Consider the following 72,089-nt stretch of genomic DNA (forward strand, 5'->3'; position numbering starts at 1 on the left):
TCCTTTTAAAATGTTGTTGTAAAAAAACTAAAAATATTTTAAGGAATAAGCTAATTTCTAATTCAAATATTAGACTTCAGAATATAAAACTAATATAGAATTAATACAGCTTAAATTTCATTATAATATGAATTCTTATATCTGAAATAAAATTTTCTGTAATTTCATTCTACTCAACTTAATTGTCTGAGATAGACACTCAAAAAAATTTTATTTCAGAATTCATGGTATAGCTAAACAAGTTTTTTAATTATCGTTTATTTAATGATTTTTTAAAAAAATTTACTATTTTAATAGGTAAAAAAATAGAAAGTACTCCATAAAAATGAACTTACCGAAATCCCGATGTCGTTGAACAATCTGCTACAAACTTTGATACACATAACGTAACACTCACAAAAAATAGTTTACCAGCTGAGCAAAAGATGCACATAGTACGATCATAAGTTTATATTTGAAAGAGGGTTAAAAGTTTAATGCCAGCCTTCATGCAATCGATACCATCGGGTATTTCTTATACCACTTTTCAGTTAACTTAGTGTCCGATACGGTAGCAGGCAACCATAGTAACTCAACGCAGGATCCGAAATTAATTTCTTTTAATGAAGGCTTGCACACGATATTGATGTTATTCTAAACACGGCATTTCTTTTAGCATAGCAGCATAAGTCGCGTGTTTAACTTTATCGCATCTGCCGAAACACCTTTAACGAATAAATGTGTTTCCTGTTTAGTACTAATTCCTGAATAACATAAACTTTAAAAAAATTAGTGTTTATAACGTTAATCTTCCAAAAATACAGCAGCCTTGGCATTTCAAAAGAATGATTTTAAATTTGATGGCTAGTTTAAGATTTCGTATGTTTAAGTAAGCCACAATTCGTTTAAACTTATACGTTATATTGGAAATTTTTGCTTTGAAATATTCAGGTAACCCTGGAAACAATTGGAAACCACACTAATGCCCTATGCATTAAAATTTGCATAGAACTCAATACCTGTTTTATCGACTGTGAATGTTTTGCACAGTCGACAAAACAGGTAATACCATTAGACATTAGAGTGTATATATAATTAAGCTGATAATGAAATGTTTTTGTGACTAATTTTAGAAACAGCTCTAAAAAACGGTAAGAAAATAGTAAAAAAATAAATGAGATGTAAACCATTATTTATTAGACAGCTAAAACGTAGAATTTTTTTCCCTTGAAACATGGCATTAAAACAAAAACGTAATAGCATCCCGCGTTGATCGAAATTTTTTAAGCAAATTAAATTTATACTAACATGCGAAATACATATTAAATTTTTATTGACACTTAAAGAATTTCGACCAAATGTTTAAAAAAAAGGCTGTAAATTTTGTAGAAGAAGTGCATAACTAAGTTTGATAATTATTGTTTTTATTTCTCGTTTTCACAAGCACAGGGATAGCGGGTTTTTTTGGGTTTTTTTTTGAGCGTGTGTGTGTGTGTGTGTGTGTGTGTGTGTGAATGGATGTTTCAAAAAGTGGAGATTTGTTAACATCCGGACTTCTCACTAAAAAATGTAGTTAATTATTATATTTATTTTTTTATATGTTTCATGTATTAGAAGATAATAAAAAGGCTGACAGAAATTTGTTTCCAAAAACTGCTCATAAAATTGTGAGATTTCGAACTTCTCATTTCCGTTATGACTTTTATTTTCATCTTAACAACTTTTTGTTCCCTTGTACCATTTTCGTATCCCATTGCCTGTTCAATTATTCTTCGTCAAAAACTTTTCAAGTTTCCTGCAACATATTTCAATTACAAGATCCAGTCTTGTGGTTTTTGCCTTGGACAAGCTAATCAACGTATTGGATGTAAAAAGTTTCCACGCATAGAGTGTTGTGCTGGTTGTCAGATTTGATTCTTGTTTGAGCAATTCATTAACTAATTATCCTTTGTAGTATATAATAATTAAAAAAATACTTACTAAGTTTTAAATTGATATTATTTTAAATGCCCCCATTGCTAATCTTTAGATGAAACAAATCAAACTTTAAATTTTCATCGCCATATTTTCACCTTTGCCACATAAACCTAAAATAGCTCATAAATTCATTCTTGCAGTAAAAGTGCTTTGCATACCTGGAAATAACTACCAGCAACTAGAAATTCTTTTACATTTTTAGAATCTTGAGCGCTTATTTCATTACCACAAGAAAAAATATATGAAACAGATAAACAGGGTCGTCAGAGCATTCTGTTTTGGTTTCACTTACTCTGTGACGCTTTTGTTAGTAGAACGCGGCCAACGGGAGTTGTCTTTAGAACATTTATTCGCATGTTCTCTAATAAAGATGCTATCCCCCTCGGCTTAAAATTGTATAACCTATAAACGACCCTGATTACAAAAAAAATGTTTGGATTTTTTAATTTTTTTTTTTTATTTCTGGAATCCCATATTTGGGAATTGTGTACCTTATTGTATAGCAAAGAAAACATGTACCTGTCTATTAATTTTATCGCATTGGTGGACATAGAAACAAAATACAGGTCTCTGACGTAGAATTGGGCGTTTTTACTGAATCTTCGGAATCTGATATCTGTTTTTTTTTTCTTCGATTAATTGCTGACTGCGGTTAATATACAAGTACCAGAAAATCCAATATAAATTTTGGATCCATTTTTTCGAACTGAGTGAAACTAAAATTCCACATATAACTGCAATTGTAATCGAAAGATCACATATTAAATTTCATTTCTTTTTAAATTATTGAATTTTTGACTTGCATGCATGAGAAAGTAGAAAACAGCAAGCAGTCAACCCTTTGACAATTTAGTTGAAAATTTTATATGCATCTTTATAAATGCTAAAATTATGAATATAAAATTATAAAAATTATAAACAAAGTTGTCATTTTTATTTTATCTCTTGCACTGACTTTTATCCGTTGAATGAGGTAAATACATATTGATGTCTATTTTCTTCAAACGTGTTGAAATATTGTGGTTTACCTATCTTTACGAATGTGTGTCAATTTGACGCGATCGTAAACCTAGTGATAAAAGATAATAACAAACATACCCCGGAAACAATAGCATATTACAATGACACAAAGTTTGGAGTCGACATAGTATACCAAATGGTGCGCAAATGTACCATCAAAGCAGCCTTTTTTCGATGATATCTCTACCTGTTTTTCAACATTTGAGATTTAATGGCAATAAAAGCATAGATCTTATACTAGAGCGTACTGCATCAAAACTATCCTAAAGGACTTTCTATTTTAGTTAACCTACAAACATGCACAAATAAATAAGAAAAAATACAAAAGGATCATCTCCCGTCACCTAGTACTTCACAAGAGCGCAAGGGTTACCAAATTGGCTTTTGTAAAAAAAATATAGAAGCAATAACACTTGTAAAATATGTGAAAAGATTGTTGAGGAAAGTGTACAAACACAATTGAGTACTTGAGTATAAGATGCGCGAAATGATTGGAAAATATTGAAATAATGTATACGAAAATTTTTGAATAATAAAAAATTTCTATAAATAGATATCTCATATTTTTATTTTTTACTTATAGAGTAAAATCATATTGTCTTCTAAGTCGTTGTTTTCTCTTTAAATGTATGTAGTCATTCACGCGTCCAATTGACTCGTGTTGTAGAGATGAGTATATAAGAAATGTCCTTAATCATGGAAGAACATTAAGAAATGTCCTTAATAAGTTATTGTTTACTTTTATGGTTATTTTAACCCTTTAAATTATTGTAAGTAAACTAGTTTCACTATTGTCCACTTCTAACAGGTATTGAAATTTAATTTTAAAAAAATCACAGCTTCCAACCATTGTAGATGAAGTATATAGTTCCCAATGACAAGAAGGCAAAATTAGCAGATGTTTTAATACTAAATCAAATAAATAACTTCCATCATTTTACTTGAAGGACAGCTGCATTTCACTTCTGTGGCAAATAGAACCATATCATTGTTTTTTTGTTTTGCTTTATTTTACAAGTTATTATTTATTCCTAAACAATTTCCATCTTGCATAATCATCAGATTCTGAAGTTAATCTTTTCTATTGATTTATATTCTGAGTAACGCAAGTAATTAATATATAATCTTAATCTAAATTAATCTTAAATTTTTGTGTTTTATTACATATTAAAATTCTTTTAATACTTATCTATGAAAGGGCTTTTGTAAATTTTCTCCTTATTTTTCGATAATTTGTCTACAAAAAAATGAAAAAAAAAACCCTGAAATTTTGGTATTACTTGTAGTGTTACAAATTTTTATCTCAGTTACCGTAACCTTGACATTATTAACGTAATTTAAAATAAAAAGATACTAAAATCTATGCAAATCTGCGCTTTAAATCAAGTTGGGCGTTTTCACGTTTTAAAAATAGCTCCAACAAATTGATGATTAATATCGTTGTTATTAACTTCGGACCGTAACATGAATTTTAATTTTTATTTCTTCTCTCTCTTTATAAAATAATCACGTTTTTTAAACCCCATTATTTTTTCTAGGCATTGCTAAAACGCATTATTGAAACACGCAAGCTATATTTTAAATTAATCATTGTTTCTGGGCTTCTTGTTTGGTGTTATTCTAAAAGTTGTATTACTCTTTTCATAAAACCAATTTAAATGAGCATGTTTATCCTCCACATTTTGAGGTATGAATTTTAAAGAAAAATACTCAGAAAATTGCAGATTGCAGAATTTCGGTAATTTTAAATTAATAATGGATGGAAAGATATTACTTTTAAAGTCTAAATAAAGTTCATTTCATTATAAAGCATTAAAATAAAGTAAATTCTATTAAAAAAATATTTAATCATAAATGAGCAGTATACTGATGAAATGATGCAAAAGAAAAATATTTTAAAGAAAAATCATGAAATTTTCGAACATTTAAATTGCAGCACAATTGTATAAAAATTATTACTACAGATAATAATTTTCATTAGGTTTATATTATGGTCTATGCACTGAGCCGTCCCATAGATAAGGCTTTTTTTTTCATATATGTGAATTAAAAATCGAAAAGGGAGCGAATAAATAACCTGAATCATCTTGCTGTTGAGCAGATAGTAATCCTATTTGAAATTTAGTATCAATTTGAAGAACTCAGCTCTATTTTAACCCTTATTTTTTCAAATTTATAAGAAAGGTGCTAAAAAAGAATACCACCCTACTTTGTTTTTTGAATTCAGTAAAGGTAACAAAGCAACTTAAAATGTTAGAAATAGTGACGAAATATATGCCCTTTGTGGTCCACTGTTCAATACCACTGAACATCACATTTTTATCGAATAGTCCCATTGTCCAGTACCACTAGACATATCTCACTGACATACTTATAAGACTTTTTTTAAAAATTTCTTTTAAATTCTACTCCAGCCGATATCTTGTCTATAAAATTGGATGAATTTCCAAACTCATTTCTCAGCACTATAATAAAATCACTGAACCGCAAAATGTTCAGAACAAACCAATGTCATCGGTAGAGCTGAAAATACAGAATTGAAAACAATAGACTAGAACATGAGTCTCACCCAAGAAAATTTATATATCTCTATCAGAGCGTTTGAGACAGCAATAGATGCATCAAGAATGAATCTTCATCTAAGTGGCTTTGACTCAAAGATAATTCCCTCCAAACCAAATAGAATGAAATCTTTTCCTAATTGTTGAGGAAATAAACGGGAATTGGACTTCGGCCACGACATCTGCGTGCAATCAGAAAAGTCTGCAAATTGTATCAATAGATTCCTCACAAACTTTCCGGGTTGAATCCCGAAACAAAGAATATTTTTTCTTTGCTATTAAATCTCAATAATGATGCGTTTTAGATGAAATAGCGACTAATAACCAGAAATTGGTTTTTCTCAACAATGTTAAACGTCGGAAATAGTAATTTTGATAAAAACAACGGCTCTTTATCTATATACTATTTTCTCCTATTTAAGGTATTTTAATCTCTTTAATGTAATATGAATGTAATCTTAGTCCATTTTGAGACACAGAATTTAAAACAATAGACTAGAAGACGAGTTTCATCCAAGAAAATTTATATAGTTTAACCAGAGCCTCCGAAGCAGCAATAAACGCATCAAGAATGAATTTTCATCTAGGCGGTTTCAATCAACGATAATGCCCTTCAAACCAAATGGAATGAAATCTTCTCCTAATTGTTGAGGAAATAAACGAGAATTGGATTTTGGACACGACATCTGCGTGCAATCAGAAAAGTCTGCAAATTGTATCAATAGATTCCTCACAAACTTTCCGGGTTGAATCCCGAAACAAAGAATATTTTTTCTTTGCTATTAAATCTCAATAATGATGCGTTTTAGATGAAATAGTGACTAATAACCAGAAATTGGTTTTTCTCAACAATGTTAAACGTCGGAAATAGTAATTTTGATAAAAACAACGGCTCTTTATCTATATACTATTTTCTCCTATTTAAGGTATTTTAATCTCTTTAATGTAATATGAATGTAATCTTAGTCCATTTTGAGACACAGAATTTAAAACAATAGACTAGAAGACGAGTTTCATCCAAGAAAATTTATATAGTTTAACCAGAGCCTCCGAAGCAGCAATAAACGCATCAAGAATGAATTTTCATCTAGGCGGTTTCAATCAACGATAATGCCCTTCAAACCAAATGGAATGAAATCTTCTCCTAATTGTTGAGGAAATAAACGAGAATTGGATTTTGGACACGACATCTGCGTGCAATCAGAAAAGTCTGCAAATTGTATCAATAGATTCCTCACAAACTTTCCGGGTTGAATCCCGAAACAAAGAATATTTTTTCTTTGCTATTAAATCTCAATAATGATGCGTTTTAGATGAAATAGTGACTAATAACCAGAAATTGGTTTTTCTCAACAATGTTAAACGTCGGAAATAGTAATTTTGATAAAAACAACGGCTCTTTATCTATATACTATTTTCTCCTATTTAAGGTATTTTAATCTCTTTAATGTAATATGAATGTAATCTTAGTCCATTTTGAGACACAGAATTTAAAACAATAGACTAGAAGACGAGTTTCATCCAAGAAAATTTATATAGTTTAACCAGAGCCTCCGAAGCAGCAATAAACGCATCAAGAATGAATTTTCATCTAGGCGGTTTCAATCAACGATAATGCCCTTCAAACCAAATGGAATGAAATCTTCTCCTAATTGTTGAGGAAATAAACGAGAATTGGATTTTGGACACGACATCTGCGTGCAATCAGAAAAGTCTGCAAATTGTATCAATAGATTCCTCACAAACTTTCCGGGTTGAATCCCGAAACAAAGAATATTTTTTCTTTGCTATTAAATCTCAATAATGATGCGTTTTAGATGAAATAGTGACTAATAACCAGAAATTGGTTTTTCTCAACAATGTTAAACGTCGGAAATAGTAATTTTGATAAAAACAACGGCTCTTTATCTATATACTATTTTCTCCTATTTAAGGTATTTTAATCTCTTTAATGTAATATGAATGTAATCTTAGTCCATTTTGAGACACAGAATTTAAAACAATAGACTAGAAGACGAGTTTCATCCAAGAAAATTTATATAGTTTAACCAGAGCCTCCGAAGCAGCAATAAACGCATCAAGAATGAATTTTCATCTAGGCGGTTTCAATCAACGATAATGCCCTTCAAACCAAATGGAATGAAATCTTCTCCTAATTGTTGAGGAAATAAACGAGAATTGGATTTTGGACACGACATCTGCGTGCAATCAGAAAAGTCTGCAAATTGTATCAATAGATTCCTCACAAACTTTCCGGGTTGAATCCCGAAACAAAGAATATTTTTTCTTTGCTATTAAATCTCAATAATGATGCGTTTTAGATGAAATAGTGACTAATAACCAGAAATTGGTTTTTCTCAACAATGTTAAACGTCGGAAATAGTAATTTTGATAAAAACAACGGCTCTTTATCTATATACTATTTTCTCCTATTTAAGGTATTTTAATCTCTTTAATGTAATATGAATGTAATCTTAGTCCATTTTGAGACACAGAATTTAAAACAATAGACTAGAAGACGAGTTTCATCCAAGAAAATTTATATAGTTTAACCAGAGCCTCCGAAGCAGCAATAAACGCATCAAGAATGAATTTTCATCTAGGCGGTTTCAATCAACGATAATTCCCTTCAAACCAAATGGAATGAAATCTTCTCCTAATTTAAGAACCAACTGGGAAAGTGGCTTTGACCACGACACTTGCGTGCTATCGAATTGGATTAATAGATTTTTTACAAACTCTCCGGGTTGAAGCTGGAACAGAGAATGAATTTTCGTTCTTTGCTATGTCAAGAATGAATGGTGACTAATAACTAGAAATCAGTTGTTTTCGATAATATTAAACGTCGAAAATAATAATTTTGGAAAGGGTAAACATAGAAGCTTTGTCTATATAAAGTTTTCTTCCATTTAAGGTATTTTAATCACTAAAATGATACGAATGTCTTAGTTTATTTTGCACTTTACAACCCAACCCAATAATAAGGCCAATTCCGAGGATTACGAAGAAACTTTAGTCATCGTTATCTTTGGTTTGAAGATAAAATGTGTTTTCCCATTAGGACAATGTCCTATCACATACAGTATTAATTATATTACAAAGACTAGAGCAGTTTGAATAGAAGAGGGTGTCTCAAACACTATATTAGATGGACATTTCCACGTATGATTACAATTTATTTCTCAGGCTCCTAAATTTTCTTCTTGTGACAGCCGACCACTGCGCTACCATTGAATGAAATAATATAGACAGGACTTGCTGTGACCAACTACTGTCTTTATCAAAACATGTTCATAACACCGGGAGATTCACCCAACTAACACCCTTTTCGAGGCAGTTGGCTCCCTAGCCACAAAGTGGTCAACCTTTCTTCTCGTCTTCCTGGACTATCATCCTGTTAAACGAGGAACAGGCCACCACTTTAAGAAAATCTCCTCAATATTCTTAATTTTCCTCTAAATCCTCGTTTCACAACAAAAGGAATCCAAGCACTTTAAAACTTTCAAACAGCTGGTAAAAAACTATCAATCTTTAGCATCGTAGGCTCCTAAATCTCTTGAGAGTAATAAATATGAGTTCTTTAAAGGTCAAAATTGAAATTATGGGATAATATTCTTTTTATTATTGACAAATAAATTTTGTTAAAAGGGTTTTAAATGACTATCAGAAAGTTGAAAGAGAAATGTAGAAACTTAAGGAGGATATATTTTAAATTTAAAAAAAAAAATGTTTATCTTAATTTTGAAAAATAAAAATAAATACTGGTGTTAATTTATTTAATTTATTAGAAATAATCGAAAAGATTTTTAAAAAGGATTCAAAACATATAACATATAAGGAAAACATATAATTGGATAAGAGAAAAAAATGTATAAACATTACACAATAATGCAAAGACTGTATAGTGCACAATAATGCAAAGACTGTAAAATAACTGTAAAATTAATATAAGAGTAATTCATAAATTTACAATGGAATAATTGTTAGAAAGATAATTTTACTTACAAAAATTACAAAATATACAAAGTAATACAATTGTAGCATACAAAATAATAAATAATACACAAATAAATATTTAAAAGAGTAAAAGTTATAAATAATAATAAAAGAAACAAGAATATCTCAGTTTCAAAGCTAAACGAAATATTAAGTAAAGCAGAATATTAATAAAGATTTATAAATTCTATAACATCAGTAACAGAACACAAAAAGAATCAAGAAAAATCATAAACCTGAACAACAAAGAATCGAACACAGCTTGAACAACAATAATTCAGCGTACAGAATGTTATCTTAGAAACCATTAGAACATGCAAATGCTCTAAATTGATCTAAAGATTTTAAACTGGTATAATTATTTCTTGGGTACAAAAACAAGCACGAAATGAGCTGGTTTCTATAGTATTGGAAAATGTTTGGCAAAAGTACAAACCATTAAGCAGCAACTGGCTAGTTTGAAATATCCAAGTCATTTTATGCATAAAATTCTATTCAATATGCTATTAGCAAATTGGATTTTAGGTAGCAAATAGGAATGGTAATAAAAACATGTCACATGTCTTTATATATGTACAAAATAAAATCAACCTCTGAAAAAAAATGTTTAAAATCATTCGTGTTCATTCAGTGTGTTGTGATGCGTTTTCATACTGAAACACGAGAGCATAGATTAATTTCGGCGTTCACGAATCATTGTACTCTAGAGCAATGCGGAAGACTTTGATTCTTTTTTTTCTATAATAATTACAATATTTTTTCAACTTTCATCCGTTCAGGAAGCATACAACTATATCTATATAATTGTGTGCATACATGTTTGTTCCAGTTTCACATCCAAACCATTTTGGCAGTTTTAATGTAACGCGGTACATATATTTCTGAATAGCCTACTAAGTATATACAAAAGTAAAAAATAAATCTTAACTCATCCGCTAGGAAGGAATGTATTGTTGAAATAAATAAAACTGATTATATAGAGTTTACATGTTTCATCCTGTGAAACAATAATACGAGGAGGATAAATACATTCTATTAAAGACTCTTCTGTGTGTGGTGGCTGGCGCACGTATAAATCTGTCGTGGTCCCAAAGTCCTCTATGTCGAGAGTAATACCACTGGGGGTACTGAATAAGGAGTAATTGTTCTCTGATTAAGGTCTAAATTGCGATCTGTGCAGGACTGAATGAAATGCATGAATGAAGTCCACCCCGTAAAAAGGGTTGTGACGTGTGTGTAGCTAAGTCGCACTCTTGGCCCTAGATAGTTAAGGCTAGTACCAGTACCGATTTCATTGAATTGAGGTATTGATTTTATGTGTTATTGCGTTAACTTGCTTGAGAAAGTACAAACCGACAGACGGTCAGTCTTTTGAATTTGGTTCAAAATTTCATAAGTATCTATATTTTAGATGTTTAATTTGTGTACTCTAATTTATTTAATAGCCCTTTCCGTTTTGTAGTTGTATAGTTCACTTGTATTCGAACAGCCAGGAATTTCATTCAACATTTAATAGAAATAATAATTTCTGGTAATTCCATATAAGAAATTTAATTCTTCTAGCTCAAAACATTTTTGAGTTATTGTTTTCACACACAGACATTATGCCAAAAATATGTTTTTCTGTCTTCGAGAGTTCAAAAACGAAAAGATTCGTTAACATCTCGAGTTCGAATTTTCGAACGATTTCAATATTTCAGCTATACTTTATGTATGTGAAAGTAAAAAAAGCAATAAATGTAATATATTGGATAATTAGATAGAAGAATTCACTCCTTGTGTATTTAAAAATCAGAACCAATTAAATATTATGTTAATTACGCAACATGGATCCATTTCCACAAGTGTTTTTTATTTAAAAAATTAAATTCAAGCAATAAATGATAGGTGCAAATTAGTACTTAAAAAGACCTCTATGACGAAAATAATATAGCTATTAACGCAAAGTTCAGGCAATGAAGAAATTCACAAAAATTTCAAAAATATTGTATCAATTTTCCTACACCTGCTTCAGTATAACGAAGTAACCATTTATAATGTATATATAATCCCATTGTTTCAAAATTTATATTAAAATTTAATTTAATCAAAATATACCAAAGCAAACATCCACTGAATTCTGATAGCATTTTCATTCGTTTTAATAAGTTCATAATTATGAATTTTCATCCAAGAAACTGCATCCTACATGAGGATTCAATTTTTTATAACTGTTTTATATTGGACCGATGGACCCCTTAGCCTTACAGATGATAAATTCTAGTATTGCATACACTTTGTGACACAAATTAGATCAAAGATTGCAGATCAAGTGCTATTGGTGGTCTCTGTGCCATTGATAACAAGATGCTTGGATACCACTGGTAAAGTTTAGAAACTCTTCACCATTGTAATAAAAGTGCCTGAAACTATTATTGAGTCAACGCCGAATAATAAGCAACATAGACGTTTTTTTGTATTGAGCAATCCAACCCAATTCAATCACTCAAGGACCAAGGAAGAAAAGGAAACAGTTCCACAGTTTCTTCACATTTATTTACATCCATAAATTTCTTTTTAAAATCGAGTTTCTTTGTAGCCATTATCCAAATTATTTTACATTGGATTTTTTAACTGTCTCTTCATTTACTGTGTTATGATAACAAGTGAAATAATCACGGAGCTCGTGTGTATCTTTTAATTCATAATACCCTTATCTTTATTATTAATCCAGATAATTTTTCTATCATATTGCCGCATTGAAAAAAGGCAGTCAACTCTACATGGGCGAATGGTCATAGCACTGGTCTCTTAATCAAGAGATCGTAAGTTTGAATCCCGCTAGAGACAATGCGATTCCCAGTCTGTGTAAATATTTAATTCCCTGATTTTATGTTTTCCTTTATTTCATGTTCCAGAAGATTCTGGTCATTTCTTTCGTTTACCAGACAAGTGTTCTGAACTTTTCTTACTGTCTCCAGAAAAGTATTTTGGAACTTTCCCTACTAGTATAAAAGCAGAAGATTTGTCAGTCATTGTGTTCTCGGTTCAGAATTGAGTTAATAAATTGGTTTAGCTCTCCTTCTTGTGTGTGTCTTTGAGTTCCACACTAAAGAACCTACATGACAATATTTCAAAGTAGAAAACCATAATAAACGATTTCATATTATAATAACTTTTTATATGTTTGTTAATTCTGAACATATTTATTTCTGTTTATTCTTCTGTAAATATTCTGGTGTTTTATAAAATTCCAGCAACATGCGCATCAAACCATTCAGTGACCAGAATGGTTATGGATACGGAGATATGAGACGGCGTTCTATAAGAATTTGTGAAGGCACGTTTTGACAGACCTCTTTTAGGTATACTTAGAAACGTATCTATCTCAAATTTAATCCAGACAGACTTAGTCGTCTCGTTAGCAGCTTTATTCCCTATGTACAGATCATAAATAATTCGAATGACTTTCTGAATCATGTTGAGATAATCCTTACATTCTAAACTATGCAAGAATTACTAAAATTGCCAAGAATGTCATTGGACAAATATTGTGAACAATATTGATGTTTATTAAGCGATGAAAGAATAACGTTTCATCGCTTTTAAAATCAAAATATTGTTTTTCAAATTTGCTAAAAACAATTTGTTGATGCAAGACACTTGTATACATTTGTCACATTTGCTTCCAAATTTTTCTTTGTGTTATATGATAGTTGCATGTTGTCACAAAATGCTGTTTGTTAGTAAATTTAACCGTTTCATTAAAATTTCAAACATTTTATTATGTATGTGTGTTTTTTACTTACAACATTTTTATGCAATGGAGAGGGTTTTTAAAAATATAATTTTTGACAAATCCTTCAATTTTATCTCAAAAAATGTTCATGCACATTTTATAATAAAAATGTAAAACTTTTGTAAGACATTTCTCAAATAACTAGCTTTTTGTGGTTTCTATTTTTATCTTGAATACTTCATGTTACAGAAAATTAGCCACAATCGATGATTCGAACAACAAATTGGAATACGTTCCTTGTAAATAAGATCATTAAAGCAATTTAAACTTCAACATATTTGTAATACGAACTCTTGCATTATAACAAAACATTGGCATAATAATGAAATCGATATGAAATTATATATTAGGAGATAATTTAGTTCCTCAGAAGTCAATAATGTCAGCGTGCTATATGATAACGTAGATCAATACAGTTTAATTTTAAATGTTTCTTCAGCGGGATTTTACAGATATTCTGAAAATAGACCAGATATTTGTATTTCATAAGCTTTTTCATCGCTTTTTTTCTTATAATGGTGAATAATAATTTCAGAACTTCCATGTCTGTTGCTATTTAAAAGTATATTACGGCAAACAAAAAGGGATTTGTTATTTGCTTTACTGTTTATTTTATGTCTCTAATGTACGTTTATATAATTATATTTTCGAGTGGGAAAATGAGCATTTGGATTTATAAAATGAATTAGCTTATCTTTTTAGGCGATCATATTTTTCTAGTTTCAAATGTTTAAACAGAATGCATATAAGAATTATTCGTTATATATTCCTGTCATCTATTAAATTGCTGTAGAACATAAATAGAAATTCCTTTTTACTATACATGATTTGATTGGGAAGATATAATTTAAATATTTTGAAAAATAATATTTTTCATTAAGTATAGTTATAAGTTGAACAATTCATAATATTTTTCATTAAGTATAACTATAAATCGAAACGTGTGGACTTTTAAGGAAAGAAAGAAATACAAAATATTGACAAGATCATTCATTAAAGCATAGCAGGAAACATTAATTAGATGAGGTCGGAGGCGTTTTTCCGAAATACAGATTCTAAATTTCAGGGCTAGTCACTTAACATTCGAATTGCTTACAAAGAGTGTTTAATAGCTTATGAATGAGATGGAGGGTGTGTTTATCATCTTATAAGAATCTTTATTGTCTCTGAAAAATTCAAAAAATACCGAGAATTTATCAAAATAAAACAAGGAGTTTTATAATTGCGATATTAATTATTTTCCTACTACAAATTCGCGCTTGCGTAAAGCAGCAGTATCTGTGCTTTGCACTTACCGCGAGTGAGCGGAAATCTCAAACTTCGCATGTGTAAATAGCAAGAGCTGTGGCATTCATATGCGATACATTTCTTTGCTACGTCTGATTTTAAACAGCGATTCAAATCTCATTATCTCCAAAAGAAGGAAATCAACCTTTGCTGGAGCATATTAAATACCAAAACGCTTCGTTTGTTAAGAGATAATGAAAATACAGAGGAAAGAAACGTTAGGTTAGCGAATATCAGAAAAATTATGTCCACACTTTCTTCAAAGGAGTCTCTTCTGCTGAGCGAAATAGCGGTCTCTCTTTAAATCGCACTGCAATTGAATTACAGAGACAGAATGAATCTTACCTGTCTGCTGACAGAGAAAGACGTTTAAATTTGAGACACAGGAGAAGAAGCGAAAGAACAAACTTTCCTGATATTTGGTCCGAAAAGGAGTACACCGCTCTAACTTTTGATCCATGTGTAGATTACAGAAATGATGCCTCGGTTTCAATAGGAACAATGCCTCTCGTCTGTCCATATTGTTCAGCTTTAGGAACAGCTTTGATATACAGTCATTTTCGCCAAAAAATAATGTATCGCCAAATTTTAGGGAAATGGCCGAATGTGGCGAGAATGGCAGCAACAGGGTAACGATAACAAAAGTGACAGCGAAAAATTGCCAACCTAGCAAGGCGCAAAATGACTGTATATCAAAGCTTAGACCAGTTTTAACATGGAAAGATGAATCAAAAGGCACAAGGGAAAATTAGAACCATTTAAACAGTCTAAATATGGAATAGCATTGATATACAGTCATTTTCACCCAAAAAGTGTATCGCCAAATTTTAGCGAAATGGCTGAATGTGGCGCGAACGGCAGCAATAGCGTTTCCAATCTAAAGGTTCCGAGGAACGCTGCAGCAAATTAACGGAAATATAGAAGAAAAAAAGTCAATAAATGCAATAAAATGCAGTAAAATTTAATCAAAATTAATAAAAGTAAGCAGAAGAAGTATGTGCAGCCGGAAAAAGTCAAGGTAAATGAACAGGAGAGATCGAAATACAGTAGCATACAGTAACATAAAAAAATGGCTCCCATGTAACCCCAAACAAAATTGTCTACCTCGCAAGGCGCCAAATGACTGTATATCAAAGCTTAGCCCTAAATATTTCTGCATATGTGCGATAAAAATTGTTTTTGTAGTTATTTTTGATGATTTCTAAATATCTTTTTGACCACTCATGACATTCCCATGTCATATCGGGTGGAGGGTGGACTTATGTTTAAAGCTAATTTTTCCTCTTAGATGTTATGCTACGGGCAACGCTGTGCGGGTACTGCTAGTGTATATATAAATACAACCAAATAAATATTTTCACCAGCCTTGGGCATGTCGTTTTTATATCTCCCTTTATTTTTATATATTCGGGTAGAGTCACTAATTCAGATAATATATTCCTATATAATTATAGTTTGTTTTTAACTCTGCCCTTAATAATGTTCGATAAGAGGATGCACATTATAAATCCTTATTTTAAAAATTTCTCAATTTAATACCATATCTCAACAAATTTTTAACGTAAACAACATGTTGATTCATTTCAGCTTATTATTTTTATTTTAGTAACTTTATGAAAATATTTCTGTTTTTATTTATTTATTTATATTATATGATAAAAATATTAGTAAAGAATTAATATTCTTGATAAATTAACCATTAACATCAGATAATGTTTTCTTTACTTACTAATATGATAATTTAATTATTATAAAAGATTACATAGAAATAATAAATTTCAAGCAAGCATAGCATTAAAAATTGTTATTTTATAAGTAAAATAAAATATAATCAAAAAATGAATTAATATTTCGATTTATCACAAAAACAATTATTTACACTTTAATTAATGATTTTAATAATCCAGTATGTAACCAGACATTAATAACTTACAATTAAAAAAAATTGTATTTCTTTCAAATTTATTAATTTAACAACTGGGTTAATAATAATTTTAATCTACCTGTCTCCAGTTTATTTTTCAGTTCAATACTCTTAGATGGTTGCTTGATTTGAAAAACACCACTAATCCTTTCACAGTGTGTACAATAAAATCTGAATCGTCTTTATTTTAAAATAGCCGCCTTTGGCGACCAGCCGGTTCGCCAATCTTAATGCTCGTTAAAATTTTAATAATTAACTATTTTATGTAATTCCTACTTTAATAGCTTCTTCATTAAAATATTTTAAAATTTCAAATTTCAATTCACTCGGAATATTATAAAGGCCTTCAGTCATAACGTATCTCTCCAATTTTCTGTTATCTCCCGTAGAATTTATGCTACAAATTAAAGTGGAAAGGATTAATCTGCAATTAATATAATAATATTTCTTACTGAAACAAAGCATTTTTTTTGTAATATTATTACTGAAAACAGAGTCACTGAGCATTTAAACCTTATGGGTACTAAAGAATATCTTTCTTAATTTATGTAATATCTCAAGAATTTGTCAACAAAATTTTTCAGATCCATCTTGAGCAGGTATATTAATTAACAATGTTTAATTTTAAATGCATCAAACACTAAGAAAATAAACAGAATCGTTTAAAATAGTCGGTCGAAAACAGGTTAAAAAAATTACTTAAAAAACGATGAACTTAAATTTAACATAAATACAATTCAATTACAAAAGCATACAACTAACCTAAAAATCATTTAAATCGTTGAAATGTAAACAATCAGCCTTCCGTTGAAATGTAAACAATCAGAACACAATGCGCATGCGTGAATTTTCAACGCCAGTTACGGTAAAAAAAATGCGTGAATTTTTCTACGCCAGGGGGTAACGCTATGCAGATTACAAATTTTTAATTTCCTTTATTCTGTTTTATTTTAATTCAAAAGTACTTCAGAATGAATCTGAAAGATCGATTCATTAACAATGTTTAATTTTAAATGCATAAAACATTAAGAAAATAAACAGAATCGTTTGAAATAATCGGCCAAAAAATGTTAGCCCTAGCTGCTGTTGGAAAAAAAAACAGAAACCTTTCTCATTTGGCAGTGGGGAAAATGAAAGGATTTTTTTGGCGGGAAAGTTAGTTTTTAATTAATAATTAAAATTTCAAAAAAGGGACCCTAGATGCACATTCCCGACCTCCAAGGTATACACGTACCAAATTTGGTAGCTGTAGGTCAAATGGTCTTTTCTGTAGAGCGCCAACACACACACACACACACACACACACACACACATTGAGCTTTATATATAAGTATAGATTATCTTACTCTAAATCAATTTGACATAAAATATTGCATTTTCATTGCATGAAAAATTGTAATATGTGTATGATATAGCATTTTAAATACTATGCCTACCTTAAAGTTTGTCATGAGTTGCAAAATACGTTCAAAGCAAAAAACAAAATATATATGTTAACTTGTATTTGTCATTTAAGTTTTCTTTAGAAATATTATTTTCAATTTAATAGTGTTAAGTAATGTGAAATAAGACGAATAAGGCAATTATTGAATATATTTACATTTATATTTTGAAAACGTATTAACCCAGCTTATTGCTAAAATTCTTAAAAAATTTTCCCGCCAGTATTTAAGATTGAATATTTCTGCATATATATATATATATATATATATATATATATATATATATATATATATATATATATATATATATATATATATATATATATATATATATATATATATATATATATATATATATATATATAATTTGAAAAATTGAAGCCAGGTATGAAAGCTGTCGAACTCTGTTATTATCAAAAACTGTGTTGTTTATGCAAATATAAAATAATTCTTCCTTAAATATTTAATTTTTAAGAGGAAAAAAAGCTTACAAGCATATCAAAGAAGAAATAAATAGGCGTGCTAGCTATAGTATAGTTGAAAAGTTCTCATGCAGTCTATTAGGGAAAGTAGAAAACATGGAAATTAACTGTATAAAGTTTTGTAAAATAAGCACGCCATCCTGAGTCGATGCGACGATATATGAAATATGAGTTGAAAGCATTTTGTTGGTGACACTTTATACTTATATGGAGTCAGCTCATACCCATTTTTCTCATCAATTGCTTAAAATTATTGCTGTTAATAAACCAAGATTCATAGTAACATTTTATCTATTTAACAAAATAAACTATATATATTCCATATTCTTATACCAATAGATATCTGAAGTGTTTAAGAAGAAAACAATTCTTCAGAAAAAATGACAGCTATTGAACGATTAAAATAGTTTCTTTTAATGTATTTATTTTTATATGTACATATTCTGGAAGTATAACTAATCAAGAAAACAATGCATGGCAAAATATTAATATTACAGAATGACATATAGGAAATGAAATAATTTATCCTTACAAAAAGCTGTTTATAGATGAATTCGCAGAAGTTTTGATTTATTCTCGGTATTTTCAAGTGGTGTGCATAATAGAGTATAAGATGAATAAGAACACGATAAAAAAAATCGAGTAATTAAATACAAAATCATGTGTTATCTTTTTTTAAAGCTCATAATCTCCTCTCTACTAACCTCATTACTTATAAATACACGAAAAATAAAAGGAAATATCTGATTTGTTTTATACATTCTGTAGTAGAACATCATCAGGAAAGTTAACAAGATAAAAAAAATCACGTGATTGAATGTAAAATCATTTATTTTTCATCGTGCTCTTATTCATTTTCACTTCTTTACTGGATATTCAAATTGAGAATGCAACAACAACAAAAAAATATTGTTTTTGATTAGTTCTGCAAGTAAGGAAATTCTGCTGAATTGTTTTTCAAAACTGGAATCTGAAAATTCAATGTAATTATTTCGAAAATTCTTCTATGCCCTTACTCGTTTCTATAAATTTTCATGTAATGTACCCAGTAAATAATAGCAAAGAGAAAGAACATTACAGGAAATATTTTCCGACAAACAACGTCTATTCTGGAGATATCATCAGATGGTATTACACATAACCAGTCAGGAAGCCTCTTTCCTCTAGATGGCGGGGGACTTTTACTCTGCAGCCAACTTTCCACTTGGTCTGTTTGTAACACCCACATCTTACCTTTCAGAATTTGCTTAGTTTTGTTTAGCTTGAAGTCAGGTTGAGCATTTTTCTGAAAAATACGTAATACAATTTAAATTTAAGAACTAGTAAGAACGTATAAAATTTGTTCGGAACCTTTAAGACATTTTTTCCCAATGCATTGCCTTTTAAATAAAATACAAAAAAAAATATATAAATGTAAAATCTACTTTAATAAAAATTTAAGCGTGTTTATAATGGATTAAAAACTAACAGTTGGCTTAAAAAAATCTGATTTTTCCAGCTGTTTTGTTACGAAATGGCATTTTTAAATAAGCATATAAATAAGAAATAAATATCAATTACTAACCGAAGAAAATATAGGATTTCACGATTTTTAAGACTGAATTTTCTTTGTGAACGGATGTACCTAATGAGTTTACAACCCTTCTTTTCCATTCTTAATGTTTTTTCATAATTTTGCAGTTAAAGTATATCCTGTGACTACAAGAAAAAATAGTTTAAATAAAATACGTAAATGATAGTTGTTTTATAAGTATTTCTGAAATCCTAACATGGTTCACTATATATTGGCAAATCCATGAACGGAATTTCTAAGAAGCTCATTTTCTAATCTCTAGTTATCTCTTAGCTCCTTTCTTCATTAATTTAACGTGATTTGAAATTGTTAAATTTTTATTTAATGGATTCTTGCAATGTCTATTTGAATTCTCAAGCTTACAAAGACTATCTGATGTCATTCATTTATATTCAATTTTGATTTTTTAGATGTAACAAAACAAAAAGAATCATGAATTAATAGCAATTATACAGTGCAATTACAAATTCATTATGTAAAATGTTTATTTATTTATTTGCCTAAACAAATACAGCCAATCCAGAGGGTATTATGCTTGTGGAAGTAATTCAAAAATGAAATCAAATAAAACTGGAAGTATAACAGAAAATGCCAATAGAATGAGATATGATAGAATTGAATTTAAGCTTTATTGACTAAAAGTTTCGTAAGCTATATTATGGACAGTATACTGTCATTTATGAATGCTGAAATGACAGTCATACCCACCTCGTCATAAGAATCATTATTTCCATATAAATCTCCAGGATATCGGGTATTTTTGAAAAATTCTCTAATACATTGACTTCCTGTGTGCAAGCTAGTGTAAATTTATTTAAAAGGAACTTTGAATTGATATTGTGAACCTTGGCGTGTACATTCACAGTCAAAATGTAAATTATCGCCAAATAAAGATCCCTTGCCCTGTATTTGCTAATCATTGCTACATGTCCACATATCTCCAGTTCATTGGAGTGGAAATCCTACATTGGAGTTAATTTATGTCCGAGTAGGTCAATTTTTGTAATTTCATAGAGACATGATAAATATAATCACGCTTATCATCGAATGTCTTGATGACCTTACTCATACTGGATGATCTGCACATTTTCCTCCTAACTTTCCAAAAAGTGATTGTGATTTTTTTAATACCACACATTCATTTTGAGTGTGTAGTATTAATGCGAATCTCCATTAGGAATTCGAAATAAAACCAACGTTTGTATTGAGGAAAAACAGAGAATAAAAGAAAACTTAGTTTTAAACTATCTGCAGATTCTAATAGATTTCTATCATAAGGATGAAATAAAGCGAAAGGAAAATTAGAACTTACCTTTGTTTTCTTGTAAGTGTTGTAGGAAATAGCAAATTCAACCAGTGTTGAAAATACCAGAAAAATGCACACAAAAAGCCAAATGTCCATAGCAGTGATGTAGTTGAGAGGTGGAAGTTGATTCTTATTGAATTGAACCTATCAGAAGCATGAATATAAAGAATAATTTATAAAAATAGAGAAAAAAATCTGCAAATAAATCATGGATTAATAAGGCATTTAATAAACATTTAATTGTTTAATAGTTTGGATTTCTTAAATTTTGATCCTATTTAAATAAACATAAATTAATAGCTAATTAATAATGAAATCTGTATCATTGTGATAAATTTTTTGACTAGTGATTTAAGCAATTTAAGCATTTGCTTCATGAGTTAAAGAATACCAAATGCACAGTTTAAATTAGTTATAAAACATTATTTTCTATTCAATAGCTTTTCTTCCATTTTTAAAAAATCCTTTGAATCGTTAAATATTATAAAACTTTCTGACGACGACACATTTTTGCATCAAATGCTATAAAATGTCAACCAATAACTACGGTTGTACGGTAGGTTACGTCTAGTATGATTGTCATGTATGAATATGATTTGTATGACGTTGAAGAATATGATGTGGAAGAGAAACAGTGTGTCTAACTAGAAAGATTCTTTTTTTTATGTGCTCTATTGTGTAAATCTTACATTTCTCAAATATCTAATGATGAAGGATATCATTTTGTGGCTTCATAGGTAACCTGCATTAGTAAAAATCATATCATCCAATGATTTTAAAAATGCAGGTATTTTTTGCTTAAATATTCATATTGAGTTTCGCTTAGCCATAATCTGACTCAATGCTCATAAATATTAGGTAGCATTTCAACAGAAATATGAATGATAAAGAAATAGAAGCATCTTTTCTTAGCTAAATAAAAGCATTTGAAAAGCAAACTTTCAGTTTTAAAAGTTGCTCGGTTATGCATATGAGAAGAGTAAATAAAAAAATGTTTTGTGTAAACTCAGTTACCATAAATGAGTGATAAGTGACACACTGGTCAAAATGGGCAGAATCAACTGTTAGTTGAAGAATGAGTATGCCCATTATGGAGGTGTATGGTCATCGAAAATTGTTTAAATACACTAACAATCAGCATAAAAAGGAACAGACTACCCATCAATTCTCACAGATCATTTGCACTCTAGATTTTGTGAAAATTCCAACTCAAACAATGGCTCGGGTAGCATTGGACACTTTTCCAAATGTCTTCCCCTCATGCATAAGCTAAAAACTTTTCTGTAATTCTTCATTTACTTTTCTAATCTTGTTTAATAAAAACATTGAACATTTTCTTTTCTTACTCTTTCTTAAGAAATTTTCTCTAATAGTTGCGAGTTGTGTAATTAAGTAATAGCATACTACCAAAGAAAAAATTATTATTAAAAGACAATTAATTATTATTTCAGAATTTAACTCTTTCACGAAATAATTCCAAACGTTCTGCAGACTAATAAACAAATTATCAATGTATTTTTGCTTCTTCTGACGTTATGTCTTATATTCTTGGTATTTTATATGAACATTTCAAAATGCATGCATTTATACAAATGAGACTTTTACGCTGAAAATTCTTCTGCAAGAGGTTATAAAATAACAAATAAGTGGCTTGTTCCAATTCCAACTTATGTAGCTAATATTTATTATAATTGTTCTAAGCTATCCCGATTGTGTCAATTTCAGTCAATTCCAGTAAGCTGGTTCCAGTTTAAAATAATTATATAATATTATTTTGTTTGCAGCAGAATGCAGGTCTGAAGACATAGACGAGACGTTGTATTTTTAATTTCGTTTTATTCTCTTCCGAGTGGCAGGCATGATTATTTACATAAAGGCACAGTGCGGCACAAAAGCAGAAATAAAGAAGGTGGGGGGGGGGCTAAACAAATGATCACTAGTCTTATATAACATGGGATTTCCAGCCATGCACCAATTCAATACATGTGTTGACGTTGAGAAGGGCAACGGAAGTATCATTTTCACTCGATACGTAGAACTCATGGCGCATTATTTTTACAAAGAAATTAATTAAACCGAAAGTGGAATTAGATCAGAAAATAAGAGAATATTTTACTTTGAGCTAAATTTAGATAAAGTTTTGAAAAATTAATTTGGTTTAAATTAAAAGTTTAAAATATCATTACGCACACACACACAACGCACACACACACACACACACACACACACACACACACACATATATATATATATATATATATATATATATATATATATATATATATATATATATATATATATATATATTCAAAATCATCAAATATTATCTTTAACTAATTTAGTAAATTATAACAAGTTTATTTTCTGAGAATACAATATTATTCTTACTTTAAATTCTTCCAAGATTTATATGTCTTCTTTTAAATATTTAATTTAGATATCTAAATAGAAACACTTATTTACTAACTGCAGACAAAGAGTGTATTTTTCATCAAATAATTCCACAAACTACGTTTATACGTTTGAAACATAAATGACTTATTTTACGGACTCAAAAATTTCACAGAATCGAGGTTATGATAAAGCACTGCGCTAGATGATTGCCCAATTGAGGCAACCTTTCCCTATCTCTCTAAATGAAAAGTTAAAATATTGTTACAAAATTTTTTCTACAAATACCGCCAATCAATAGTAATAACGCAGCGCATTTAATCGGTAGTTCAGCAGTTTGCTTGCTGTCTAATCCTCTGATTCCCCCGGTCTTGACTTCGATGGTAGGCTTGTATGGGCTCCCGTCCTTGGAATAGGACTATCCCTTTAATGAAAAAAACTGACTGATTACACGTGACTTTTAGGTATTATGGCATGAACTGTGGTGGTTCCTGATGATACGATGGAAGGAGTGAAACTGACTTGATTCTTCAAACGAAATTTGCTCTTTGCAGGTGAGGAAGAGTGGGAGTTATGTCTTGGCCAATAGGAAAGCAGGCTATCAGGGGAGTAGGAGAGGGTGGTGTAGGAAGTTTTTCTGAGTTCGGTGAGGAATAAACTATTGTTCGTAGGTTACCAATCAGGATGCCGGGTTATTGCAGGGGGGTGACTTTACTTTTGGTGGAACTTAGCCGATCAGAGCTTTGAGGATTAAAAACTTTTTCTCTTCTTTGTTATCTGTTTTCTTTCCTAGCTTGGCTGCTTCTATTAATTTCGGGAATTCTTTAAACACTTCTCTTAGTTCTTTTAGTATTTCCAGCGTTTCTGGGATGGAGGGGAATTCTTCATTAGTAGTCAAAGTAGGGTACGTATGATATTTTCCAGGTGAGGGGACGGGTTGAGGGTCTTGATTTCTTTGATGTTTTCTGGTTATCTCTGCATAGGAGAGTCTTCCATTTATTGTTGTTAGCTTGGGGAATTTTCTACACCTTTCCATGCAGCTGTGTGACCTGTTTCTTTGCAGTATGCATAAACTGGGTCATGAATTTTTTCTGTAATACTGCAGCTCCTGGTTGGGTGTGTACCACCGCATTTAATACACGTGGGTGCTAATCTACAGTTCCTGACGGAATGATGAAATCCTGCACAGTTGTAGCAAATTGTTGCAGTTGTTTTTCTTCTGTAGCTTTCTATTGTGATTTTAAGATGGAGGAGGGTTTTTTCGTTGTAGATGTTGAGAGCACTTCTAGATTTCTTGATCTCGAGTAGGAAAATTGGGTACAGGGTTTTCAGCTTGTAGTTTCTAAGTTGGGATATTCTTATTATGCTGTAGTTTCTTTCTTCAAGTTCTTTAGTGATTTCTCCCTTATCTGTGTCTATGGGGAGTCCTTTCAGTATTACTTTTATTGGCCTTTCTTCATAATTTTCAGATAGTAAGAATTCTTCTTTTTTCTCTGTTAATAGCTCAATGATCTTAGTTCTCTCTTCTTCATTAGCTGGTTGGATTGCAATCATATTTCTAATCAGTTTATTTTCTGTCTGGGATAATTTCCTGTGGATTTCTTCTAGTGTGATGTTGTAGTTAGTTGTTAATTTTAGGTTGATAGTAGTAGGTCTATTGCTGTTTATTTCTTGGCTTTCTTGGTTGTGGCTCAGGATTTCATACCTATTTGAAGTGTCCATGCTTTCAGGTTTTTCTTCAGTTTTCCTAATTTTAGCAGCTTTTTTCGATTTTACTGGTTGGAAGTTTTCAGTGTTGATAGCATTTTTCTTGTGGTTTACTTGAGATGGGTTGTCAATATCTATTTTTTTAATTTCAGGTTCAGCTAGGTCTATTTCAAAGTTGGGGTAATTGTCATTGGTAATTTTGCTTAGTTGGTAATTGTGTTTTTCTATCCAAGTATTGTGTTCTATCCAAGTATCTAAATCCTTAGCAAATTTGGTTGAATTGATTGTAGTGGAATTTTGTTTTGTTTTTCCTTTGTAGTTAGAATAGCTACTTGCACTGGGAGATGCAACAGTGCTTGACCTGCTGTCTGTTCCCGATGGTACTGTGTGGTTGTATGAGAAATTAGATCCCCTTGGACAAATGATTGACTTTCGAGCGCCATTACTGCTCATAGAAAAATTACTTGAGCAACTGCTCTCGCAACGTCCGTCCCCTTCCATGACTGGAGACGCAATGATGTGCCGCCGGTCTTGAGCGCTTGCTTTTTTTTATAGTCTTTCCACAGGAAGTGATGTCACTAACAGGAAGTGGCGTAATCTTGGGAAAGTTCTAAAACTTTCTCCAAGTTTCAAGGAAAAACTGGTCTCTGTGATATAATGTTGGGACCATCTGGAGTCTTCTAGAAGATTCCGTTCGTCGCCACGGTCGCCAGCATTTGTCGCCAAGATCAAAAAATTTCTCGCCAAGTCGCCAACTTTTGTCGCCAAGGTCGGCATGTCAGGGATACGTTTTTATCACTTCGTAATAATATTTTGATTGGTTTTTTTTTTCGGAACAAAGAAAATAAATGAACTTACTTGTGTGCAAAGTGTGAGCAAAGATGTGATGCTCAGTGAAACTCTCGCCGGCGCAGCTTCGAGTCGCAACCAGAATGTTACCCAGCTCACGGCCGTGATAAGAGAGGAAGGGGCGTAGATGTTGATAATGCTGCCTGTCAGACGCCGCACGAAAATGATGTTTACGTCGAGTATATTCAGATCACCTGAAAAAAATGAAATATGCAATTAATTGAATATCAAGTTGTAATATCAAAAAGATGATATTTTAAATTCAAAAGTCAAAATGAGTCATTTGTATTACAACTTGCACCTAAGTTTAGTTCAGTTATATTAACGTCCCGTTGTAAAGCAACACTAGGGCTATTTTGGGACGGACCTCTTCATTTTGAACCGCGGTCAGATGACGAGGACGACACCTGAGCTGGCACCCCCCTCTCCACGCCACAGCACACCAGCGGTAGGACGTTTGAAATGACGGATTTAACGTGCAACAGACCCCCTTACACGACGGTTCTTCGGTGGAATCGGGTCTTGAACCTGAAACCCTACGGCTCACGAGCCGAGACCTTACCACCAGGCCACCGCGGCCTACTTGCACCTAAGGACGTCGCATGCAACGCGCAGTCAAAAATTATTGCTGCTATAAAGATTACAGCAACTTAATATTATAATACAACAAAAACATAATATAAAAACTAGCGAGAAACATCTCCTCGAGACTTTCTCGTAGATGCTTAAAAAAGATGTACTTTTGTATTTTTATCCGCATGCCACTGACGAGCAATAATTACGAAGAAAAATTATTAACGCTTGATATTTAGTGATTAATCCTTTGGATGTGGTTAATACACAAGCAACAGAAAACTGAATGTCAATTTTGGAATTCTTTTCTGCGACTAATTAAATATAACATTGAATACAAAAGTACAATTATCATAAAATTAGATATTAATTTTCATATGTTTAAATCAAAGCATTTTTGTATTATCGCATTTACATCCCTGCAAATGTGATATAGACGGACAATCTCTTAACGGATTTGGTTCCAAATCTCATACGAATGAACACTTAACATTTTAATATGTGTGCCAACTTTTATCTAGCTAGCTCTCTTCGCTTTGTAGTTGTTGCGTTAGCTTACTTCGGAGAACTGGATAGACACACTTCCTCTGAATGAATTTCGTTCAAAATTTGTCAGAAATCTACAAATTGGGCGTAAATGTCGTATTCCAAATTTCATCGTCTTAGCTCAAAGTCTAATTCTGTATAGACAGACTGAGATACAAAATTCCAGAAATATTTTTTCGAAACAAGAGAGGTTTGAAATGTGGCGACTCGTTGAAATCTCGAATTCGAATTTTTGAACAATAATTATGTTTTCTCTTTGTATACTTCATATTCGAAAAAGTAAAAGAAGATTTTTGTGGTAGTATTTTATCACTATATTAGAACTTGCGTTTTATCTGCGTAATTTTGAAGAATTCTTCAAAAAATTCATAGCATTTTACCTGAAGATAGATTTTTTTTTTTCTTTCCTATGAAAATTCACGACTCTAATTTTAAATCAAAATGTTTTGGATTTCACTTCTTATTGTTTTTTCATGAGTTCCAAAATTCTCTGGATTGTAATTTTCCTTTATATTTTATTACAAAATTTTACGTTATTGAAATGAAATTCAGCTTTTCTTCAACGTTCGTCAATTTTTAACAAAGCTTGTTTTTTTTTCTTAACCGTTTTTAATTTCAATAACTTAAGCTTTTGTTAAATTTTAATATCTTTCGAGTAAAATCTAATATCTTTTGAGAAGTGTTTCTTCTCTCACATAGATTTGAACCAAAATATGGAGTGGAATTAAAATTTTATTGTAAAAGCTAGAAGTCAATTTTCATTCATGTAATTTGCTGCATTTTTAATTATCTTTTTCACACATATCAATAGATACTACTTTCTTCTGAGTTGATCTTATAATAATGCCAATGTGTGATGAGTTAAAGCAATGCTTGAACTCAAATGCTCTTAAATTCTAGTCTTCGGTATTGATTAAAGAAAGGGACATTATAATTATTTTGTATAAAGTTAAATACTGTTTAAGTATTACACTTGTAAATTCCATGAGTAAGTAAATAAAATATAAGTATTTGAATAATAAGAGCCTTAACATTTCACTTTTATCCTAACTTACAAATAAAGTAATTAATTAAATGGATTTAGCCAAATAGTTGTTTACACAGCATTCATTTACAGCATCGATATTCTTCAAAATCTCGTTTTCATAAATTTTGATGGTTTCAGTACTTTTTTTAATTTCTTTTATGAATCATAATTCATTCTAGAAGTGAGATGGCATTCTGGAATTGTCGCCAAAATTTGAAAGATTTCAAAATGGCTTTCACATTATTTCCATATTTGGCACTTTGTCCGCAAATATAAATGTTACACTCAGCTTTAATTTCATTCCATGTGGTCAATAGACTTTGGAAATATTTCTCCTCCATATGAATATGGAAGAGAAATTTCTAATACTGACTGACTAATTTATAATTTCTGACTGACTAAATCTCTCTTTATAATATTACTTATTATCTGACTAAACTCACAAAAAAGTCAGTCTTCCAAATGAATCGAAAACCTGTAATTCAACTCATAAATAAGATCTACAATAATAGTTGATCTCCTACAAATTCAAGTTCACTCATTTTCAAGTTCATTCTAGTTAATTTTTCTACGACAAATTCAAATATATTCTGAAAATAATTTTAAAAATCTGAAATGTTAACCTTACCTGTGATGCTTTCCGAGAATCTTTCGCTAACGAAAGGGTTCCGCATGAAGAATTGAGGAGGACTGATTTTGTTTAAAACTGAAATGGGCTTGGATAAATTCCTATTCCACTGAATGTGAGCAATTGTGTCCCCAATATTCACTATAAAATAAAGATATTTATTTAATCAAATATCAAAAACTTTAAATTCATAGACTAGAGAAGGCAAGATCATATTGATATTTAAGAAAATATTTTATATAAATAGCCTTACTGCTAATCTTTTGTCGATATAGTATGTTCAAACTGATATTTAACAAATAAATTTTACATAAACAGCTTTAATGCTGAAATTGTGAATTTTTGAACTGAAATTTTAAGCTTATATTACTGTTTGATCACATCTTTGTCACGGCATGTAGTCTTTTATACAAATTCATAAGCGGAAAATATTTTTATCAGCTCTCACATAAATACGACAACTTGAAAAGAAATCGAATTCATAAATGCTTGAAATGCAATCTACGATTTTATCAGCCAATGTTTGTTTTAGTACACTTTTTACAATTGCATTAAAGTGCATTTTATACAGAAGAGAATATTTAGTAAAAGTTTCGTATCGGTCTTCAGAGTTATTTTTCAAAAAAGAGAGATGCTTGTAGGAAATTACTATTAGAATACACAGAGCGAAAAATTTTTTTTCAAATGGTGTTGTTTTTCTGTTTTATATAGTTTCTTTATTCAGAAGAAAATGAGTTTTCCGATAAGTCAAGCCACTTGCTGTTACGCACGCGAACAATGGTTTTGAATGCTTTTCGAAAAACAACTGTCATGAGGGTATCTTTTTCAAAATTTAACATATAGAAACCATTTGAAATTGTTGGATTCTTTTTGAATAGGACTTTTTTCTGGTAGATAAAGTACTTTATGAAACATTTCTCAAAAATAATGCAAATGAAATCCTTTCTAAATATTTACTCTTGTGTAGCAAAAGCTTAAGTAGAATTTTAAAAACCTTTCTCGAACTATAAAAAAAAAAAAACATTTTTATTTGTAGGTAGATACAGTTATGTAGGAACAATTTAAAAAAAAAAACAATGACACATCATAAGAAATACTTGCTCCATACAGTTTACATTTTCTGTACAAATGTGGAAAAATGAATTTTATACCTATTGGAGGAAAATAATGAATATTAGAAAGTAAACGTGAAAGTAAAGTTAAAACTGCCAATATGTTTAATTCATGTTGATTTTGTCAACAATGAATTTCATTCAGGAAAGGCTTCAAATTAATTTAATTCCTGTGGTCTCATATTATCAGTAACCGCCACTGATTGTTATAGATTTGTTTCGTTTTTAATATGTTTGGATAATAAAAATAATCTTAAAGGATATACTGCTATTTTAATTATTTTAAGAAAAACTATTAAATAAGTTATAATTTTATCAGCAAAATTAAACCCATATATAAGTTTGTTGTTATTATAGAAATAACATTATAAATTATGAACAATACATTCATAATTAAATTGTAGATATTAGGACGAAAGATTTTAAAATATATTTCAATTGTAACTCTATTAATACTTAAAGGTCCCAAACGCCGTTCAACGAACTACAGTCGAATTGATATCACTGAAAAATTCCACCCTTTCGTTAAATGCCAATGAATAAATACCCATGGTTCGCGCTTTGTTCGTCAGAGATGTTCGCCCACAAAGAGTTTAGAAGCAAGAACGTTTTCTGATAATGCTCAAAGAATATTCAAGCGGGCATTTGCTTCATAGCCATCCGCTAAGAGGGATATTTTTTCCCAATATGATCTTTTTAAGAATACAGGCTGTCAGAGGGATAGATAGCGACTTTTTCTTATGTTTGAAAGGAAAAATCGGCCGTTTCAGTATTCTGAGATACTTGAATTGTGACTTGAATTGTACGAGCCGTAATCACTGTACAGATTTTGCTAATATTTATTTTATTTGAAAGCTCATGACATATAGATACGTCATTAAATAATCATTTTACCCTTCTTTTTACCTTCTATTTCTGAGAGATACCGTAAATTATAATCTTGAATAAATCCCCAGCCTCAACAAGTGAACCACTTTCGCCACTTTCTCTACTTTGATAACAAACTAAATTCTGCTCTATGATTATTATCTATGAATAAATTAAAATATTTTTTAATTTGGTGTGACAATAGGATATTTATCAAACTTGGCTGACTTAAAAAAAATTAATGTTATTAAGATGATAGAGAGAAACTAGCGATCGAAGTCGGCTAGTAAATATTATTTCTAACAAATAAAATTTTAGAATTTTACTGGAAACGACATAGACAATTTGATAGACAAGAAATGACATTGTTATTCATCAAATTATATACAGTACACACCCAAGTATTCGACTTCTAAACTACCCGGCCTAGTTTTCTTTTATCGTAATTAAGTGAGAAAGCAAGGCGTCTTTTAAGTCATCTGTTAAAGACTTTTAAAAACTTAAAAACACGTTTTGACTCTTCTCTTAGGGTTACCTTTTCATATCCGTATAATCATTTATTAATGAAAAATAAAATCAGTTTGAGCCAATTATCTTAAGAATCAGGCCTACGATTTATGTTAATGTTTTTTTTATGTTTTCTGCACTTAAATTAGGTATTACCCAGCTATATAACATATATATAAACTACCAATACAGAGACTTCTATTTTAACTCGACAAGTTACTGGCAACTGCTTCTGTGATTCACCCGACCGCGGCTGCGTTCACATCGAGATAAATGAAGGGCTTAGTACTCAATACGAAGTAAGAAAATACGTATTATAAGTAAGTTTTGGATAAAAACTTTTTCTTCTCTTATTGGTGGGCAAAGAAATGAATTGATAGAACTCCGGCCTATCTGGCTTTTTAGTTATCCGGGCAGTTTCTGGAACATTTCACCGGACACTCAAATTTATATTTGGTATTGGTAATACTCAGATTTATATTTGGTTTGGTATTTATATTTGGTATTAGATTTATATTGGCCGGTATTTCAAAAACATATTATGCATGATTTTCTATACTTACGGAGTCGAACTGAAAATATGCATCGTTGAGTATCGAAAGGATAATCTCCGAAATACATCTTGCATCCTACTTTAAATGTGTATCTACAGAATAAAAAAAAAGGCCAAATAAGACATGCTTCACTCAAAAAACTTAAAAAAATTAAGATGAAAACTGTTTTTATATTGATTATTGATAGATTTGTCACAAATTTCGTTTGTTTTACGACACTTGCATGGTTATTGTTCCTTATTTGCCGCTGAACTGAATTCAAAACAAGTGGCATTATAACTACATAAGGAGCCAAACAGTTCTTGTCATCTATATCTAATTTCAAACTGAGCATAAATTACCTGAGCCTTTGTCATGAGAACACAAATTACCTAAGCCTTTATCATGGGAACATAAAATGACTTCATTAGAATGCAATGTAGCATTCTTAGCATTCCTGTATACGTAAAAAAGAAAGTACTGTAATTGTCAAAAAAATCGAGTAAAAATTTTTTTAACAAAATTGAGTCTGCATATTTTTACTAATCTGCATCCGAAAACTTTGTTTTTAAAATTTTGCGTGCCTGCTTGTACATTTATTTGTAATAAATCAAAAATAGCCCAGGAAAGACGCAGAGCTTTTTGCCGCCGAGTCAACAATGGTACACGAGATGGTCTGCGGCTGCGAAAGCCCATATCAATTAGGATACGTTGCACAGTGTGTACGCCGACACTTATTGATAGGTCTGCATTCAAATCCGCAGGAATTTGAGAAAGTGCTGAACGTCTATCTCGTGTAATGATTCTTTTCAGTCGTCGATGATCCCGTTCTGTCATGGTCTTTTTCCGGTCACACCGCTGTTGGAGATTCGAAATTTCACTGGAAACCTGATACTCGCGGTACACCCTTGAAATGAATGTACGCGAAAATTCTAATTTCATCGCTACTTCGGAAATGTTGTGTCCCATCTCTTTCGCACCAACGATTAGTTCCCGTTAAAAATCACTTAAATCTTGAAAACCTACCATTGTAACAGCAAGAATCGATGTAATCGTCTCCTAAGACATCTATTGTCTTATATACGCACTGTCGATGCATCGCGTTACGTTAATTGGTAGAACACCTCCATTATTTGCATGCGACCTGCTATACCAATTTTTCTGTCTCTTCAGTGTAAATCGATGAAATCCGGTATCCTTACTTGTGACTACAAATATAGTGCTGTGCCAAATTTTGGATTCAATACGTCTGTAAAAAGACGACCAAAATACATATTCAGACAATAGATTCAGTAAAATTACTAGATTCAAGTTAGAGATCGATGTTCTGCAACTATTGTTCGTCAGTGTCATGCTAGGTATACTTATCCTAACCAGGGTTCACAAATTAATGTGGGAGGAAGGGGATAAAACCTTTATTGGAGAGAAAACTAAAAAAGTTTTATGGGTCACTCCCACTTGCTTCTATTGCTTTTTTGAGCTAACGGGTCTGTAATTATGCGGACGGGACGATAAATTTTTTACTCAAGCTTTCTTCTAGAATCTGGTAGAAATCTACAGTTTTAATATGCACATCGCATACTAAAATTTTGCCCATCTAGCATTCTTTTTTAAATTATGGTGTTTATAGAGAGACGAGACAATACATCATCACTTATCTTCAGACTCATAGCCATTACAGTTTCAATATTATAGACAAATGTAAATCTAAATCATTATTCTTCAAAATCACATGGTAAAATTTTTTGTCGATTATAATTTTCGTTCTATGCTTCATGTACCAGAAAAGGAGAGACTCATGTACAGAATAAGCAACTGAGTGTGTATAGAAAATTTTTATAAGGGATACTTACCAAAGACAACTTCTTATAATTTTTTTGTCTCGATAGAAATAGATATTATTCGAGACAGTGAATTTTATGCAATGATATCGATTACTCGTAGGAGAACGCCATAAACAATTTTGGAGTAAAGTTTGGTTTATTCAACAATGAAGGTAATGCCACATATATATTATCAATTCAAAGTTGTTAAAGGTCACTTGTAACCATAGTGACAAATTTGCATTTATATTAGAGATATTTGTTCAACGATGAGATTGAGATAATTCGTCCTATATATTGAAAGTAAATTTGAAAATCTCAATTTGATTTGTTTGAGTTAAGACACGCAAATCAAAAGGAATGATATCCGCAGTAAAATTTCGACCGATATAATATGCAATAATCAATAATAGCTTTGGAATAAGAATCATACGCACGTGAATGCAGTGCATTCTCATGCAACATAATTAAAAAGTCACGCTTTAATCGAACACGCATTATAGGAAATCACACAAAACAAGTAATTTGTTTTCATGGGAATTTTTTTGTAAATAAATTTGTCTTACAACGCGATTTCTATTAAAAAAATTGATACAATGAAATATCTTTTAACCCCATTGTAAAAGAATTTAAAAATTTAAATTTGCATTTGCTATATTTAGTATTTTTTAAAGTATTAAATGAATTTTTTTATGTTTAAAAAGGTCTTACTTTTTAAAAAATTAATTCAATTATCTATTTTATGAAATATTTAAATTCAAAAATAAGCTTCGAGACAAAAACATAATTTTTAGAATGATTAAATTTTTAATAATATTTAAACAAAATTTATTTATTTTAAAAAATTTCATTCCTTTTTAAAATTTAATTTATTTAATATTAATCAAATATTAAAGAAGAAATTAATTAATGTGTGTTCTAAAACCGATTTCCTGAAATTTCCTAATATTCTGTGAACCTCTAAATAATCACCATTTCTGTTTTAATATGTATTCATAAATTAGTCCTTTTTATTATCAGTTGGCTTAATTAAATGAAAATAAGCTCTTTATCTACATTCAAAAGCATAATAATCCGCGTGCCTACGTTACAAAAACATTTCGTATAATTTTTATACAAATTTGCCTCGTATTTCCTTTTTTTTTTTTTTTTTTTGTTAAATAACATTAGATAGGACCAAAAATTTATTTTGGGTAAATTTTACTTAAAAAAATTTTTAGCTCGTTTATTTTTATCAAATTAATTTCGAATTAGATTAATGACAATACTACCTTTTGTGGTTTAAATGAAAATTTGAAAAAGATGTACAATTTGTTACATATTGGCTGATGTACAAATCTCCTGTACTATATAATTAAATGACAACAACAGTAGTAAAATCGCCTACTATATAATTAAATGATCCTTCTCCACTAATGCTAAGAAATAACAATGAATGGGTCATCTAATTAGATGAAAAATTCAAATCGCAGGCATAAGAAAAGGCAACTAATGTGTTAATGATAAAACCACTTGACATGCCATCCATAAAAATCATTGTGTTTTTGAGTTAACGTGGACATATGCTCACAAATGAACACACAGATAGATTGCCTCTCGTAAGAGATTTGTCCAAAATGAAATAGAAATTTACCATTTCGGTAGTAAGATTAACATTCCAAACTTCATTTGTATGCTCATTCTGTTTTTGATTTATTATTGGACTCTTAATGATTGGGAAAACGCTGTCTGGTCCAACGAGTAACGTTTCCAATTGTATCGGATGGATGGCCTAGTATGGGTGTGGAGAAAACCCGATGAATACATGGATCTCACATGCCTACAAGAAATTGTTCAAGCTGGTGGAGGCTCCGTGATGATATGGGGCGTGTGCAGTTGGCATAAAACGGGGCCATTGATACGTCTAGACTCGACCTTGACAGCTCCGTGGTACGTTAACATCCTTTCTGACCACCTTCATCCATTCGTGCTCTGTGTGCATTCCGACGGACGATAGAAGATAACGCGCCACTCCACAAATCTACAGTAGTTACCAAGGGGCTTGAGGAGCACTGTTCTGAATTTCGCTCCCTCTCTTAGCCATCTAATTCCCCTGACATGAACATTATCGAGCACATCTGGGATGTTTTGCAACGTGCTGTCCTTAGGGAATCTCCCCCACCTTGCATTCTCAGGGCTTTGTGGACTGCCCTGCAGGAATCATGGTGTCAAATGTCTGCAGAATATCTTCACAAATTAATTCAATCCATTCAACGCCGTGTTGCGGAACTTCTGCGTGTTTGTAGGGGTTCTACACGATATTAAATTAGTATACCAGTTTTTCTGGCATGGCAGTGTAAGTCATTATGTTTATGGGTTATTAAGCTTACATGCACACGAAAGTACAGACCGAAAAACTGTCAGCTCTTTGGCAGATTTCTTTCGAAATTTGTTAAGAATTTACGTTTTGGATGTTAAATATATGTCAAACTAGCTATTACCCGCTACTTCGTTCGCGTGGAAATTTTGATGTGTATGTATGAGAACTGACGGTCTGATCAGCAGTCGGCAGTGTCTGTCTAAAATCGCCTGCGAGCTAAACGACAACGCCGCCCATCACGCCTTTTTGCCGAGGATGTTCTGCAGGCTGCAGTTGAACGCCTCTAATGCGTGCTTATGCACCATTGTGCACTCGTTCCATATTAACTTGCACTGCTACAAAAGGACTCCCCGGCTGCTGTTTTTGGAGACGTTGAATGTTGGGGTATCTTCGCTTGCAAGATTAAGCGGCAATTTGAAAACGGAATGTTCAGTCCAGCCACCGTTAACCAAAGTTGCAGCAATGCCAGAGGAAGCTATAGTCAGAGCTATATTGAGTTCTTTGCGGAGTTAAGCCAGCAGGTGTTTCAGCACAAACGTCTTACTCGTACCCCCTGGTGCGTCAAGGAAGAAAAATCCCTCCTCTCCACTATTTACTCGGTTCAGAATCGTTTCGTAGACTTGATGCTGCTTAGAAAATAATCGTAGTGTCATTTCATTGACCTACGTTTCTAAAACCGCGGTGTCGTATTTAGCTCCTTCACAAATTCGCCTGATAATTCCCCGAAATCAGCGAGGTATTTTCCAGATATGGAAATAATTTTATCCACAATCAATAACAAAGCTTCGTTAATGATTAGGTCATTTGAGTGCCATCCAGCCTATGAACGTTATCTTCTGATAAAGCGTCCTTGTATTTATCCCACAACTAGAGGGGGTTTGATAGTCCGCAAGTGCTCATTAAAATTGCAAACAGGTCTTCTAGCTACTTTCATAGCCCGAGCTTTATTACTTCGCTTCGAAAGATTAGATTTGCATTTTCTGAGCATTTCGAAAAACTATCAAATAATAACAAATTAAAAAAATTAAAACTAACCTAAAAACAATGCATTTAAAACTATAAACATATACGAAAAATATATAATTAACATAAATACAATTTAATTATAAAAACACTCAACTAACCTAAAAATAATTTATTTACATAGTATACCTGAAATAAAACAAAACAGCAAATCAAGTCCATGTTTCTTTAAAATCAAGTCAAGTCTATTTTATTTATCGATCGAGATTGAGATAGCTACAACAGTATAATACACATAATTTTTAAACTTTTAATTAAAATAAAAACATTGTTGTTATCAATCAGAACACACTGCGCATGGGTGAATTTTCAACGCCCGTTGGGGTAACGCAAATGCGTAAACTTTCTACACCAGTTGGGGTAACATAATGCAGATTAGTAATTTTCAATTTCCTTTATTCATGTTTTAATTTAAAAGTACTTCAGAATGAATCCAAAAGATCTATTAATTAACAATGTTTAATTTTAAATGCATCAAACACTAAGAAAATAAATAGAATCGTTTGAAATATTCGGTCGAAAACACGTTAAGCCTACTCTCGTTAGCGTCGGGAAAAAAACTGAAACCTTATTCATTTTTGGCGGGATTTGGCCTCAGAATTTTGGCAAGAAATTTAGTTTTTAGTTAATAAAAAATTATAAACTCAATTAACCGGAAAAATTGTAGTCTATGTCCTATTCCAGACTATAATCTACCTCTGTGCTAAATTTTATCCAATTCCGTTCTGACGTGATTGACTAACAAACATCCATCCATCCAAACTTTCACATTTATAATAGTAGTATAGATTTTGTCGATCTATCTCTTTACGCTTTGTAGTTATCGAGATCATTTGTGCTGAAATAGCCAGACATGTTGACTTTCTCTGAATCGATTTCGCTTAAAATTTGATAGAACTCCGCAAATTTTTTCTATGAAATGGGAGAGATATATGAAAAAAAAAATGCGAAAAAAACTATCCTGTTAGAATAGTAATAAAAATATATAAGTAAACTTCCAAAAAGCCCTGAGTTTTGGTATTATATGAAATTAAAATAATTATAATTTTTGCAAGGCTTTTTAACATCGAGATAAGTGCTTTCAGTTCTCGATAAAATGAGAGTGTTTCGTGAAATTGTAAATTCGGCTTTAAGATATCTCAAAACAATAATATATTCTTTTGGTGAATGTATTAATAAAGAGTTAATGTAGATAAAATTTTTTTAAAATATCTTTTATCAATACTTTAAATGCCATTTATATTATAAAAAGATCATTTTAGCTAAAATTCTGGAGATCAAAAGAAAAAGCATGAGACGTCATTACTAATTTAAAAAAAGAAAATGTGTGTTTTGTGGCTCTACAGTCTAGACCCTTCGACATAAAGTTACAACGCTTGGTATATATACACAGAAAGTGAGGAATATCGATTTCAGATAGGTATTTTTTCGAAATTTTTATTAAAATTTAAGCAACGTTTTGGTATTTTTCTGCAAAAAATGTTCCAAAATTATTACAATAAAAATGGTTTTTATCTCGTCTTAAAATTTTAAAAAAAATCAATGAAAGCAATTTTTTTGTAGTATGAATAACTGTTTTTTTTATATTTTATAAATTAAAAAAAAAATTTAACGTGTTTTTAACCAAGAATACAAACATACGTTAGAATTCTGAACAGATATTAAACGTACTTCGAATTATTAAATAAAAACATAACATTTTTGGAAGAACATAAAATTTATGATCAAAGTCAATATTAAAATCTGGAAATTTTATTTTCTTATTATTAAACTTTTGACCTTAACACGAATCACTATTGGAAAAGCAGATTTCAAGGTAGCAAGCAATATATTTACTAAAATTCTAAGAAAAATTCTTTAAAAGTTTTAATTTATATTTAAAATATACTATTCATATTTGATATGAAGAAAAATATCAATTGTTACATTATTTTAGGCTATAAATAGCAAAATGTATCCAGCTTTTTATGAATGTTTGGAGAACTGATAAAAAAATAAACAAAATGCATAATAAAACGAAAAGAACCGTATAGTTCTTCTAAAATAGTATAAATTATATCCTGGTGGTCGTCTGTGAATAAAGGTAACATTTAAGAATGGGATTAGTAAGCATTAAAATATAATCCTAGCTACCAGCTTCTTTTAAATACAGAAAGTATATATCGTGGTTGAATGAGAAACTTTAGTGAAATTATATAGGTCTTGGGTTTTTATCAAAAGCACAGAATGTCAGACTGCACAGTCTTCCAAATAACCCTAAACTGTTGGTACCTGACTAGCTGAAACAACTGTGACCGAAACATCCCAGTTTTGAGACATTTCTAGAGGTGCGGTATCTAAAGTCATGACAGTGTACACAGCGCAGCAAAACATGCTCGGTAAATCAAAATAGTGGACGGAAGAAGATGAGTGAATAAGACCGACGGGCATTGAAAGGGACTATAATTTCTAAAAAGAAAATAATAGCAACCAAAGTGACGGCAGAACTCAATCCGTATCTGTATTCTCCTCTGACAACAATTTCAAGGCATTTTCATAAAGATAATATTTACGGCAGAGCAGCAAATCATAAGTTATTTGTCACAGATATTAATGCCAAACGTCATCTACAATGGTACCATAACCACAAAACCTAGTCGATTGATAAGTTGAAGACAGTTATATGGTTTGACGAATCATCTTTCACACTTTTCCCCACAACAGGGCACATTTGGAGGATACCTGCACAAGCGTTTGATCATAACTTATCCTTCCAGCTGTCAGACATGGGATGGATCTATCGCATCGGGGTTTTCTACTTGCCAAATCGTAGCCATGAAAACAAGGATAGCTCAGGAGAAGTAAAGAGAAGTTTTAACAAGATAGATCCATTCTATGATGCAAACATTTTTCCCTAGAGGTGGAATTTTTCAAGATTATAATGTTTTCCAGGATAATATGCAGTGGGACTTTACAATCGTGGTTTGATGGTAAAACATCTCTCCTGCCCTGCACAATTCCCCGACCTCAATATAATCGAACAATTATGGCTTGTTTTAGAGTGTTCTATCCATAATCGATATCTTCCATCTGCATCTCTCCCGAGACTTTCATGATATCTCCATAAAGAATGGTACAATATTCTTCTAAACGCTGTTTAGTAATTGTATGGTTCGAACCCAAGCTGTATTACTTGCCAAAGATGGCTGTATGCCTCATTAATGAAAATTCTTGTATCCATTTATGCGCTAATCATTCTTGATCCCATTTTCTTTTTCTAAAATTCTTGTATCCGTTTACCTTTATCTGTTAAAATTTGGAGTTTAAAAATATTTTGCTGAAGAAGCTATTAAGACCAAGTTACATAAAATATTTAATTAAAAACTTTAATGACCATTAATACAAGTGAACTAGCTGATCACCAAAGACGAGTAATAAACAATAAGAAAAAAATATAAAGGCATAGAGTGAATAATATCATATGAAACAAAAAAAATCCTTACATTCATTATGTAAAATGAAAATATATTAGATATATGATTGCCATTCGATTAGAACATTTATATCTCCGTTTCACAATTTTTATAATTTTTAGTAAAATAATTTCTTTTTCATTTTTAATATACTGATAAAAAGTTTTTTTTTTCTCAAATTTATTATTTTATTTATTCTACTTTGATGGGTTTATATAATATCAACACTTACTTGGATCATTATTATTTTGAGTATAGATAAGTAGTTTATTATCTTTTAATTAAACCAACTAATGATAAAAATAATTAATTTATAAATATTTTATAATAGATATAGTCATTACTTTGAATGGCAGGATATTAGAAAACTTCAGGAAAAATATGTAATCATTCATATTATGGACTTAAGGATTTGATTAGATTTGATTTTCAAGGATAATATATATCTTTTGTTAGTTCTCCTTTATCGGTCAATCTGTACTGCAAGGAATATTCATTAAAAATGATCATAATTTTTAAAGGTTGTAAAAGAATAAAAAATTAAATTAATTTAATACTAAATGTAAAATAAGTGAAAAGTGGATGGTGCATGCTTCTCTGTTATGATGTTATTATTGTGTGCTTGGCTATCTTCCAAAAACATTCTTCAACTTTCACCTACGACAAGGATGGATATGATACACAACAAACACTTTGAAATTTTGTTTTTGTCATTAAAAAAAATCACATCTGAAGCCTAGATAATGCTACAGAGTGCTTATAGAAACTCTATTCTTTGATAACTGATAAGATATAGAAAGATAATGATTTCAATGGAAGGCGAACCTGGCTCTAGTAATTGCTCTAGCGAAACTGTGTTCAGTGATGACTGCTCTATACAATAGGTGCTGTGATAGTGAAAGGAGATGGCCGGGTCACATTATGAAACCTATCAGAAAGACATATCATTTCATTGGGTATCACTCACATATTGCTTGGAGAAAAACTGTGCATGGCACGTGATTGTACAGTGTGGATTAAGCGATTTTTCATTATTATGTTTCAAAATTAAACGTGACAATTGCTCCTCATTCCTCCTTATAACCATGATTTAGCACATGAGATTTTTTTTTCTCACGAATTTGAAGAATCACCTCCTAGTAAGCGTTTGCCATCTTCACGGGAATCGTAAATACTGTACAGGGGGATTTTTAAAGGCCTGTCTTAACTTAACACCACACCACACCTCCAATTCTTGAGCTCATGTGGCTACTTTTCGGTTTGATATAGATGTAGGTGGACTTCATTAAAAATAAAAAAAAATGAAGAGAAAAAATTACACTGTAATCAATTGGAAAGAAGTATATAAATGGCAAAATAAGAATACGCATTACATAATAACCACAAACTGGCTACTCAGGCCCACCGGAAGGAACTGTATAACATAATAAGTCATATCACTGACTCTCCGACCCGCCCGAAAGCATACGGATAAAGAAAACTGAATGGCCGGACCGCCGCAACAGCAACACTGGCGAGAACTGTGGTTGAGTTCTAAGGGCCATCACCAGCCACGGTACAACCCTTCCCGAAGGAAGTACGTCCCGTCATCGATGGGTGGAACCAGATCTCCTACCTTTTTATGTACCCTCCAGGGTAGCGAGATCCAACCACCATAGCGGAAGCATCTCATCCTCTTTCCGAGGTGCCCCCCGGGAGTTTTGTATAACATAATAAAAAAATGTTGAAAACTAGAATGAAAAATATATGTAGTACAATATAACTGGATGAATGAACATTATAATGAACCAAGCAATTATAAAAATTAGGTACTTGAAGAGGCTTAAGGATATATTAGAATTAAAATGGGAGGAGTATTAAAATATTGCACAGAAAAAATAATAGGGTTAATCTAATTGGAATAATTTCCATGAACAATTAGAAATTTTTTTAGAAGATAAATTATTAAGAGCTCCAAAAACTTCCTAACGAAGATAAGAATTTTCTGAGGTGCTATGAAAGAGTTAAAAGAAAGGATGTCGCAAAGTGGATGGGATCGTCTTAAGTGTCTGTCAATAAAGGGTTTCCGGGATATATTTGAAGACTGGAAACTTGTGGAATAAATGTAGTAGAAATAGTAATAATTTTTTTTTTACCAATTTATGATTATTCTTTATCGAACAGTCTACGTATTTATTTTCTCTGTTTGTGCTCTTTGCTTTGATCCGAGTTCCATTTTCTATTTTTCAAAACTTTGGATTAATTTATGTTCTTGTGGACTTTCATCGATGGCTTTCATGCTTCTTATACCATTTTACATTGACTGAGTCGACGAGATAAAGTAAACAAATAATTGGAGTGACAAAGAAGCAGAAAAGAGACTATGGAAACGCTTAATTAATAAGTGAGAAAACGTACCTCACCGTGTAAGAAACTGCTGTCGGAGGTCTCACGATGAAGATAATTTCACGTTCGGGAAAAGGCTGGACCTTTTTCGCCTCATCGAAAACTATGTTGGGCGTCCACAGATATTTGGAGCATATGTAATTACTCACAGGACACATATTACTGCAGTTAACGCGGTTATCTGTCCATTTAGCTGTAACAAACCCTTTAAGTTCAAAATCCTGAAATGAAACGTCAAAGTTGGCATGTTTTACGTTTGATGTTGAATTGATAGTAAATAAGATACATGGTTTCACTGCTATTTTAAATTTAATTTGAAATCAAGGGAGCATTTAACATATTGTACCTGAATATAACTTCAGAGAAGAATTGTTGATATCAACAAAGAAAATCTTATAAAACGTTTTATTGTTGAGTTCACGTTTTAAGTTCAGAAAAAAGAATCTTCCAAACCTATGAATATAATAGTATGAACTCACGTTCAGTATGGCAAAACATTTTTCAATTCCTCTATTAGTTCACATTCTCCCTATATATATTTATAGATCTTATTCAAATTTTCTATCGTTAATAAAATACTTTTTATTCATCCACTCAAGTTCAAATACATTTTTTAAACTTTTAGTGAATGACACTTGATGTTAATACAGTTTTTTCAAATATTAATTCATTGATTAAATTTAATTAATTAATTTTAGTTTTATAGGGGAGAAAAAAATTGAATAAAAACAATAAACTAAACAAAAAAAATTGAATTAATTGTAATTATTTAATAAAAAGTAACTAAAATAAAAAATTTCTTTGTTGACCTAAGTAGGAATTGACTTTAAAAAAATTATATTACTTGTTAATTTATTAGTTATTATGTACATCTAGTTTTACCATTAAATTTTTGACGAAAGTTTTTTTTTTTTTACTTTTGCCTTTTATAAATATTAATTTAAATCTAAATTCAGCATTTTTTAACCTTGCTTTTATTAATGCGATTTTAAATTGTTTACCTTCAATAAAATGCGAAGTGTCTTTTATTTATTAAATCACTCACTTAGGACATGTATAGGGCATCACCTTCTAAGTTAACTACTCGTTTGTTCAATCTATCAGCAAAGGAATATGCGGCATATAAAAAAATTATATATAGTGTAAGATTTATTTTTTGAATGTTTTGCGTTGACAATGATGAGGCGAGATTTGGATTGTTGCTCAAACTTTCTTGCTTATTTGAATGTTACTAAAGATTTCAAAAATAAAAAAGCAAGAATGTAAACATGCGTTTATTATGTTGCTTATATATTCCATGAGTTATATTTATTTTTTAAATATTTCATCGTTTGTGAAAAATCTTTAAAATAATTTAAAATTAATGTAAAAATATGTATCAAAAATTGATTTCGTAGTTAATACATAATATATTGTTCTTTATTAAGATGGAGACTTTCGTTGTAACTTTTTGCTATTATTTTAGCTCAAAAAAGAAAATTAAAAATTATATTACGTTTACCATATTTGTAAATATTTGATGTAATTCTTTAATCAATTGATTCTATCAAGGACTTTTTACAAAGAAATATATTTAACTTAGATTATCAAAAATTAGAATTAGTGATATTTTAATTTGATTTTTGATAAAGCTGTTATTTTATTTCTTTTACAGAAGATAGAAATAGTAAATAAAATTGTATACTATACCATATCGGACTCATTGATTTCGTCTATGGTGCTGATATAAAATTCAAAATAAATTTGTAGTGGTCCTCCTATTACAAACAAAACAGTAAGTTAAATTAGGAAATAACAGAAAAAAATTTGGATTGTTTTAGAACATGAAAATGAATGCAAAGAAATAGATTAATATTTTAAGACATTCCATTTTCTGAACTTATCATTTTTAGTACGATTTATCACTTTTTAATTATTGTATGTTTCGAATTATTATTCGATGGAAAAGAAATTCCTTATAAGAATGCATATTTTCCCTTATGGCAAAAAAAAAAGTCGGTAAAGATTTTATTTATATTAAATGAATTTGGAAATGATAGTTTGATATTGTTAAAAACTGTAAATTATAAGTAATATTCGCTTCAATTTTTACATTTTGTAGGAAAAAAAATGTATTTTCATCTAAAATATAGATATTAATAAATCTCAAAATTTGGTAGCATATATCTTTAATAAAGGACTTCATCAATGATTTTTTTAAAAAAAAATAATATTTATTATTATTAAAATAAAGAATAAATCTTTTTTTTCAAATCATAAAATATTTAATTGCTGAGAATAACATCAGTCAAAAGAAGGCCATTATTACGAATTCGTATTTGGATTTGTTCTTTGCTTTTTTCCCAATATATCTTCAATATCTTGATTTTGGATGCAGTGACATCTTTTGTAAGGATTCAGTTTCGAGACCGAAAGGCCCCAGATTCAAAACCAGATTTTACCAAAGATCCACATGACAGGTGGGCCGATGTATGTTAAATGAATGTCAATGTTCAGTCATTGTCAAACATTCCATTCTTTCTGGCATGCCGCGAAAGTTTGGAGTTCAGATATCATCTTCTTTTACTATACTTCAAATTTAAATGAAACAATGAACCGTTCTGAAATAGTTCTCGTTTTGCTCATAAAGGACATAAGTATAATTTATTTGTAGACATTATTATAACTAAACTATATGAAATATGATCTCGTAAGAGGTTTTCAATATGTAATTGAGCTTCATATACTTGTAATTTCAAATACGCCTAAAGGTAAAAATAGATAGTATTCATGGAAATGTTGAATGGATAAGAACACGACAGGATATCATCATGGGGAAAGTACTGAAGTTTTTCAAAGTTTCCACGAATAAATATTTAGAAATTTTCGCTATCTGTGTAATTATATTATCCGCTGAAACCACATATCTTAGGCTGTCTTTTAGATCTTACTACGTAACCAATCAATCACTTAAGTTTTATCTAAAAGTTCTATATGCCAAAATGTCATATTAATTTTTGAAATTAATCTTTCGAGTTACATTTTCACATTCTTATGTAAAAAGCTTCCAGACATCTTTATAATAAAAGTATTAAAGATTATTGTAGCGTCATCTTAGGAAAAAAAAAAGCACATAAAATCTGTCAAATTTTAATATTACATTATACCTTAACTTTTGGCTTATATATTGTTATCATCAGAATTATAGATCTAAAAAAGTTTTCAGTGTAGATAAGTCAAAAAGTGGACTTTGTATCAGTCGGCATGTCTAATCATGTGTTCTTGTAAGCAATGATTCAAAACTAGCAGGCCAGATAGATGCATTTTAGCACATACTATTAAAATAATATTTGCATTATAATCACAAGATGCTATATAATATCTCTATGATATTTTTCGATGTTCGGAATTCATATCTTAAAAAAAAACGTAACAATATTGTTGGGCATTTTGTGTTTATAGAGTATAAAGATATAACAAAATTTTGAATCAATCTACCAAAGAAAAATAGTTTAAAAAATAAAATTGATTTTTAAACTATATTAAAAAGATAATTTCAAAAAAAAATGTTTTATTATGCAGGAGTACAAAAAAGTAGAAAACTTTTTTCCTTTACTTTTTAATGAAAATAGATATTTATGTTTCATTATACAAATATAATTAAATATTTCTTTTATTCAGTAGGCTTAGTTATATTAGTGGCTATGGATTTGACTGCAATCAGTTTGCATAAAAATCGATTCTAGATCAATTATACTTAATCATCATTAATCTTCAAATATCCGTCTTTTAGATCTTATTATGTAACTAATCAATCACTAATGAATTAAGTTTCATCTAAATGTACTAGACACCAAAATGTCATATTAAGTTTTGAACTTATATTTCTCGATTTACATTTTTACATTCAAACGATTAAGTTATGACTTTTTCAGAATCATTTTTTACTTAAATTTAAGATAATATAAAGTGTAAAGCATTATTTTACACTGCTTTTACTATTTGATATTTAATTAATAGTTATGTTGTTAAAATTTCATCCATAAAGGCAAATTTGGCCAAATACCGAATAAATACTCTCAACTTATGCCATTTAATCTAAACCTTGTTTCTAAAATAAAATATGTTTATATCAAGTAAATTTTAAACTGAAATGATAATATTTTCTATATTTTGCTCAAAATTCAAGCTAATTTTTGCTGAAAAGATGATTTTTTAGACATTTTCTATTGATTTACATTTCTCAGTTATCACACGGTAAAGCAGCAGATTACGTGTTGGTGGATCACTGACTGTAACTGATTTAAGCGAAAATTTAATTTAGGAATATAAATTTTGACATCAAAGGTTTTTACAATATTTTGCGATACTAAGAGTTGAGGGTTGATTTAAGTATATTCGGCATCGTCTGCCCCTGATTCAAATTTGAAAAATTGTGCATAAAATCTCTTGCGTAGCTTTAATGAAGAAAGCTGTCTTCTGTAGGAAAATAAATAAATATTAGCAATCGAGAATCCTAAACTTAATTTCAACCTGGTTCATTGTTTGTCACATAACTTTCTGATGGCATTACGAAAGGATATAACAAAGCAGACAAAGCCCTCTATAATGCCAATTTTTATCCCCACTTGGTATAACACATCTAGTCAAGCCTAGGTATAACAAATCTAGGCCCAATTTCCATAATATGCTTATTACTTAAATAATTAAGGTAGCATATATATTATGGACTTGTATGTAACCTTATAATAATTAAGGAATCATTACATACCTGGAGCCTTAGGAATATCAAGTTTTCTGTAATTTATTGGTAAAATGTCAATGCAATCCTGCCCTTCTGAGCTGAAATACGAATAAATTTAATTAGAAGCCGTTTCATCTTTTATCTGTATATAAAAAGGGATTTTTTAAAAAAAATTCGAGCATCTTTTTGGTGAAATTTTTTTTGGTCTTGTGATCAATTCTTTAGTAATTCTCTATTAAGTGGCGCCACTAATACAAAAGTAAATTGATATTAAATAATGATTAACTGATAATTAAGTTATAAAATATTAATAAATTATATTATCATAGAGATTGCACAAATAAACAACATTTTAGAAATGACAAACCAAGAAGTGAGCAAAAAAATCAACTACAAAATCTTTTTTTCAATAACATGAAATGATTCAACTTGAATTAAAATTTTTAAAAGAAAGGCAAATATATATCCATGTGAAAGATAGACTTTTACAGCTGCAAATATTTAAAATAATTTATGATAAAGTGTTAACTACCCAGCTCTGATTACCTGAGGTTTTAAGATAATCAGTCAGTTATCATCAATCATCAACAGTTAATTTTTATTTATTACCTCATTGCTTTTAACAATAAAGTGATAGAAAAATTGTTTAAAATAAGTATATTAAGAAATATTTTTAAAAATAACATTTAAGGGCATGACAAACTCAAATAACTTTTAAGTCTTTTTTATGTTCTTTAAATTCTTCATAACATTAGTCAAAAAAATAATTATTGGAAAGTTAATAAAAGTCGCAAAAGCAATTCAGTTTTATTAAGAAAATAATAAATAATAGAAAATAAATAAATGCAATTGAAATGGCCTGTTACAAATATTTATTTTTTATTAATAAATTGGTAGTGCAGAAACATTTTTCAATATCCATACTTTTGAAGCGTAAGAACTTATATTTTTTAAATATATATATATGTGTGTGTGTGTGTGTGTGTGTGTGTGTGTGTGTGTGTGTGTGTGTCTGTGTGTGTGTGTGTTATTATAGAATGCATCTGTGTTATTGAGAAGGAAATTGCATGTTGTTGAATACTGCAACACAATAATAAAAATATTTCATAATACTTAACAAAAAAACAAGTAATTCCAATTACTCAGAAAAAATTTTCGACACTTTTAAAAATTAGTTTTGTTTAAACTTAGTTGTTTTTTTATAAATAAGCTTCTGACAAGAATTATTTGGGAAATAATTGTGAATTCAAATTATTATTATTTTTAAATAATTCAGTATAAGGTATTTGATAAATATCGATGTTTTAAATCTCCCTGGGTCCAAAAAATAAGCTATTTCTGATATCATACTTGGCATCTTTTTGTCAGTATGGGTATGTGAAAATGAACACAGCACATAAACGCAGTTTGGTATGCAATCTTTGTCAGGATTATCTTTTGGTATCAAACTTAGGACTAAATTCATTGGAACAATATTTTAGAGTGTACATTTGATTTCTTCATTATTTTTTGACTTAACATTACATTTTCTATTAAAATTTAAAATGTATACATGCGCGCGCGCGCGTGTGTGTGTGCCCTAGAAAAGCGTCAGCTAATCTTGAGCTACCAAATTTGGCAAATACTTACATACTTCGAAGAGTATAACTTTGCATTTCGGACGAATTAAATAATTAATTGAAAGTTTTCATTCGAATTTTAATTAAAAGTCACGCGAAATTTTGATGTTTAATTAATTTAATTTTTAATTAATGCGTTAATTCTTTTGCCTTATGATTTTTTTCAGTTTAATTTTAAAAATATTCTTAATGCATTTTACACAGATATATTTTATAGTTGAATTGAAACTCAATCGCTTTCATTGTTATCACCAATATTTTGACATAAAAATCTGACGTTTACTCTATTGCTGTTAATGATTAAAATGAGAAGACACGGCTTGTTTTTACATGTTATATTACTTTTGTATGCTTTTAATAAAATCTTTGAAATGTTGTTGTACTTACAAGTAAGGTTTTAGCTTCAGAATTAGACAATAATGAAAACTTTTTAAAGTTAGCCCATTCTTAAATATTACTGTTCTTTTCTGTTATATAAAAGTATGTTCAAAGATATAGATAGAAAACTATGGAAATGTACAACTAACAGAATGGTATAAAGTTTCTAAAATAGTATGTTATTTGTCAATCAAAATTTAAAAATATTTTACCGGAAGCGATTGTGACCAAGTTACACAGCATATTTATTTGCAGCATATTTATTATTCGCTGGTATTAAAATTTTTAGCAAATTTTAATACCAGCGAATCAACTGATCATCAAAGGGGTGGGGTTATTAATCATTGAAGTCAAAAGACAGCCCTTTTTTTTGCTACAAGAATTTAATTTTAGAATTTAATATTTAGAACTAATATTATTACAAATATTTAGAAGTACCTAGTTATTCATATTTCAAAAATTGCACAAAATTTTTTATGACAAAACTTAAATTTTTTACGTATTTTGCATATTTAAATAATTAAAAGATTTAATATAATTTTAACGAAGATTAAAGGATTTTTAAAGACTAATTATGATTAAAATTTATTTTTTAAAATCTTTTCTTTCAAAACAAAAACAAATGATTTTTTTAAAAAAGTATCAATAAATTATTAAAAATTAGTTGCATTTGGCGACCTGTTAATGGCGGCTGAAAACTTCAATTAAATATTTTGTGTAGCTAAGATTAAATAACTCCTTCAGCCAAATATTTTCAATCTTCAAATTTTGATGGATATATCATTCTTACTATTTTAGAAGCCTTACATCATTCTATTCTTTGTAATATACCTTCCCCTAATGCTCTGTGCATATCTTTATACCTCTTATTATAACACAGGAAAAGTAGCAGTATTCAAAAATGGTCATGCTTTTAAAAAAAGTTTCCCCATAGCTTGATTCTAAAGTTGAACCTTAATTGCAAGTGAAATTGAATTTAAAAAATGTTATTGAAAGAAAACCTTATCCTTAAAATTTATTCAATATGGAAAAATAAGTCAAATCTTCATATCTTGAACATCAATACAGAGAAAAACACCAGACTGAATAGTATTGCGAAAAAATTCCAGACAGTTAATATCAAAAATGAAAACGATTTGAATTTCACTTCAAAAATGAAATATATTGTTGTAAAATACTCTTAAAATATCTTTTAAATTGATTAAAAATTGAAAAGCATTTTACAACAAAATATTTCTAACAAAAAGGCAATTTTGTAATTTTAAGAGGATTTAGAAAATATATTTTGTATGCAATAATTTCGAATTTATCTCGGAAAAATGGCAGAAATTCGCTTCATTTTTTATTAATATAAATCTCAATTAAAAATTATATTCAAAATTTGGGGGCTCTATATAAATGGTTTGATCTGCAGGAAGGGAGCGAACCCATATACAGGTTCACACACACACACACACACACACACACACACACACACACACACACACACACACACACACACACACACACACACACACACACACACACACACACACACACACATATTCAACTTATTAAGAAAAATTTAGTTAAAGCAAAATACAACTCCCAAAAAAATTGTAATTTTACTTATTAGCTGATTTTTTTCATTATAGAATTTTAAGGTCATTAAGTATTTTGAACTAAACATATATATATAGTGCTCAACAATAAATAAGCAACTATAATGGTAAACATAAGCAACTATAATGGTAAACAAATAATGGCTAATAAGTAATGCCACTAGAAATACAAAAATTTTTGTAAGGCATTTCGATACAACTTTAAAAATGTGAGAATTCTGTGAAAGCTTTTCTTTTTTTCCTGATTCCAAAAATTAGTTTTTTAAATGCTCAGTAGCATTTTAAGGAAGCTTTCCGAAACTTTAGAAGTCATAATTATCCTTCATTAACTGTCATTTATTTTGCTATAAAATTAAAATATCAAAATTTTCAGTAGAATAATTAAGAGTTATTTTCTATTTTCCTTATATAATAGTTTAAAAAAATATTTATGAGCCGTAAAATACTGTAGGTCCAGCAGCTTAATTTAAAATTGTCTTAAGAATTTCAATTAAGAATCAAAAAAGATTCTTAAAAATTAACTATTATTTATATTTTTGTCTTTGATATTGAAATTTATTTTTGGTTCCTTTACAAAAATTAGTTAATAGTTCTTATAAATTCTTCCAAATTGATTAAAAGAAAATCAAAGCTTTTGCAATCATTTTTTACAAAAGAATATCTAGTTGTAGAGATTTCAATTATTTTAAAATCTGTATGAAATCTCATCTGTGCAAAAAAAGAATGCAGTTTCTTTTATATTTCTCCAAAAAAAAAAAAAATCTTCAGACCATTTAAATGAGAAATCCCCTTTGATTTTCTAAATTTTAACCTTTTTTCTATTATTTATTATTTTTGGAAAACGGAAGATACGTGAAAGTTATCAATATTAACTATAGATTTTGCTTAAATCGTCTTAATTAATGTAATAAATGATTAAATAATATAGTAAGTAAAATGAAATTTTATTATAATGTTTGTTTAGCATAAATAAAACGGAGAAAATCTTGGAAAGTTTTAGAAAAAAAAATGTTATTTTTTTAGAAGAAAACACCATCGAAAAATATTTTGACTGTTTTCTAAGAAATTTAATGATATGAGTCGCAAAATATTTTATATAAAATTTATATAAAAATATTAATATGTATAAAATATTTGATACATATTTTTGAAAATTTCTTTTGGAAAAAAAACCTATAAATATATATACACACACACACAATTAGCCAAAGATTATATAAGAAAGAGAAATTCCAAAATACTTTTTTTTTAGAAAGTCGGTGTTCATGATTTTTTTCTCTTTAAATATGTCCTAATTTTAAAACGAATGAATAAAATTTCTCAACTTACCGAAAACCTGATGTCGTTGAAGTCACGCCATAATTAAATATATAGTACATTAAACTAATGAAAAATAGTTTTCCAGCTTCACGAAAGGTGCACATGCTACGACTATAAATTCACATTTAAAAGAAAGCGCTCAGTTTCAAACCGGTATCTTCGCCAATTTGAAGCCGGTAACTTCGCCAATCAATACCATCCCGCATGTCTTACACAAGTTTCCACTATACATTGTTTCCTAAATAATGGTGAGCAACCATAGTAACGATGAGAACATCCTAAATTAAACTTTTTTGAAAAAAGGTTAAACATAACAGTGACGTCATTCGAAAATATGCCCCTTTCAGCACAAAAGCGCAATGTGCGTGATTTAAGTTTTCGCTTTTAGAAAAACATCTTCATGAATAAACATAACCGAATGTTTTTGTTAGCTAATTTTCATCGTAAATGTAGCTAAACTCATTTTACTTTATTTTTTATATTCAGGCTTAATTCTTTATTATTTACAATCATATAATGTATTCATTAAAAAATAGCATTTGACATTTTGAAAATTCCGATAGCGATTTAAATATTCGTTGTTTGGTTTGAGATACCAATACTGAAGCTGAATACAGATCAGTTAAATTTAAATATTCAAGCGAAAAAAATTATGAAGTACATAGTTGTCTTAAAGCTATATGACTGCTCAATTGTTGTCACATATTTTGATCTATTAAATAGCTGTTCTGAATGTTTGATTTTTTGCAATTTTTTTTTCTTGAAAAAGTATTGATACATTGAGAATATAAACTAATCGATCCAATGATTTCTGATCTACTAATTATTCATTTGAAAATATTTTTAGGTATAAAATATCTGAAGTAACCAAGGAGACGATCGGAACTCTCACTTACAAATTACTAAACTTTGCGAAACCAATAATTAGTTTAATGGTGACAAAATTTATTCTTAGCATACATATAACTTCTGAAATAAGTTTTGAAAAATATATCGAATTCCTTGTTTTATGTTTAAACACAGTCTTAGTGTTAACAAATTTCTTTAATGTCTGTGGCGATGAAACATTTTGCTGATCGTGAAATGCAATATTTCTCTCTATATAAAAGAGGTAATGGCTGCTGTTATATGCTTCGCAAACACTGCAACAAGGTAAATAGATTAATGGTACTAACTAAAAATACAACGCTAAAAGTAATATTCCTCTAAAACGTTTTCAAAATGTCTCAACTATTTTTTCCTATGCCGTCAATAGATAAAAAAAAAAGGCTGTTAGTTATTTCTTAAACGTGTTTTTTCCAAAAGTTTCAAATAATTCTTTTCCTATGCCATCAATAGAAAAAAGGTTCCTAATTATTTTATAAACATATTTTTTCAAAATGTTTCAAACCATTTTATTCCCTATACCATCAAATGAAAAAAGTTTTTAGTTGTTCGCTAAAAATGTTTTTCAAGATGTTTCAAACCATATTTTTCCAATGCCATCAATTGAAAAAAGTTCCTAGTTATTTCTTAAATATGTTTTTTGAAATATTTCAAACCATTTTTTCCTAATGCCCTCAATTGGAAAAAAAAAGCATTCCTAATGATTTCTTAAACATGTTTTTCAAAATATTTCCAAATTTTTTCTTCCTTTACATCAAAAGAAAAAAAGATCCTTGTTATTTCTTAAACATGTTTTTCATAATGTTTCAAATGAAAGAAAAAAAGTTCCTAGTTATTTCTTAAACATAATTTTTCCATGTGTGTTAATTCCATCTAACGTTATCTGTTAGTAGATTTCGTTGACTATTTATTCTAAATGTGAAGGATAAAATTCCTTTTGTACTTAATTATATCAACAATATTTAATAAATTCAAAATTTTTTTGGAAAAGCGCAATGTGCATGTTTTACTTTTTTTTTTCTTTTAGAAAAGCATCTTAGTGAACTAACATAACTTAAACCTTTTTTGTGTGATAATTTCCGATACACATGTTTTTCTTAATTGTTTATATCGAAGCATTTTACTGTTTATACTCAGATAATTTATATTTAAAACGAAATAACATTTTGTGCAATATGGGTTATAGTTGTATGTAGATGAATTTGTAAAAGGAATGGACATATCAATTAAAAAAGTCAATATATTTTACCACTAATAGAATATTACTATTTACACTAATAGTATATTGTTATTACTAATTATATACTGATTATTAATAGCAATTAATATGTTACTATTAAAAATTTGCAATAAATTGTATCATCATAAAAAAAAATTTTAAGAATACGATTCTAAAAGACGACGAAGAAAATAACAACCCAGTGAAAAACTAGACAAATCGTTTGATTCATATCACTTTTTGGAATTTTTTTCCAGTTGTTGATTTTTTTATAGATGAAAGACTCATTTGCGTTTTAGCTGAAATATCAGTAATTCTAGCACTTAAATATTCTCTTTTACATTTTTCACTAAATGCCGCGAAAATGAAAGATAAGAAAATTAAAAGATATTTTGGGTTATCGAATAAAATGTGATAAACAAATTTCTACTATTTTATAGATAAGTTAATTATGATAAATCTTTTTTACATTGTCCTTAATTATTATTGATTAAAATGCTTTAAGAAACAGTTTAATTTATTGTTTTATATATTCTTATCTTATGGTTATTGTCACATTTTAATCATATAAATTTTATTATTCTTTATTAATTTAAATTCATTTTATAATTAAAGAATTGCGTATCAAATTTTTTAAACGGTTTTTCTATTGTCGTTTCTTTGGAGAGCTGTACTTGGGTATTTTTCACCTATCTATGTTATAATTAGGACAGATGAACTTATTCAAAAATGTCATCTTTTTTTTACTTAAAATCATATTATCATGTGAGAACATGATATTGTTTTCGCTTGAGGTTTTGGAGCCTCAAAATGTGAAGGCAACAAATTGTTGAAGCCTCAAAATGTGAAGGCAATAAATTGGCTATTTATACTTTTTTTTTTATTTTGGAGTCAGCTTTCACACTATAGCTTTTGAAATATCTATTGTCTACTAATGCAGTTTTATTTTGGAGTCGGCTTTCACAGTATAGTTTTTCCATTATCTATCTTCTGCTAATGTAGTATTTCCCTTGGAAATCAGAATGTTATTGCCTAACTCGCGCAACGTTTTTTAAAAATAAACCAAATAAATTAAAATATTGTTTGTTTAATTGATAAAGATTGTTGTTTCAGGGAAAATTTCAACTAATTAAAATAGGGTTATTAGAAAATAATGCAGAAGGTTGTCTCATTTGGCGATTTATAGCCGATTAAAGTTACAACTTAATTTCCAAATTATACATTCTCTGAATTCTTACGAATTGTCTTAATTAATTTAAATCATTAACCAGTTTAAACCGGTTTGAAACAATCATGAGACTATTAGATTACGCACGCGTTGATATTTAGAAAAACGATGTTTTTTTTTGTTTTTTTTTTCCATCTCAAAATCGGTTTGTTTGCCAGCTAGAAAAATTGTAAATGGAAGTTTAAAAAAATTATCATTATATATATATATATATACACACAAAAGTAATAAAAATCAAGTTAATAAGAAAATCAAATTAAACCAAATAAAAAAGAATCCGGCCTGAAGACTTTTTCAAGGGTCACCCTCAGGCAGGGATTCAAAAAAGGGATTTTTTCTGTGAAGAAATACAGACTAGATAGTCTAACAATGATTCCTCGTGACCCGAAAATCCCCTGAAATTAGGCCCAAGAGATATACCATTTTAACAGAAACGAAAATACAAAACAATAAATTAGAAGAATACATCCACTAATAAGCAAAAAACAATAACAATAATAACAAAAATACCATAAATAACACTCAAATCAATAATGAAACAAAAAGGAAAGCACATACCAGCAGTAGGCAAAGAAATTTTAAACTATCGATTGTGATTCCCGCTTTTAACACTGATAAGCTAACGTATTTAAGGTAAAAAATAATTGTAGGATCCCAGCGCCATCTATTGAGTGATCTAATATGCAAGGAAAGTTCTATTTTTAAATTAGGTAAAGGATTAATCCCAAATCATACCTTGTCTAATCAAAAAGTTGACATTACAGTAGTTTCTGGGAAATTCATTATTAATTAAATTTTTAATGAGGTTATTTGATACTTCAATATAGGAATCTTTATTATTACATACCCATTTGATCCTGTTCAATTGTGAGAAAATTAGATTTTTGAAAATTTTGAGTTTAGATTGGAATGATAATTGCAAAGTTTTGTTATTTTAAAGTTGAATTCTTCCCTTTTATCATAGATACCAACTATTGTTTTATCATTTGCAATAAAACAATATATCATTATTAGCATTTATCATTAGCAATAAAACAATAGCAAATAGTTTTATCATTAGCAATGTTAACAAATTATTAGGTCCAAAACTCTATTTGAGTTAATACACGAGAATCGATAATTATTTCATTACAAATATTGACTGTATTTACACGCCCATCAATTCCTGACATAAAAAAATGTCGAGCTATACAATAGCAGTGTTGCTAAGGGATTTGTAGCAATTGTACAAAGACACATGATAAATATTTCATTGAATTTCATTTTTTCTTTTAATGTTAATTTCTCTCAAATATCTATTATCTCAAATCAAATATCTATATCATTATCAAATATCTATATCATTATCAAATATCTATATCATTATCAAATATCTATATCATTATCAAATACCATTATCTATATCAAATATCATTATCTATATCAAATATCTCAAATCTCTATTAGAAACATTGTTACAAACAGAAAATTAGCATCATTTTAGAAATGCACGCAATGGTGTTCATCCATCAATCATTTTTTCCTACACTGTTCTTCTTGACATTTCCACTCTGACACATCGCATTTCATATTCAAATTAAATAAGAAAAATTGCTTCACTAGACAACAGTTTTTCAGAAAACAATAGAATAAAATAGTAAAAATGTTAAAGTGTGGAATTATTTAGCATTTTGCCACAAACAATGGAGAAAATGAAACTAAATTCTTCTGTTTTTTTCTCTGATCATCCATTATTTACATTTTTTTTTAATTCTGGAGAAAAAATGGAAAAAATTAAATTATCAAAAAAAAAAAAAAAAATTAATGCTTTTCTGAAATAATATGTTGAGTTTCATTGTTCAATTTTTTAATTACTCACAATGATTTTAGTTATTCAATAACAGCGCAATAATTATTAGTACTATTTTCCCAGTTTGAATGTTCTTTTGTAACAAATTTGTCTAAAGTACATAACAGTACAACATTCAATGTGATTGAAATATTCTCACGTTCATGGTATGTCAAATGCGATTAATCAATAATTTTCTTATATCATTAAAAAGCAAAACATTAATTCATTTATACGTTAAAAAATTGCTACTTTTTGTAGTTCAATTAATGATATAATCTAAGGAGGATCTTTTAAGAAAATTAAGACAAAAAAATATGCAATGATTCAATAAAAAAATTTATAAATATATTTATTTAAATATATCATATTATTAATAAATATAATAAGTTATAACTATTAAAATAAGTATTATATAAATAGTATTACATGGATATATTTTATGAATAAGTTTATTTAAACATTTGTGTCTTCCTTGTTACACCAAATGCAATGAAATTCATGCAAGATGTATCAAGAAAACTGCAACATCATAAAAACTTTTATACCATTTGGAACATTGGGTTTTTTAGAATGGAAGAAAGGTTTAATGGAGACTTTTAAGCGAAAATGATAATCGGGATGCATTTTTCTAATGAAATGCAACATAGCATTCACTTGTAATGCTAATTTATCAGATTTAAAATTATTGTTGGCAAAAATGAAGAATTTTTTTTAATCCACGCAGAAATTGATAATTCAAAATTGGAACATTTATTAAAAGTATCTCCATGGATATGACGCGAATGTAATACAAATATTCGGTTACAACATCAAAATATTCTTATATAGAGCAAAGTGTTTAAAGAAAATTGATGCTGAGAACTTTATGAAATAATAATAACAAAAGGCTGACATTTAACTCCGATGATCATTTTGATTTCCCTCCTGCTTTTTCTTGCATTAATAATTATAATAATTATAATTTTAATATATAGAATACAGGAGGATTCAAAATTGCTATTCCTTTAATTTAGAAGATACATGAAGACAAAGAAATGACACACCAACAGCGAATGAAATTGGTAACATTTCACTTTTGGACAGGTAGGTACATATGTAGTTTGGCAATAATTGCTCCAAATTGTTAAATTTCGCAGTAAGACATGTCTGACAGTTACGTTGCTTGAACTGATAAACTCTTTCAAAAATACGCGGAATATCGCTGATTTTTTTTAAACTTTACAAGAAATGCAGAGATTATTATGTCAAAGTCGGCATCTCCTTTATTTCAACATTTCTAATTATTTTAAGTCATCCACATATAGTCTAAAATTAACGTGAATGGCGTTAACATCTAAGTTCAGCACTACTGAATAACAAATGCACTAATGAGTAATAAATAAAACCCTAATGAATAATAAATAAAACACTAATGAATAAATACACTAACACTAATGAGCACTAACAAACACTAATGAATAATAAATGCCAATCTAAATTATTAGATTGGCATTTCCCACCATACTTTCTTATGTGATTTTCAATGGCGGATTTAGATATTTTGTCGCTTTAAAAAGTGCACATTACTAGATCTTATTTTCCATTATTATATATAGTTCCTCTTTTAACAAGATGATCAGTTTAGTTTTTAATTTCTTCACATTTTTTTAAAACTTCCCAATGATTTATTTTAGATTGATATTTTTATTTTTGTAATTTCCTGAATATCCATTTATTTTTCTTTACTTATTATAATTCCAGACTGCTCGGTATCTCTATTTGTACATAATATTATTGAACCAAATTTTCTGTATTTATAAATATTATAATACTTAAATGAAAATAACTAAACAAATAGTAACATAACCAATTACACTTGATAAAGTGTTAATATTATCTTAATATTTTATCATTTGTATTTTATGTTTTTATTGTCTTATTTATTTGCAAATTTAAAAAATAAAGGTTTTTAATCGATCTTCTTTCGGTCTTCTTTTAGCCTCGTGACCCTAGGCAACTGCCTAATTTGCATAGCTGCAAATCCATCATTATTGATTTTGACTTTTTATGTATATATTCAATTTCCTTTAACAATTTTTAAGCCTAATTGTTAATTATCCTATATATGAGTTTATGCATTTTTAATACTCTGATATTTAATCCTAGCAACACTAAACAAATATAATACTCTAATATTTCATCCTAGCAATACTAAATAAATATAATACTTCTAACATTTCATCCTAGCAACACTAAACAAATATTTTCTTAGAGATTATTGATGTTTTAGTTTATACAAGATTAAATACATTGTCACATCTAAATGGAGTTAAATCTAATGAGGTTGCATTCACTTGGTAGTCATGAACGCGCATGACGACTTTTGTTGTGCTGTGGCATCATATCCTTTCTACATGTACAAGATCAGTAATGGATACAAAACTTATGTGTCATATCGATGACAAGAGCATCAATGAATATTGTTTCTTTACTTTTGCAACAAAATTACTCCGAGTAATCACTCATCAGAATTACTCTTCAAAATCTATCGTCACTGATGAATAATTTCATTTATATTAAAAGGAAGGGAATTATTTGATGGCTTAATAAAAATATTTACTTTGCTAATTTATAAGAGAAAATAACTTTGAATATATGAAATAACATTTTCAACATTTCCGCATGACCACTACAGGAATAAGTTTCCAAAAACATTTCGCTTAATATACATAAACTAAAACTGCGGAGTACATTATAAAAAGAACAACAGAGCATAACACCGAAACAGTAGTAATAAGCGAAATTTTGCTGAAATTTATACAGTATTATTATTGGAAAAATAATTTAATAAATGTGAAGCTGCATCTGTTTTGTCTGGTTCTGATCTTTAAAATAAGAGCCAATCTCCATACAACTTATATCTGCTTAAATTTTTTAACCTATTTCATATTTTTATTTGAATGGAATATTTAAGCAAATTAAGTCTAAAAATATCTCATGTGCTTGTATTTCGAAAACGTTTCCAATAACTTTTTTTTTCTGTGGAAGTCAATAATAAATCCAAAGTTGTTATGTCTGCTTTCAAAAAGTGCATGAATCGAAAAGACGCAGTTTCAGCTGCTTTCTTTATTTATTTAGTTGGCGTGCACTGTAGCTTTACAAGAGCAAATTAGCTTTAAATGGGCATTTAATTTTTAAATAGAGGGTTCGTGTGCCTCATGAGACATGTTTTACTACATTTCCGTGATATTATACAGTTATATATATTTGCACGAATGTGTAAGAAAGTTTAGTATTTTTTTTTTTTTTTGCTTCTACCCCATATTGTTGAAATAACAAAATATAATTTCTTTAAATGTTTGCTTTTGTCCCTGATGGATGTTATATATTATTTTAAAGGCAACTATAAATTTTCTGCAACTTATTTAAAGAGTTTACACAGATAAATTACTACTCTAGTATAGTTTTTTTACTTGTTTTGTTTTCTGACATTAAGAAGTGGCAAGTTTCATCGTATAAGAAAATACTGTCAACAATTTAGGGCTGCACCAATTCAGCTCTTGTAGACTAGAGTCTTCAGAAGAGAAAGTGGTTAATGTTAAGGAGAAACAGTAACTTAACATGAAAAAAAAATTGGATTTTGAATTGTTGGTTGTAATATTTATTAAACACTAGCCGCCTTTGACGACTAATTGGTAATGTGAGATTAATGGTTATCAAATTAGCTATTTTGCGTTAATTTTGTCTTATTATCTTCCTGAACCAAATAGTTTTAGGTTTCAAATTTTGATAATCATATAATTTCATAATATTTTAGATACCATTCTTCTATTCATAATTTTCCTAACTTTCTGTCTATACCTATATACAGCCTATTATATTATAACAAAGGACAGCAGTATTCGTAAATGGTCGCAATTCTAAATTTTTTACAGTTGCTTGATTCTGAAATTAAACCTTAATTGTAAGCACTACAAAATCTCAAATTTTTTTAATTAAAAACATGTATTATATTAAAACCTAGGTAACGCAACAAAATTAAGCTGAATCTTCATATTTTAATCATTAAAAATGGAAAAAAAATCTGGGTGAATTATTAGTAGCAGCAACAAAAATGATTTCACAACACTAATATACATTGTTGTAAAATAAAATATTTTTTGTATAATACTTAAAGTATTTTTTTAATTAATACAAATTATAAAAAAAGAACATGCTACAAATAATATCATTAAAAAGATAATTTTTTGGATTTTAAGATGATATAAAAATTATCTTTTTGCTATTTTTTTTTCAGAAGTTAACGTGAAAAAGCGACAAAATTTCTCTTAACTTTTAATTGGTAAAACTTCTGATTAAAATTTCAGAAAAAAATATTCTCCGAGGTGTACATTACTATTCCCCAAAATGTCATTACCAAGTTAAGTAATTTTAGACCAAACGATTTGGCCTGTGGGGCAGCAACTCATAGACGCACATATGCTTACATATTATTCTTTATTGTTAGTGAAGATAATATAATTATATACAATTAATAACTTATATTTTGTACAATAAAATTTTGCGGCATTTTTTCATTGAACCTCTATGAATCCAGCATTTTTGTTAATCTGGCAGCTGTCCGATATGCTAATTGCCGCATCATTTAGAATAGATTGTAAATCACATCTTTGATTTCTGCGATTTTCAGTTGATAATATTAATGAGGACTACTCCTAATTAAGAAAGAAAATTTCCTTTAAAATAGGCATTCGTCTTTGAAACAAGTAAGCTCTGTCATTATCTAAAAAGCACCTCAAAATATGCTATAATATTATTAAATAGATTATACAAATAAATTAATTACTTAGTCTAAATTTGGTATTTTTAGGAAAGAGAAGTTTTAAATCTCAATAACATTTCTTGTAAAACTGGATTCCTTTTTATGGATAAATGCTTTATTAAATGATTAGTTAATTCTACTATTCGGCAATAAAGTGTCATTCAAATTGTAAGGTTATAAAAAAAGATATTAACTGTTTATTCTAAATATTATTCCCATCTGAATTTCCAGCGCCCATTTTCTTTTGTGCCTAGATATTTTAATCCCCCCAAAAGAAACCTGGAGACTTTTATGCTATCTTTTAATTAATAAATGCCACTTTATGGAATAATATAAACACTAATTGCGATATAATTACCTCATTTTCTTTGTTTCAAGAATAAATAATGCGTTTTTAAAAGACTTGCATAACCGATTCAAGTAATCTGATTAAAACTTTGTGTGTGAGACGAGCATGGGACAATAATTTAAGAAACTTCGCACTTGCATCAAACCAAGCAACCAAATTAAATATCTCGGTTTAAAGGATATTATTTTTGCAAAATATTGTCAGGAACTAAATTTTTCCAAAAAATTATTTTTGTAAAGTAGATCATGAGATGTTTTCTCAATATATATATATATATATATATATATATATATATATATATATATATATATATATATATATATATATATATATATATATATATATTCATACCTTTCTACATTAATCACGATGACTAACCTGTTTGCAAGAGTATAACGTAATAAAAGTTACCGGGTCACTTTATAATCATACATGCAGATTTAACAAATTCGAATAAGTTAGAATGGAATAAAATGGTACCACATGAAAGACGTAATTAGGAATTAGTTTGCCAATAGCCCAATAAAAATACTTATAAAATTAAAATATTGTTTTCATAATTCTCTTGTTTTTTCTATATCCCACACAGTTCAATTCTTATTAAATGTCCTTGAATATATATTTATACAAGATTACAAAATTGATTATATAATCGCTAGCTTCAATCATATTTTTTCTCATAAAATCATAATTTTATAAATTTTAAACTCAAAATTAATATAAAATTAGTATCGAAATTTTAAAATGTCCTATGGATGAGCTGCTTATAACCAATTTACCTACTATATAAAAGGGTTTTGTACCGAAGTTCAGTTCTATATTCAGCCAAATATGGATGCGAATGATGTAAATGCTATCCCGGTAATTAGGATGAACAAAAAAAATGCATGAAACTCGATGAATGATAAAATTGATAAGAAGCATTCATGAATATATTTAATTGCAAATAATTACGCCACAGCTCATCTATAAATAGCTATGCACATACAGCGCATACATCTGTGCAATGTATGTTTCGTTTTTTTATTATTCATGATTTGCAACACAGGAATTCGCCATTCGTCTCTGTTTGCTATTTCTGGTATGATAAGAAATCTCTGTTTCGAAATCAACGTCAATTACCTTACTTGTTTAACCTTGAAGCAGAGACGGGGCAGCAGAGATACTTTGAGATACCAAAGGTTGACATTATGTTTTTCACAACATCATATTAAATATGCAAAAAAATCTCGGTTTCGAAATCAGTATCAATTATCCTTCTCCCGTAACCTTAAAGCAGAGACGGGACAGCAGAAATAGTTTGAGATGCCAAAGGTTGGCTTATATTTTTCGTAACACCATATCAAAAATCTCTTAAGTGCATTCTTACTTTTTTATCCCGCGCTTAATAAAACTGTAAGATGTTGTTTAAATTAAAAATTCTGGTCGGAATCCACTTGAGATAGTGAAAGCATTGCAAGCTCTGTTATAATTCTCTATCACAAAGACCAGCGCAGAAGAATCAAAGGAATTCTTATTTTAAAAATTTTAGGAAGTTGAAATAATTACTGACATAAAAATTTAAAAAGCAAATTTGGAAATATACTATCCATCTAATGAAAGGTTAGAAATTTGAAATATTACATGTATAAATTTTCTAATGAAATTGGAAATTAGCCAATCCTTAACTGTGACTGTTTTACTGCATTGTTTACCTTAGCAGCTATCTTGTCTTTTGGATTGGCTTTTGATATTATTTAGCACAAGAAGAGGCATTAAAGCATATTTTAATAGAATTTTATTCATTCTTCCAAAACGGAATCCAATGATCACAAGTTTCTACCATTGATGATTTTCTGCAACTTTGGTGCTTTGACGATACTCGGAAAAGTTAATATATTGAGTATCTTGAAAAGAATATTTATCTCCATACCGAATGCCTTTCAAAGATATCTTCAATTGATTCATTTGCATGTTGCATTCAACTTCTTTCATTGTCCCAACAAATTTAACAGCACAATGGAGATTCATGATTGAAAAGATTTTTTAAACAAAATCTCATTGTTTATTTATATTTGGAAAGTGGAATCCCTTGTTGAAATATGTAAGTGTTGAAAATTCTAATAACTAAATAGTAACTAATAATAGTAATAGTAACTAATAATAGTGATGATGACGATGCACTTTGACCAAGCATTGTAAGTGACCATTCAGCTTTAAACGCTGGAAAGTTGAATTTAGTTTAATGTTATAGTTCGCACTATTAGGATTAATTTTCTTCATAAAAGATTTTGGAGTATTTACATTCAACTGGTATGTTCTTTTGCTTTTATGTTTTATCGAAGTTTTTTGGTTTTAAGATTTAAAGGTTAATGTAGTTTGGTGTGATTCAATTTTGCTGTAATCTTGATTAGATTTGAATTTTGAAACAATGTTTTGCTTATTATTGTGTAATTTAATGTATTTGATTTATTAATATGAATTTTTATCTTCCAAAATCTCAGTTTCTGGGAAATTTCAAGTCCAGAGGGGTCAATCTATACTTGGTCGAAAGTACAGACCCCTCACAGAAAAAATCCTTGGTTTGAATCCCTGCCTGAGGGTAGCCCTTAAAAAAGTCTTCAGGCCGGATTCATCCTTTTTTCCTTTTCTATTCCATTTAATTCATTATTGCACTTAACCAAATTTGAAATAAATATTAAATTTAAGTTCATTTGTGTGAATTGTATAATAGAAGTATTTATATAAGACTGTACTGCATTGACTGTACAGCTTCAGCTTAGAGTTTGCAACTCTGAATACCTTGAACCATAGGTTCTAAAACCGTGGTACGCATATCATAAGATCATGCGCTATCCCGTTAAAGATACGTGATGAAAAATACCAAAATATTAAATATTGTAATAAAAAAAATTCCGGAAATTTAGTTTTAAAAAAAACATGTAAAAAGTTAAAATTATACATGTTCAGAAAGTTTGCAAGGTAACAATGAAAGGAGCTTATCAACAATTCAAGATTAAAGAGAAAAAAAAACATTAATAATTTTTTATGAATTCAGAGACGTGTGAAAAAAATTTTTCTCACATGCCTATGTTTTTAATAAATGTGGCAGTAAACTTGACACAATTCCGTAGGTTACTCGTATATCTTCTTTATATGAAAATATTTTATTATATCATAAGCATGAGAATTGCTTCTAAATGTCTTCCATTTGAATATTTAATTATTACGATGAGCAATTCCTAGTTTCCTCATTAATGAATGAGATATCATTTCAATGCTGTTTTCATTCTCTAGGAATATTAATATAACTAATTCCTAATATAAACCTATGGGTGTAGTCTCCACTAAACTTTCTCGCATACTCTAAAAAATTTGCATGCCAGAGAGCGTCTTACATGGCATTAACATACAATAGTTTCGAATTATTAAAATTTGACGAAAAAGTATCCTTTTTACTGAATCTGTCGGTCATCTTTGGCTAGTTATTCGGCGATTAAACTTTGGCGTACATTAATAAAATCCAAAAATTGAATTTGTATTTTAGACACATTTTTCTCAACTGAATGAAACAAAAACTTGACATAAAACTGCAGTTATAGTCATAAAATCCCATAGTAAATTTGATATAATTAACTTATTGCGTTTCTGCGTTATCACGTTTATGTATTTCTGAAAATGCAGACCGACTGACAGTCTACTCGTTGTTCGATTTAGCTCAACATTTGACAGGTGTCTATACAATACATGTTAAATATGATTACTGAATTTTATTTATCTAGCTCTCTTAGTTTTATAATTATCGGGTTAACTTATATTCGAAGAGAACGAACATCCTTTGAACAAATTTTATTCCAAATTTGATAGAAATAGGCAAATTTGATGTAAAGGCCATATACCAAATTTCAACCGTTTAGCTCTAAGCTTTTTTTGAGTTATCTTTGTCACAGACAGAAAGATGATCATTTTTCAAAAAATGTTCTTTTTTGAACTTGTGAGGTTCTAAAACGTGGATTCGTCAAATTCTCAAATTCGAATTTTTTGACGATTACTATGCTTTATTTATGCTACATATACTGGAAAGTAAAAAAAAAAGAAATATAAAATAAATGAATCCTGTAAATTAAATAAACTCTAGTCATAGTAGTAACTAAAGCTAAATTGGCTCTTACTGCTATTAGCCCTCTTCTGGTACTATTATACTCTTCCCCTCTTTTGAAGAAATGAATGGTATAACAGTATGAATAAATACTCAAAAATCAGGAGAGCATCAACGGATAAGGATATACTGGACAAATACTGGAGAATGACTATATAACAAAAAGACCCCTTTCCAAAGCAAGGCCGCGGTGGCCTGGTGGTAAAGTCTCAGCTTGTGAGCCGTTGGTTTCAGGTTCGTGACCCGATTTCACCGAAGAACCACCATGTAAGGGGGTCTATTGCACGTTAAATCTGCCAAACGTCCTCCCGCTGGTGTGGAGAGGGGGGGGTGCCAGCTCAGGTGTCGTCCTCGTCATCTGATCGCGGTTCAAAATTACGAGGTCCATCCCAAAATAGCCCTAGTGTTGCTTTACAACGGGACGTTAATATAACTAAACTAAACTAAACCCTTTCCAAAGCAATTAATGTAAAAGACTCTAAAATCGGGGTCTTAGCCTTCGTAATTCATTTATTTAATATATGGACTCGTTTATAATTCATAACGACTAATTTTACCGTACCATTTCTCTAATTAGCTGAATTCCTTATACTATAGCAAAGAGATAACAAAATACAGGTAATCTTATGTTCGTATCTTGTCAGTATCATGCTCGAATCATGTCAGAGAACGTACTAAAAAAAGGTGAATTTTCAAATTATATCAAAATGTTTCATAATATATCATTTCTAATCTCGTGTTTTAACCACTAGCAGCCAATTTATCATTTTCAATTCAATAATTAATTTATTAATTCCATTTTGAGCTAAACTATAGTTAAATTATCATTAATATTCTTATAATAATACTGTTTAAAATTTGAAAGTTTTTAAAAGTCACATGTTTGATAACATTATACCATATCTTCAATAAGCTTCAGAGGTATATTTTCATATGAGCTAGTTAGTTTTTGTGATAATCATTCAATTCAAATTTCTGACTGGAATTTCACTTCGTTCTGAATAAAAAAATTATAAATATATCACAAACTTGCGTGCTAAATCTTTCCGTTTATACCTATTAATAACTACCTACAGATAATTACATTAGGGCTATTTTGAGACGTATCTCGTGATTTTGAACCGAAGTCAGATGACGAGGAAGACACCTGTGTTGGCACCTCTCTCCAAACTTTCACACCACACCAGCGAGAGGACGTTTGGCCTCGACGGATTTAATGTGAAGCAGATCCACTCGCACGACGGTTATTCGGTGGAATCGGGTCCTGAAACCGTAAAGTTCCGAAGCTCAGACCTTACTACCAGGCCACTACGGCCCTTTGGAGAGAGGGATGCCAGCTCATGTGCCGTCTTCGTCATCTGGCCGTGGTTCAAAATTACGAAGTTTGTCCAAAAATAGCCCTAATATTGCTATAAAGCGGGATGTTAATATAACTAAACTAAACTACTGCTACTACATAGTATATATTGTATCAATTAATAATCAGCATTGATATGAATCAACTGCGTTTTATGGTAGATTTGATAATCTACATATTTGATGAATCTTACTGTCTTCATTCTGAAAGAATCTGAATTATTTCATAAGCTCTGTCATGAATAATCTGATGATTATTATTTACTAATTCAAGAAAAAAAAATTCTGGAGAACTCAGCATTTGTCTCTGCTGATGTGTTTATCGCGTGCTTCAACTTCTTTGCAACTGATACGTACTGCTTACTGCATTTCTTGCTGCTGTTTCCAATAACGCCATTTTTGAGAATCCAAATATCAATTTAAAATTGCTTTTTCGTGACTTTAGAACAAATGAATAGAAATAGAAATATTATTGAGAAAAGCTCTTGAGAAAAAGAGCAGATGGCTTCTTATTCTTTTTTTTTTTTTTACACAAATTAGGTTTTTTTTTTTTATTGCTCGTTGTAATATGAACCATGACATTTAACTTAACCATTCGATTAGCATAAAAACAAGCAGTAAACCTTAAACAAAAAGCTAATACATTTATTTCTGGTTTCAGCCCTCTGCACTGTTTTCCGTCCTTCAAAATTTAAAAGGTATCGGCATTTCAATGTTTAAACTATTATGATTTTTTATGTTAAATAATTTCAGGTTTATTTCATGTATGGAAAGTCTTATTTTTAATTTTAAGTCATTCGTATTTCATTTATTATATCATTTTTTCTAATTCTCTAAAGATTCTAAAAGGAAGTAAATGCAAGAATAAAATATATATATTGGAAAAGGGAAATAATAAATTCGTTTCAGTTTTTGGTGTGTGTGTGTGTGTGTGTGCGTGTGATAATAAAGATGAATAAATTTGTGTTCACTTCTTCTGTGCTATGCAAATGAATTGCATGCGAGGAGAATATTAGGCAGATTCTTATTGGTAGACTACCTATTTCTCATGATAAGACTTTTTTCTTTAGTTCACTATATATATACGTTTAGAGCTTTGGCTATATTATCTTGTGAACAGGATAACGAGAGTAATTTTGCGTGGATTTTAACTGGCTTGAAATAAATTTTTTGAAATCTTAGAACCTCGGACAAGTTTGTAAATGTCCCATCTAGCACAAAGAGGGTGGAAATGTAGTAGGGGGTGAAAGTTTCATTTCGCTATAACTTTCTTAATATTGAAGACAGATGAATAAATCCTATTAGTCAAATTAGCACCTTATTTAGACGAACAACTTTTGTATTTAAAGTTTTTCTATAACTGCAATATTTTGGTAGTTAGGGGCTGAAAAGTGATTTCCAAGCCCTAATTTTGACTGTCCCTAACATCAACATTTTATGTTGCCAGAAAATAAGATGCAAAAGAATCTATCTACCTTTACCTTAAACCTTGCCGAGAGGAATATTTTTATGTAATCTATTTTCATTTTATTCGATAATCATTTGCCATCTTTCAATAAACAACCATTAAGTTATTAACTTTACTGATATATTCAGTTTAAGAAATGATTTTATATTTTTAGGAACATCAAAGTTGTGTAATCAGCGAGAGCGATCAACCCAAAACTTACTAGCATACTCTCTAATAACGGTCTTATTCTAAACAATTTCTTGCTTACAATAATTACGAATTGGCTTACAATAATTACGAAATAATAACCTTTGGAGTGAATTTAGCATTTTTACTGAATCTATTGTGTCATCTTTGGCGAGTCATTTGGCGGTTAATCTCTTGCCATGTCGTTAATAGCATCCAAAAAGCTTATTTGTGTTTCAGACGCGTGTTCTCCAAACAATTGAAACAAATTACAATTGTAGTCACAAAATCCTATACCTAATTTGAGTACATTTAAGTCATTGCAATTTTGAATTATCATATTAACATGTTTCTGAAAATATAGACCGACAGACAGTCAATTTCTCTTTGGATTTGGCTCAAACTTTGATAAGTATCTATAATATAGACGTTAAATTTGTGTACAGAATTTTATCTATCTTGTTCTTTTTGTTTTATAGTTATCATCTTTAAATATATTAGGACGACCGTACAGACAGACTGACTTCCTCTGAACGGAGTTTAAACAAAATTTGATAGAAATCTACAAACTTGACGTAAAGACCATATAACAAATTTCATCAGTCTAGCTCAAAGAGCTTTTGAATTAGCCTTGTTCCAGACAGACAGACGGCACAGTAACATTGCAGTTACTACGGTGCAGAAATCAGTAAGGTCTATAAAGTGAAAATCTATAAAATAGCCTGTAGTTAGAATAGAAATGGGGGGAAATACAATACGGTGCATTTTGAATTAAGTTTCATAATATAATGATCAAAATCGAGTATATATTGTGGATCTCTTTCTTAAGTAATTGATCGTAAGTTTGATCTACACTTTTGATATTATAATAAATTGTTCTTGCTTCTTGTGTTTTTGAATTATTCGATTCACTTAAGTACTTACAGACGAATATAAACTCTAATTGTTGAAGAATTTATCCAAAACTAGACATATTACAAATTTTGTATAAAGATCATATGCTAAAATATTGCTATAGATTATTGAATTTTGACTAATATTATTCCATTTGCATATGCAAGAATAGTTGAATTTTCGTAGACAGGTCTGATCCAAAATTTGGTACGAATCACGGGTTGTTGCTATACATCTCATATTATTTATTTTCAAATTTGCTACGAATTACCATTCTAATGACGAAGCAATTTGTGAAATTTCGTCTATTTACCTCGTTGTGTATTTGAATTGTCATGTCCACACGAACATAGACGAATAGACAGACAATCTTCTTTTTGAAGGATTTCATTCAAACTTTAGCAGAAAGTATTTTTTGAGGAAAAAGTCCCATACCTTCTGGCTTGTTGTGCTTATCAGTTATAACACTCTCAGATATGACTTAATTCCATAGATTTATATTTTGGAGATAATTCTTCAAAATCTGGATGATAAATATTTGATGATTACAATGATTTCTTTTTGCATGCTCGGAGGAAGGTAAATATAGGGTTTTCTCAATATTTCAAAAACCCAAACTTGATATTTAAATAAGAAAGCAGGACTGTAGAAGGAAAGATATGTGTTATATTACAACTTAATATATTGCAAATTCATCCGTCAAAACAAGAATAACTTTTTTCTGTATATATTTCTTGGTATTAATTCAAGGAGGTAATCATTAAACCTAATTTATCATTAGGTTTTAACCCCCGGGGGGCACCACGAAGTGAGGATGAGATGTTTCTGGCATGGTGGTTGGATCTCGCCACCCTGGAGGGTACACTAATAGGTGGGGGATCTGACTCATCCCATCGATGACGGGCCGTACTTCCTTCGGGAAGGGTTGTACCCTGGCCGGTGATGGCCCTTAGGACTCAACCACCGTTCCCGCCAATGTTGCTGTTGCGGCGGTCCGGTCATTA

General features: G+C 29.6%; 1 protein-coding gene across 1 annotated transcript; it reads right to left on the reverse strand.

Annotated features, from left to right (window-relative positions):
- Nucleotides 1-18,912: 18,912 nt before the first annotated feature.
- On the reverse strand, nt 18,913-52,966 carry LOC129972552 (glycine receptor subunit alpha-3-like). The gene is made up of 9 exons (XM_056086731.1): nt 52,758-52,966; nt 47,858-47,928; nt 44,797-44,864; nt 43,120-43,328; nt 32,096-32,178; nt 29,047-29,187; nt 26,282-26,466; nt 21,332-21,469; nt 18,913-19,731 (listed from the first exon to the last, which is right to left on the reverse strand). Exons 1-9 carry the CDS (start codon nt 52,850-52,852, stop codon nt 19,459-19,461), a joined length of 1,263 nt encoding a protein of 420 aa, XP_055942706.1. The 5' UTR covers nt 52,853-52,966; the 3' UTR covers nt 18,913-19,458.
- Between the last annotated feature and the right edge of the window lie 19,123 nt (nt 52,967-72,089).

Source organism: Argiope bruennichi, chromosome 6, assembly GCF_947563725.1.
Source record: "Argiope bruennichi chromosome 6, qqArgBrue1.1, whole genome shotgun sequence".
NCBI lineage: Eukaryota > Metazoa > Arthropoda > Arachnida > Araneae > Araneidae > Argiope > Argiope bruennichi.

What these genes read in the sequence shown, in the direction of transcription:
- LOC129972552 (XM_056086731.1), bottom strand. Translation starts at nt 52,852, where the DNA reads ATGTGCACCTTTCGTGAAGCTGGAAAACTATTTTTCATTAGTTTAATG. An exon ending in TGATATTCCTAAGGCTCCAG is followed by an intron (nt 44,865 to 47,857) that starts GTATGTAATGAT and finishes TGTTTGTAATAG; the next exon opens with GAGGACCACTACAAATTTAT. An exon ending in ACACTTACAAGAAAACAAAG is followed by an intron (nt 19,732 to 21,331) that starts GTAAGTTCTAAT and finishes CGTATTTTTCAG; the next exon opens with AAAAATGCTCAACCTGACTT.